Source organism: Lipophrys pholis, assembly GCF_963383615.2.
Source record: "Lipophrys pholis genome assembly, chromosome: 12".
NCBI classification, from domain to species: Eukaryota; Metazoa; Chordata; class Actinopteri; order Blenniiformes; family Blenniidae; genus Lipophrys; species Lipophrys pholis.
Window position 1 is genome coordinate 30,406,891 of NC_137641.1, and position 72,089 is coordinate 30,478,979.

At 44.1% G+C, this 72,089-nt stretch overlaps 1 protein-coding gene across 1 annotated transcript; it reads left to right on the plus strand.

Moving 5' to 3' along the window:
- Positions 1 to 5,816: 5,816 nt before the first annotated feature.
- Positions 5,817 to 32,046, plus strand: LOC308118303 (mediator of RNA polymerase II transcription subunit 13-like; the record flags this gene model as incomplete). The annotated part of the gene is made up of 28 exons (XM_080477653.1): positions 5,817 to 5,968; positions 6,111 to 6,256; positions 7,943 to 8,143; positions 9,145 to 9,309; positions 10,169 to 10,325; positions 10,413 to 10,517; positions 11,006 to 11,668; positions 12,755 to 12,968; positions 13,580 to 13,658; positions 13,737 to 13,858; positions 14,958 to 15,054; positions 15,166 to 15,383; positions 17,422 to 17,600; positions 18,463 to 19,391; positions 19,524 to 19,703; positions 20,141 to 20,370; positions 20,441 to 20,639; positions 20,722 to 21,013; positions 21,648 to 21,900; positions 21,979 to 22,167; positions 23,164 to 23,387; positions 23,680 to 23,822; positions 23,910 to 24,068; positions 24,144 to 24,308; positions 25,951 to 26,114; positions 28,347 to 28,511; positions 29,185 to 29,294; positions 30,592 to 32,046. The coding sequence occupies 28 exons, from the start codon at positions 5,817 to 5,819 to the stop codon at positions 30,722 to 30,724; spliced, it is 6,033 nt and encodes a 2,010-aa protein (XP_080333779.1). The 3' UTR covers positions 30,725 to 32,046.
- Positions 32,047 to 72,089: the final 40,043 nt, after the last annotated feature.

Here is a 72,089-nt window from a genome sequence, read left to right on the forward strand (position 1 = left end):
GAGGGTTTTATGTTTTATTTGAACTGGAAACCGCGAGTCAGACCTGGCAACCCTGACGAGAACCTACACGTGAAAACGTGTTTTGCCATAGTTAGCATGCCGGGCCATGAGGTGGCGCTGTTGGTAGTCTTAATAATGAAACACACACACACACACACACACACACACACACACACACACACACACACACACACACACACACATCCACACACCACACACACACACACACACACACACACACACACACACACACACACACACACACACACACACACACACACACACACACACACACCTCACACACACACCACACACACACACACACACACACACACACACACACACCACACACACACACGCACACACACACACACCACACACACACACACACACACGCACACACCACACACACACCGCACACACCACACACACACACACACACACCACACACCATACACACACACACACACACACACACACACACACCACACACCACACACACCGCACACACCACACACACACACACACACGCACACACGCACACACCACACACACACACACACACACCACACCACACACCATACACACACACACACACACACACACACACACACACACACACACACACACACACACACACACACACACACACACACACACACCACACACACGCACACACCACACACACACACCACACACCACACACACACACACACACTCACACACACACACACACACACACACACACACACACACACACACACACACACACACACACACACACACACACACACACACACACACACGCACACACCACACACACACACCACACACACACACTCACACACACACACACCATACACACACACACACACACCATACACACACACACAATCCAATCCAATCCAATGTATTTATAAAGCACTATTAAAAACAACTCAGTTGACCAAAGTGCTGTACAACAACACACACACACACACACACACACACACACACACACACACACACACACACACACACACACACACACACACACACACACACACACACACACACACACACACACACACACACACACACACACCTGCGTAAGCCTGAGTGTAAGAAGCTGGAAGGACTTCTTGGTTTGGAATGAATTCCACAGTTGAGACGGTTCCAGAGTGGCGGCGGAGGGACTTTCGGAGTGTGTTCCATACACGCCGCTTACAAGAGCTTAGCAGAGTGTAAACAACCTGCGTCCGCGCTCCCGTGTTGTGTGAAGACGTCGTGTTGTGTCGGAGGAGTTAGAGAGATAGGAGGAAGATAACTGGTAATTGTGACGGCAGACAGAGCGTTTAAGATGCAGATTAGGTAGATTAATCCCCCAGATTTCAGAGAGTCTTAAGAAAATGCTCTCATGCCTGCTTAGAACACAGCACTGTCGTTAATATCTGAACACTCTTATCACAACAATGGGCTTTAGATGCCATTAGCAGTGGAAAAAAGAGGCTTTTTGTGTGTCTGGCTCACGTTTCACTGTTATTATTAACCGTTCGCAGTCTTTAATCTCATCGCGCTTCATCTCGTCTCTTCGACATGAGAGACAAGAGACATAACCTCGGTCGCCTTGTAGGCATTTTGACTGCGCACACACACACACACACACACACACACACACACACACACACACACACACACACACACACACACACACACACACACACACACACACACACACACACACACACACACACAGATGCGCGCCTGTCAGGTCCGTGATGCATGTCGGACATTAACCAGCCCCCCTGCTGGCTGGTTGGTGGCGCCGCGACGGGGTGAAGACACGCATGTCGTCATGTGAACTCGTCAGGACTGTTTGGAACACCGCATACACCGCCTGTGTTCTCTAAACATGCATGGTGTGTGTTTTCTAAACATGTATGTACAGTATGTTGCATGTATTCTCCACTGCACACTGCTCGTGTGCTTCATGGTGTGTGTCTCCAGCATGCGTGCAGTGGCTGCAGTAAAAGAGCGTGCAGATCCACTTGCATTAGCACATTTGCACACGCGATGCATTAATTTGTGCCGTTATTTCTGGGACGTGAGCTTTGGGTTCATGCAGCAGCAGCAGCAGTAGAGCAGCAGTCGTAGAGCAGCAGCAGTAGTAGAGCAGAAGTAGTAGAGCAGCAGCAGCAGTAGAGCAGCAGCAGCAGCAGTCGTAGAGCAGCAGTATTAGTAGAGCAGCAGCAGTAGAGCAGCAGCAGCAGCAGTCGTAGAGCAGCAGCAGTAGTAGTAGGGCAGCAGTAGCAGCAGTAGTAGAGCAGTAGTAGTAGTAGAGCAGCAATAGCAGCAGTAGTAGAGCAGGAGTGGTAGTTGAGCAGCAATAGTAGAGCAGCAGCAGTGGTAGTAGAGCAGCAGCAGTAGAGCGGCAGTAGTAGAGCAGCAGTAGTAGTTGAGCAGCAATAGTAGGGCAGCAGCAGCAGTGGTAGTAGAGCAGCAGCAGCAGTAGTAGAGCAGCAGTAGTAGTTGAGCAGCAATAGTAGGGCAGCAGCAGCAGTGGTAGTAGAGCAGCAGCAGCAGTAGTAGAGCAGCAGTAGTAGTTGAGCAGCAATAGTAGAGCAACAGCAGCAGTAGTAGAGCAACAGCAGCAGCAGTAGTAGAGCAGCAGTAGTAGAGCAGCAGTAGTAGAGCAGCAGCAGTAGTAGAGCAGCAGCACCAAAACAAAGCAGACTAAATGCGGCGTGTGTCTTAGCGTTCGCCGCCTCGACGTCACCTGATTGATTCCAGCATGACATTATGTTCAGTCGCCGCCCATTAAAACTCTGATCTCATCGATATGTGTGCAGCAGTTGGAGTGAGCGGCTCTGAATTATTCACTCCCTCCTCTTTCTCTCACTCCTCATTTCTTCCCTCTGCTCATCTTTCCTCCCGTCTCCCTAATAACCTCTCTATCCATCTCTTTTTCTCTTTTTGTCTCAATCTCACTCGGGCTTGTCCTCATGTCCTTAATTTACTGTCTCCATCTCCTCCTCCTCCTCCTCCTCCTCCTCCTCCTCCTCCTCCTCCTCTTCCTCTTCCTCCTCTCGCCGTCTCTCCTTTCTTCCTTCTCACCCCCCCTCCTCCCCTCGCTCTCTGTTTCCTCTCTCTATCTCTCTCCTGTACTGTCGGCCCTGAGGCATGTCTCAGCCATCACTCCTCTTCATTTATTAATACCTGTACTCATACAGCTCCGCGCACACACACACACACACACACACACACACACACACACACACACACACACACACACACACACACACACACAAACACACGCACACACACACACACACACACACACACACACACACACACACACACACACACACAGCTGCCTCACATCTCTGTCCGACATTCTCACACACACACACACACACACACACACACACACACACACACACACACACACACACACACACACACACACACACACACACACACACACACACACACACACACACACACGATTGCACACATGCCCCAGAGGATGCAGGAGTGTGTCCACACACTCACACCCGCTTACTGTGCAGGAAAATGCCCTTTGTAAAAGGACAGAGAGCATCAATCTCCCACAGTTTGATGCTCTTCTTCTTTTTTATTTTTTTGCTTCTGCGTTTCCCCGACTTACATTTAATTGCACTTTATTGCACTTCCATTATTATTGTGCGTTAGTCAATGATTTGACTGATTGCCTCGTAATAGTTCAGCAATTAGAATTGTTTGCTCAAATGAGCAAAACCACCAAATGATCTCACTTCTTTTTTCTTTTTTTCTTTTTTTTAATATCTGAAACGTCGCTCTGACTTTATACGAACCACAATATGTGTTAATAATTGATTATAGACCAGATGCCATTAGTTGGGGAGGGATGGACCCACGCTCTTCTTTTACATTCGTTCCTTTCTGCTGAAGCAAGTTGATATAAACGATCATTTACACTTTATGAAGCTTAACACACTAATGAAAATATTCTACTACATGTACTTAAAAGAAATAAGGCGACTTTTTGTGTGATTAATTCATGTTGAATCATTTTGTCTTGTTATATCTTCAGTCTGTCTGTGGTGCTGGAATCCTGATGGATTGTGGGTATTGTAGTATTTGATGTTTTGAAACGAAACACGATAAAGACAACAGGATGGTTTTTATTGTGTGTGGATCCATTTCAAAATATTGGTTTCCATTACTTAAATGATCAAATTATTTAGAAAAAAATATCACAGTGTTTCGTATTTTGAATATTTTGTTTTTATTGTTGATTTCACAGATTCAATTAAGTAAAATTTACTTCTCCTCAGATTAATTTTTCTCCGTGTGGTGGGCTTGGTCTTTGGTCTTTTAATTTTTCCGTCTTATAATGTACAAATAGCATAAAATATTTTATACTGACTTTTAAAAAGCCAAACAAAATGCTGTATGAAGCATTACAGAGTTTTACTGCAGGTGGAAATGAACTGGATGTGTACTACACGGTGGTTACATTTCAGACTTCCTGCATTTTCAAAATGAATTCACCCGCCAACAGACGATATTTGCTTTCATTAAATTGCTTAGTTATGAAATATGAAGTTATTTATTCACTCCGTGCATCGTAGCGCAAACTGCAGAACATTGTTTCTGTTAAATCTCATTCGGAGACGAGAGGAAAGCGATGAAACGATTCCCAGCAGTGATTCTGTTTCCAAAAGGCCTTCGGGGACTCGTGTTTCTGAGTGCGCATGAATCAGAACCAGCACCGCTCAGTCCACTGCCAAGAGTTTCATTTGTCTTTTTCTTTTTTAAAGAGAAAGATTATAAGAATTGGTCTGTGTGTGTGTGTGTGTGTGTGTGTGTGTGTGTGTGTGTGTGTGTGTGTGTGTGTGTGTGTGTGTGTGTGTGTGTGTGTGTGTGTGTGTGTGTGTGTGTGTGTGTGTGTGTGTGTACTAGCTGGACTTGCAGCTGTTATCCAGAGCGTCTCCATGCTGCTATATTTAGCTCTTCATATGGTGAAATGAAGCGGTGAGGACAAGGTTGGAGGGCAGCGACATTGAAAACATTTTGACTCATGTGTTGCAGGAATGATGGACTAGTGCTGCGTGTGTGTGTGTGTGTGTGTGTGTGTGTGTGTGTGTGTGTGTGTGTGTGTGTGTGTGTGTGTGTGTGTGTGTGTGTGTGTGTGTGTGTGTGTGTGTGTGTCTGCTCCTGCATGCACTTTCCCCCTCCTGTGATTGTTCAAACCACCTGCTGTTATGAGGGAATTAATTTATTTATTTATTTATTTATTTTCCTGAGGAGCATCAGGAATGTTTATGAAACAGAAAAGAAAGCAAAGCGATGGCCTCTCCTCCACCCCGGGTGCATTCAGCGCCATCTGGAGGCGAAGCAGCCGAGTCCTCCCGCCCGGCTGCTCAGTGGAACTGGAACCGGTCATTTTTATTGAATTTGATGATCCATTACGGCTCAAACGGAGGTCCGTCTCCCTCGGGGCAAAATGAGATATTGCGTAGGCAGCGGGGGTAATCACAAGGAGATTACTGTACCTGCTGACTTCATTGTCAGTCTGATATATATAAACCAAGGTAGTGAGGAGGTTTATAGATTAAAAATATACATCAGTGAAGCTGCCTGGGTTCTTAATGACGTCCGGCCCGCCCACTGCTGTATAGATCGCAATAAGGTCCGAACAATTACTCCCCAGTGATTAAAAAAAAAAGAAGAAAAGAAAGAAGAAGCGATGCATGATGGACTAGGCCCAGGCTGCGTAATGGAGAGAGCGCTGCTTATGTAAACATGCAGTCGTCACACTCCATCATACGCAAATGAGGATTTATACCTGCAATAAGAAGCTGATGAAGATGATCAATGAGCGAGACTCTAACAAAGACGCATTTTGTTCCCTAAATCGCTGTTTGGGGAAAAGACGGCATCGTCTGTGTCCCGGCGGCCTGAAGGACGGGCGTCTCCACCGCCTGTTCGTCTCTCCAGGGTTTACCTGACGTCAGAATACACGGACTTAAATGCAACTTTAGAATAATCTTGATTTACGTTTACTTGTAAAACCGAAGGAGATGAATGTTCAGACCTCCACCATCTTGTTTTCTCTGTCGCCGCAGCGAACACCTGTCGTGCTCCTTCTCCTTCTTCCTCCACGGCGAGAGCAACGTGTGCACCAGCGTGGAGATCGCCCAGCATCAGCCGGCGTACCACGTCACAGAGGACCACATCCGCCTGGCGCAGACCTCCGTCACGCCCCTGCAAGGTGACCTGCTGACATGTTGACCTGCTGACCTGTTGACCTGCTGACCTGTTGACCTGCTGACCTGCTGACCTGTTGACCTGCTGACCTGCTGACCTGTTGACCTGCTGACCTGTTGACCTGCTGACATGCTGACCTGCTGACCTGCTGACCTGCTGACCTGCTGACATGCTGACCTGCTGACCTGTTGACATGCTGACATGTTGAACTGCTGACATGCTGACATGTTGACCTGCTGACATGTTGACATGTTGACCTGCTGACATGCTGACATGTTGACATGCTGACCTGCTGACATGTTGACCTGCTGACATGCTGACATGTTGACATGCTGACCTGCTGACATGTTGAACTGCTGACATGCTGACATGCTGACATGTTGACATGCTGACCTGCTGACATGTTGACATGCTGACATGTTGACCTGCTGACATGTTGACATGCTGACATGTTGAACTGCTGACATGCTGAACTGCTGACATGCTGACATGTTGACATGCTGACATGTTGACATGCTGACATGTTGACATGTTGACCTGCTGACCTGCTGACATGTTGACATGCTGACCTGCTGACATGCTGACATGCTGACATGTTGACATGCTGACATGTTGACATGTTGACCTGCTGACCTGCTGACATGTTGACATGTTGACCTGCTGACATGTTGACATGCTGACCTGCTGACATGGTGACATGCTGACATGCTGACATGTTGACATGCTGACATGTTGACATGTTGACCTGCTGACCTGCTGACATGCTGACCTGCTGACATGCTGACCTGCTGACCTGCTGACATGCGCCTCCTGTGGTCAGGAAGTGCAACTAAAACCTGTTTGATATTATTGTGTCGCTAAAGGTTTAGTTCTTTACTTTAATACCAGAAAAAAACCCGTTTTGGTAAAGTTGCACAGAATCACTCATATTTCAACATTTCAAGTTCATAAATAATCTTTAAATCCTGTTAAATATTACCTGAGTTCTATGAAAGAATCTGTTATCTACCAATTTAATAAAAAGGTACAACGTCCATGTCTAGAAATACAGTGACGATGTCCAGGAACAGTTTTTAACATTAAGATCAAGCCAAGATGATTTTCTGCATCAAAAAACCCAAATACTACAGTTTTTCTGTACTTATAAGAAATACTACATATTTGTATGAAGAGGAGAAACGCGACCCATTTAGAAAAGTTTTTAAACATTAAACCAGGAAGTACTCCATTCAAGAGTATTTCTATCACACCGAATACAACACATTCATATCAAAGCACTTTTAAATACAACACACAGAAACACATAATAATATTATAAAACAACTTTTGCTTGAATTAAATTATTAAATAAAACAAAGAAAGGCTTAAGATATTCAAGTCTGTGTAATAATATGAATTATATTCAAATTAAGTTTTGTTTTTATTCATAATTCTCTCGTGTGTCTTTTTAAAATGCTTTTGTTGTGAAAGTCGACTGCAACTATAGTAGCACCTACAACATATTAATAAAAATAGTATAATTAATGAATTTATGAAGAAAAAGTGTTGATTTTCTGGCGATTTAAGACAAATATACATTCAAAAGTATTAGTTGTTGAAAAAAGAGGAAAAACTGCTAAATGAAAGATTTTTTCTTTTATTCTGAGTTTCTATTGACGTTGGTGTGAATGTGTTCATGTTTCCCGTGCAGTGGTCCTGTGTCCCTACGGCCTGAGCGGGACGCTCACCGGCCAGAGCTTCAAGATGAGCGACCCGGCCACTCGCAAGCTGATGGAGGAGTGGAGCTACTTCTACCCCATGGTGCTCCAGCAGAACGACGGCGGCGGTGAGAAGGAGGAGGCCGGCCAGACGTCGGAGCGCAACGGGCACGTGGCCGTGGAGGTCGTCGTAGGTACGCTGGAGGATCCACAGTCATAGTTAATGCTGCAGGGCGGTGGAGGGTCAACGTTCTCCCTGAGCATGCATCAGTCAGAATGGGAAAATGAGCCATGATGAATTACATATATACATCTCTCTATCTATCTATCTATCTATCTATCTATCTATCTATCTATCTCTCTATCTATCTATCTATCTATCTATCTATCTATCTATCTATCTATCTATCTATCTATCTATCTATCTATCTATCTATCTATCTATCTATCTATCTATCTATCTATCTATCTATCTATCTATCTAACCTCAGTCTTGTGTTTCTCTGTGTCGACCTGTTCGACTCCACATTCATCTTCCATCGGCCTGAATTAGTTCAAGGCGCTGAGCCTTTATTGTGAAGGAGTTTCCAATCTGCTGAGAAGAAAGTAAAGCAGGGATGTGGAAGTGGAGGTAACGGCCCCGGGGAGTTTCTCTAACTGCTTCGTCTAATCAGTCTGATCCCACCGCGCTGCTTTGACCTGATTACACTTTCAACCCGACTGAGCGGTGGCGGCGGCGGCGGCGGCGGCGGCGGCAGCGGCGGCGGCGGCAGCGGCGGCGGCGGCGGCGGCGTTCGCCCAGGAAAGCCTGGGTTGGTATAGAAGGAGGGAGTTTTGATTTGAGCAGTGAGAAGGTGTGTGTGATCACATCAATAAATAATCGAGCTTCACCATAGACCCGCTGTTTCCGTCCGTTTAGGCGACAGATCTGGGACACGGCGGCGCCGGCAGCTCAGCTGGTTGTTTTCCAACCGTATGATTGGTGGTTTGATCGTCTCTCTGCTCCGTCCACACCTTGAAGAGTCCCTGACGCTAAAAACCGAGTTTCATTGCAGGAGAGCTGACGCCGTTGGTTTCATAACAGTGACTGGTCTCCCTCTCTCCTCCCCTCCCTCTCTCCTCCTCCCCTCCCTCCCTCCCTCCCTCCTCCCCTCCCTCCCTCCCTCCCTCCTCCCCTCCCTCCCTCCCTGGTCAGGTGGGGTGAGGATGACCTACCCCACTGCCTTCGTGCTCATCGCCCAGGGCGACCTGCCGCTGGATCAGCCTCCAGCTGCTCCTGCAGCTCAGGGCCTCAACAAGGAGCTCAACCACTGCAGCGTGCCGCTGACTCCGCCCACGTCCCCGGAACAGCCCTGCTCAGGTAACCACCACCACCACCACCAACCACCACCAGCACAACAACAACAACAACAACAACAACAACAACAACAACAACAACAGCACACGGACACACCTTCCTGTAGGACTGCATGACAGACTCACACACACGCTATACAGTGAAGATGAGGGGAGTGATCTCTTCATCATGGCGCCTGTGTGAGAGCGCTTCCATGACGGTTTGCTTTTAGAAGCAATGAGCTGATTTGACGCGCTGCACTAGAATGTTGGTGGAGGAAGTCATCCAACATTTTGGTACAAAGAGGAGAGAATTTAACCAAATCTATGAAAAAATAAAAAGTAAAGAAGGAGATGTCAAAATTTGAGGTACAACAATGAAACTATCCTAGAACTAGAGCTACACTCGGTAGAGCGCAGACCTGCCAGGTAGCTACATCAGTGTGTGTGAAATCTACTAAAGCTCTAAAATACCCTAAATAATCCCAGAAAAGTTGGTCAAATACATACAAATCAATCAATGAATAGATAAATCCACGCAGATGAACACCTAACCTTCTCAGCTAAATGTCTCACCAGAGCTAAAGTCTGTAGCATCAAACAGAGGCGACGGTAAACAACGGAAACGCTTTCAGGCATGAATCCATCAGCAGGAACTCTTCATGAATATGAAACGTCACACCTGATAATCCATATTCATGAAGGCAAACCCGCCAGATCTATAGTGTAGAGTTCATTTTCACAGAAGTTATCCTGGTAGATCAGTCAACGCTCAATATTTGGCCGTTTTTGGTGTCGTCATGTGAACGACAAGTTAAAACCCCAACCCCGGGATTAGAAATCCACTCGTTTGTTGATGCACTGAAGTTCCTCTGTGTTTCCAGCGGACAGCGGCTTCGTGACGTCGGTCTCCAGTGTCAACACTCCGGACAGCAGCATGGGGCTCGCCAGCATCAGCCCAAAGCATTGTGGGAAGACGCTGACGTGCCAGGTGGTGCACCAGGCCTGGAGGGAGTGCTACCTCAACCAGCCGCAGCACACGTGAGTTCACGTTGGGTTTTGCTGCATTATTGAAGCGCGGCGGTGCGGCGGAGCCGGTTCCACGGCGGATGTGTTTGTTCCCCGCAGACCGAATCAGCCGACCGACGTGACGCCGAAGAAGGAAGCGCCAAACGCAGCGACCACGTGGGACTTCAGCGATCTGGGAGCGAGAGCCGCCTGCAGCTGCTCCAGGTACCGCCGGGCTGTTCCACCTGGCGTTTCCATGATGGCGGCGGCTCATTGCTTACAGAGCAACACATTTAAAATCCTCACTGTGGTTTGATCACGTACTGTTTTAGTCCGATCGGCGACTTTCAGGACTGAAAGAGACATTTCTGTGATTTTCCACCAAAGAAAATTTACCTGGAGCCACAAAACATGTTGGACCTTGTAATAATGTCACGTCAGCAAAATGTCATAATGTAATAGATGTTCAACTCATTATGTAATAACTTTACATATTGCAGCAGTTCTTACAAAATGCAGGTTAGATGATTAAACGCACTTATTTCTTTAAAGCTACAGATAAAACAGCCTGATGTCAGAAGTTAAGTTCTGTGGCGGCAGAAGAACTTCGCTCATTAAACGTCTCTGCAGCCATAAAATCCAGAATCCAGCGGCTGTGACTGTCCTTATCCTCAGAATGGAGTCAAAGGAAGAATTGTTTGTCTGTGTTGCAGGTTAAAGCAGCAGAAGGTGAATCTGTCTGCCACGTCCGCTGCCAACCCCCCCGCCGGCGCCACCCCCGCCCAGCCCCCCGGCCCGTCGCTGTACCCCCCCACCTCCGCGCCCAAACACAAGACCAGCGACAAGAGCGACAAGGCCGACAAGCAGTCCAAGAGACCGGCCGTCGTTCCGTTCCACCACCGGCTGAGCGTCACGCAGGAGGCCTCGCTGGAGCCGGACCCGCCGGGGGGGGGCCCCCCGCTCGGGAGCCTGGTGGCCCTGGAGCCCCCCATGGAGCCGCTCGCCCCCCTGCAGCCCTGCAAATACTCCAAAGCCCTGTCCAACGGCAGAAAAGCCCCCGAGTCCCTCCTGCACTCGCCCGTGTCCCCGCTGCCCCCTACGCTCAGCCCGCACCCCCGCGTCCAGGACCCCGAGGCGCTGGACGGACCCCTGGACGTCCCCGTCTGCCCGGAGGGGGCTCCGGGTCTGGGGGTGATGGCGAGCGAAACTGCCATGTACGCCGCCCTGCTGAGGCAGCGGGAGAGCGGCGCCGGCTGGTGGAGAGGCTTCAGGACTCCTCGCACCGATAAAAGTGACTTCAGACCTCCTGAACTCCCCAACGATAAACTGGAGGAAGTGAAGGCGGAGACCGCCGCCGAGGGAGCGCCACTTAAGAGGTGGGGGGGGGGGGGGGGGGTAATCACAGTGTTCTGGAAGAGGCGGGAAGTAACAGAGACGATCAAATTCTGTAATGGTGGAAGAAATGGGCCAGAATCACACTGGAGACGCTTTAAAATGGGAAACAAAGAGAGATTGAGTCCAGCTGCTGAGTAGTTTAGTGAAAATCTTTGATTTATTTTGAAGGAAGTTCTTGACAAGGAGGGAAAGAAAACAGCGACTGATGGATTAAAGAACATTACATCATGTATAGTCTCTATAAATCTCATCAATAGTCGATTGTGAAAAGCTAATATTTAAATATGTCGAGGCCCAGAATGGAAACGTAATCACACATATTTAATTCAAATTATCAGGAAATTGGAATGAAGTACAACTTATTTAATACTTCCACTATCCTATTACTTACGTAGAATAATATAATTTTGGCACTTGTGTGTCTCGATTATTTTCCATTTCTACATTATTACTTTGGTCAATAGTTTCATTGTTGATAATTATCATGTTCATCTGTTTTCTCATCAAATCGAATTTTGTTTTCGTTCAACATGGCATTCTAATTCTAATCTGGGCCTCGACGGAAACGTTGTTAAAACGCAATGTTTCTAGTCTGCATTGCAACTCAACAACAGTGAAATACAGTTAAAATGCAAAAACATTTAAATGTAACAGAGACACGATCACGTCTTCAAGTGAAAATGGAAAAACTTCAGTGGTGTTTTGGGGTCCGTTTACACGGAGTCACTGAAAACACGACTTTCTGAAAACACACTGTGGAAACCCTCTAGTGGCCCGGCATGATAACTACATCATTTTCAGCGCTTCTGTCAAAACAGGAACGTTTTCTCCAAACGATGTGTTTTCACTTGAAACGAGGCCTTACGGTAGCTTTTATCAAAGGCCTCTAACTTTTATTACGTAAGAACAAGAGGAAGCAGCGTGCAGCACGAGTTAACTGTGGGAAAATCAAAAGACATTTATTTGATGTTTTCTGGGTCCGGTCTGCTGGTGAAGGAGCTCTAATCATCAAATATCCTTCTGAACTCAGGAAATATAACCGTCTCCGTGTGTCGGCGTCCTCACAGGTTGTACACGCAGACCCACAAAAGGTTCAAGCTGTCGGAGGAGAAGCTGAGGGACCAGGTCCAAACTCTGGGCCTGTTCCAGCAGCCCGGCGTGGAGGCGCTGCGCGACGGCGGCGACGATCCCTACGACTTCAAGGAGGGAGACATCGAGTACACCTTCTCCTCCTCCAAGAGGCTAAAGGGTCAAGGACGAGAGCCCAACAAGAAGGCAAAGGTCAGAGGGCGCAAAGTTCAATCTCATTTTTGATAGATAGATAGATAGATAGATAGATAGATAGATAGATAGATAGATAGATAGATAGATAGATAGATAGATAGATAGATAGATAGATAGATAGATAGATAGATAGATAGATAGATAGATAGATAGATAGATAGATAGATAGATAGATCGATCTATGTGTGTGTTATCCGTTATGTCTTCCTCTCTGGAAGAAATCAGCAGCTCCTTGTAAATATAGTCAAACAGAACCTCCACAGTTTGTTTCTGCTGCCCCCTAGTGGTTAAAAAATACAGGTTTCAACATTTACTGTGCAGTCCTGTGCCCTTCAATACACATTAAGCCCCAAACATTTACAGAAACGTTCATAAAATACATGAATATAACGTCACACAGTTCACCGTGATTGCAGACATTTGTTTTGAAAGAGCATCGTGTAGCGTGGAGTGGTGAATGAGTGAGGCGTTTTATCTCCATTGTCGAAAAGTGTGATATTTGGCACAAAATGCAGCGTGTGACTCATCGTGCTCACAAATTGAGCCTGTTGGCAACGAATCCCCTGGAAAAGTGTCCGGACCAAACTGAGTTCCGATTCATTCACCAGGGAGAAGAAATCACCAGCAACGGCGCGCTGCCCGACGGGAAGGATGCCATGTCCATTTTTAACTCGGCTCCAAAGTCAGGTGAGAAGGAGCCGCCGCGCTCTGAAGAGTTTAGCTTATTAAAAGTGGCTGTTGTTGACGCCGTTTGGGTCGTTTCAGACGAGTCGGGGCAGGAAGACGCAGCCGCCAAAGCCAATCCCTCGCTGACCAGAGAGAAGGACCTGGTGGTCAACATCTCCGACCTGGACAACATATTCGACGAGGATGAGGAGGAGTTGGCGGTGAGACGTCCGGATTTAGGATCTACTTAAAATCAGAACCCGCTCTGTGAATTGCGTCGTAGTTCACGCACCGTTCTCCTGATGTGGACGTGAAGACTTTCAAATTAAAGCTGAAAATCTGCCTTTAACCTTCGGCCACAAAGAGGAAACTCCACCGAGCGACATTTCCACAGATCAGAGAACTAAAGAGTCTCAGAGAGTTAAAACACATATTAATGCTTCATTTTAAGCCTAATGTGCTTGTGTACGCTGAGCGGCTGTAATAGTGTTGATTCCCAAAAGAAAATCCTTGTGTGGTTGCTGGTTTTTTTGTTTTCAGTATTCATATAGAGGAAATCATTTGTGGGACATTTCTTTTTTTATTTCTTTGACAAATAAACAAACAACCCACCCCTCTCCAACCTCTCTCTTCCAACAGAAGATAATATAGATATGGAGTACGTCGTTGTCTTGAGTACGGCGTAAAAAATCTAAATAATAACAAAGAAAGCGAAGAGAAATAAAAACATTTACGGAATTAAAATAATAATAACAATAAAAAAGTTTAACAATAGACAAATAATAATAATAGTAAACATGCCTTCAGCTTCGTTCTAGTATTTAGTGTTGTTTTGGACTTTTAGTGCCGTTTTCTGGGTTTTCCTCTTTTAGAAGCTCTTTTTAAATCGTCACTGCTTATGAATCATCAAATAGTTTCTAAATATGGTCGTAGACTTCCAGTTTGTCTTTTGATATATTTATATATACGTTATTCTTTCCATGGATTTACATTGTGCCATGTTTTTTTATCCAAACACTAACTGTAGGTGCAGAAGTTTTCTTCCAGTTTAAAGCTATTAATCACTTTATTTGCAGAATTGAAAAGTCAATAAGTTTCTATTGTTTGGATCTGAACATTAGATCTGTTGGGTATAAATGCAGAAATATCATTTTAGAGTCCAGCGGAATATTTACAAATACGTAGAAGTGATTGTGGCTGCATTTGACTAGTTTTAGTGTTGAATCTGATGATGATGATGATGATGATGATGATGATGATGTTTTATCCGTCTCCCGTTACAGTGAAGGATGTTTTATTGAAATGAATCATTTTCTGCAGACTGTTTATCCAAACCAGCATTCGACTAAGGTACCAGTCTCAGCAGAAGAGCGCCCCCTGGGGAAGGAAGGAAGAGTAGCAGTACCTTATCCATCAAGTGAGTGATGACGCGTCACTTCTTTTATTCATTAAACTTCTGTAGACAACAACACTCCTCCTCCTCCTCCTCCTCCTCTTCATCTCTTTCCCCGTTCCTGTCTCCTTTCAGCAGTAGCAGATCTCCAGCGGATGTTTCCCACCCCGCCGTCGCTCGAGCAGCACCCGGCCTTCTCCCCCATCATGACGTACCGCGACACGCCGAGTCAGGAGCCGCCGCCACCCAGCAGCGCCGCCGACCACCTGCCGCCATTCGCCTCCGCCCAGCTGATGGAGTACAGGATGGAGATGGAGGAGGGTGTGGCCAGTCCCCGGCAGGATGACATCAAGGTGAGGAGAGGGGGGCGGGGGGTTAAACCGATCAGACACAAGGTCATTCAAAGAGCCTCACAAAGGCAAATATATACAGAAAATTACATTCAAATTATAGAACTAAAACGAGTCATTAAGCTGCAAGCAGCTACTGGCTGTACGTCGTCTAATGAAACGGGAAATTTGGGGTCAGTCAGATCAGAGCATGTACTCCCCACTTCCTGTTTCCAGCAGGTGGCGCCATGGCAGATGGTCGCCGTCGTCATATGTCTGCCATGAGATCCAGACTGTGGTGCAATCTGTAGAGTTTGAGGGCAATCGGCCCACGTTCAGGCTCTTCACACTGCACTTCCTGTTTCAGGGCCGCGGCCACGCCCTCGGACCTTTGTGGAAGATTTTTAATAACTTTAGCTCACTAATCTCTTTTCTATCAAATGGCAACGTTTGAGATTATTTGGAATTTCCCCCTGGGAAGAGTTAGCTCGAGTACGTTCTTAAATTTGTGCTAAAATTCGCCAAAATCCATCTTATTTTCTAAAATAACCAACTTCCTGTTGTTGTTGTTTTGGGGTGTGTACCCCTGGACTTTGCTTTGCGTCTTGTTTTGTACTGAATTTTGTCGCTCTGGGTGAAACATGACGCGGGGAATTAATTTTCTGAATCTTGCTGGCGCCGCCGTTGAGCCATGAGAATATTTTGTAATGAATTGATGTTAAAAGGAATAAATAACATGCTGGAATGATCTTGTGCTCGTCAGGATGATATCTGTTAAAGGTAAAAGAGTCTGTGCCTGTTAGTGCTCACTAAAGCCATGTGGAGGAAGAGACAGAATGTCACCGAGGCTCCGGAGAAAGTCGGGCTCATTAATTTGATCCACTTAAAATCCTGGCACGCGGGGAAAGTCGATACGGGGACTTGTTGGCCGACGGGCAGCCGGTCCACGTCAGCCTGGAACTGGTCCTGGAACACCTGGAGCTGGCTAATTAGCGCTGCGCGTTGTGATTCTCTGCCGGCTGTCAAACGGGAGACGCTAATCGGATTGAAATGCGCCGTTCGGCCGTCGGGTGATCTGGTTAGTGTGACGCTAACTGGTCGTCTAAACTATTTTAACCACATCTGGGTGGAATGGTGGCGACACCATTTAGAGACGAGAGCTCGTGCTCAAAGGTTTGCAGGTTTGATTCCCACTGGGACACGACGCCAACATGGCCGATTGATCGTATGGCAGGAAAACTATTTACCCAAGAAAGGCTCTGACTCCGTCTCCATGGAAACGCTGCTACGGCGCATAGTGACTAGTTGTTCTGCACATGCTCAGTAGCTGTACAGTAAGAAGTAAGTTTCCTCCGGAGTGTCGTTAGCAGTGAAACCTTTCATGTTCATGGAGCTCGATGCAGTCGTTCAAGAACGCGTAAAAGCTGCAACGTTAAAAAGTATGAAAGTTTGATTTTAACATAAATAATGTGAGATATTTGATTTGAACAAACATGAAAATGATAGTTTTGTATTTGTGTTTTTGTAAATGCACAAAAATATCTGTAAAATATTTAGAAAGTTGGATATTAACAAAATAACAGCCTGATGTAAAGTGATTGTAAGTTAATAAAGGGGCAGATAATATTAGACTGATCTTCTCTTCTGCTCATTCAGACTGTCGGTTTGGAAGTTTTGTTGTGGGGAGGGTTTTATAATTATTACTTTTAAATGAAAATTAAAAAAAACAAAACAAGCTATAAATAACGACAAATTCAAATACGTATATATCTTTAAGTTTCAGAGAAATTTAAAAAACCCTGATCCGGACGATATGCAGGCGTTTCCCTCACACCAGCTCCGGTCTTTATCCCTCGCCGCACCGTTTCTGCAGCCTTCAGCGTTTCATCTCATGCTGATGCCGTTTCTCTCGCTGTAACGTCGATGTAAACTTTAAAGTCTAACGTTTTGTCTCATCTGCAAACTTAACTGTCATCCTTCACTCTTATTTTGTAGAAATAGACAGGAAGTTGAAGGGTTTCTCTGCTTTACTGTGTTGACGTAACGTCTGGTCTGTCTCCAGCCTCAGATGGGCTCCTCCATGTTCGCTCCGCTGTCCTGCCTCCCCAGCCAGACTCTGCCTCCGCTCAAGCTCCCCGACCAGTGCTACTACCGTCCCTCCTGGGCTCTCCTCCCCAAGATGGAGCATTTTCCTGCAGTCATGCATCCCCAGAACGCAGCTTTCAACAAGGACGGATACACGTAAGTGTTCAGCAGTGAGACACTGCTGGCTGAACGGTCAGTCCAGACCTGCAGTGGGAGGGCTTCACAAAGAGCGGAAACAGATGAGGAACAAGAAAAACTAAAATCTTCATTTCATCATGTGTGATAAGTTAGTTTCAGAAAAGTTTGAATCATACGACACATGCTGAGCCTATCGAGGCTGACGTATTAAGAGTAATAACCTACTATGCGTTGAGTTTTACTCAATGAAATGTGATGATGAACCTGAATCCTCACATTTTGTGAATCATCACGAGGGCTGCAAGAATGACAGGAAAAGGCCTGCGGGCCGCCAGTCTCTCATTTCTGACCTGCAGAACATCCTTGTTCTTACATATTGAAGAAGGTCGTAGCAGCTGAGACATCTGATTGGATGGGGAGCGGCATCCTGCAGCCAAACCTTCAGCCGTACCAAGTTTATGAAACTTTCTTCACTATGAAGGTCACAAACAATTTCATCGCAACTTTTCAATGAGCACTTCATGAAAGTTTCAGTAAAGTCATGGTGGTCATGAGGTTCGAATGTAGTAAGAATGACTTCCCTCTTTTCAATAAGCTCAGAACTTTCTGAAATCGACTGCAAAGAACGAAAATGAGGTACGACGCAGCAGGTAACCGGACTGCAGCCTGCAGTACGGCTGGGCAACGTATCAATGGTTCATCCTGCAGCGCAACGTAAATATCACAAGGAAACTACAATAAATGAGGTTTTCATCGCTGCTCAGCAAGTGGAGAATCTGAATTATAAAAGAAAAATGCAGTGAAAACTTAAAAAATGTGGGCTGTGACTACACTTCCAGCTTTGTGGCGTCATTTTCCTTCTCCTCATTGTGTCTTCCAGAAACGTGCCCAGCGTCAACACCCTGATGGACCAGGACTACGGCCAGTTGGGCGCCGCCACGCCCTCGGTGGGCACCACCATGGGCATCCTGCCTTCTCCCGCCACCCCGCGCTTCTCCGTGCCCACCCCCCGGACGCCGCGCACACCGCGGGGCATCAACGCCGCCAGCTCGGGCCAGGGCTCGGTGAAGCAGGACGGCACGGAGCTCAGCTCGCCGGCGTCCACGCCGTCCACCAGCCTGCCTCTGAGCTCGGTGGAGCCGCTGGCCCGACCGGGACCCTCGCTGCCCGAGGCCCACAGCCTCTACACCATCCTCCTGCTCTCCGACTCCGTCCTCAGCGTCTTCAAGGATCGCAACTTCGACAGCTGCTGCATCTGTGCCTGCAACATGAATGTCAAGGGGGCGGACGTCGGCGTCTACATCCCAGACTCCACCTGCGAGGATCAGTACCGCTGCATGTGCGGCTTCAGCGCCATCGTGAACCGGCGGCTGGCGCACGGCACGGGCCTCTTCCTGGAGGACGAGCTGGACATATACGGTCGGACTTCCGAAGTGGGCCGGGCGGCCGAGCGCCGGCTGGCTCTGTGCCGGCGCGACCCGACTCTGGGCGACTCCAGAGCCAAGCGGGCGCCGGACGCATCGCCCGCCTCCCCGTCGGTCATGGTCCTCCTGCAGCAGCAGTGCTCCCAGCCCATCTCCTCGCTGGCGTCGCTGCAGCTGCCCCTCAGCTGCTCCTCGCACGGACGCAAGGGGGCGCTGCTGCAGAGCTGGATGTCGGAGAAGCAGTGGGCGGACGGGAGCGACGCCTGCGTGGAGTGTTACAACGCTCTGGAGCAGGGGCTGCAGTACGTAGACAACCCCACCGGGGGGAAGGTCGACCCGGCGGTGGTCAGGAGCACCGCGCTTCACTCCTGGCCTCACACCAACGGTAAGAATCTACCGGCGCTCGCACAACTACCTTCTTTGGTGTTTTTTAATGTTGTTAACATGGTTTGTCTCTTCGTGTGTGTGTGTGTGTGTGTGTGTGTGTGTGTGTGTGTGTGTGTGTAACTCTCCAAAGTGGTGGACATGAGCCTGTTGTCGTCGCAGGACATGGTTCGTATGCTGCTGTCCTTGCAGCCTTTCCTGCAGGACGCCATCCAGAAAAAGAGAACCGGGCGGACGTGGGAGAACATCCAGCATGTTCAGGGTCCGCTGACGTGGCAGCAGTTCCACAAGATGGCTGGCCGAGGCTCGTACGGTGAGATTGTTTGGATCCTTGTTGACTATGAGCGGGTAAAATCCCGAAGAGAGAGATTGTGAACTCTTCGTTCACACTGCAGGGAAAAGAGATCCAATTCAGAGTTTCTTTTACTCACAGTGACTCACATCTGACCTGTTTTGTTTCCGTGTCAAAGCGCCATTCCAAAGTTTTCACACCAGACCCAGGCCTCCTTCATATGTGGGACCAGTTCAGATATTTTTCTCCATGTGTTTGGCGTGACTCCATGTCGCCTTCTGCGCTCTGGAGCCCGAAAACATTCGGTCCGATCACGTTCACATAGATAGAGGTTGTATTTAGAATGTAATATAAATGATCACGCAAAACAACAAAATGGGAATTGAGCATCAAGAGCTGTAGTGTGAACGGAGCCTTTCAAAACTCCCTAAACTGGTCATAATCTGTGTTTTCCTCAGGTTCCGAGGAGTCGCCGGAGCCCCTGTCCATTCCCACGGTGTTACTGGGCTACGACCGGGAGCGGGACTTCTTGGCGTTGTCCCCCTTGGCGTTGCCGTTCTGGGAAAAGTTGCTGCTGGAACCTTACGGGGGCCAGCGAGACGTGGCCTACGTGGTGGTCTGTCCCAACAGCCCGTCGCTGCTCGCCGCGGCCCGAGACTTCTTCCAGGAGCTCAGCGCCGTGTACGAGGTGAGGAAGAAGCAGGTGTATTTAACCGGGACGTGAACTTGCAGACATCTAACAGGAACATCTGTCGTAGACGTGTCGCCTGGGGAAGCATCGTCCTCTGGCCAAGGTGTCCAGAGACGGCCTGGTGCATGTGGGCGGAGCCGTGGAGGGCGACAAGGAGGAGGAAGTGGAGGTGGACCAGTGGCTGACGGGACCCTGGGCCGGACAGCAGCAAGCCGACAACCTCAGCAAGCTCAAACTTTATGCTTATGCGTGCAGGCAGCAGCTCGGTGAGAACGCCCGCCGGACGGTTTGTAGAAGCGCCGAGCAAACTGCTGCTGATCGTTGATGTCGTGTCTCGTTTGTTTCCAGGGCCGCAGCTTTCCTCGCTGTCGTTGGACAGCAGCCTGCTGGTGCCTCCCAAAGCGCCGCCTCCCGTCACCAGCTCGTCCTCGGCTCAGCCCGCCTCCGCCGGCCAGCCTCAGGCCTGGGCCCCCGACGGCGAGCAGGCCGCGGCGGCCGCCGGCTCGGCCAACGCCGCCACCCCGACCGGAGCCGCCTCCTCGGGCCAGGCGGGGGAGGCGGCTCAGGGAGGAGCCGGAGAGGTGAAAGGAGCTCCGAGCGCCACGCCACCAGCCGCCACACCAGCAGAAAACCCTGAAGTGTAAGGCCACGCTAACACACACACCAAAACCATTAACTCCCGAGTGTGACTTCCTGCTTTCAAAACAAAAGCATCACGGAGTGGAAAAAAATATCGATGCTAACCAGGTAGCTCAGGTCGCTACATCACTGTGAAACACTGAGCAGGGAGCGTCTCCATGGCAACAGACGCTGATCTCCTTTGACCTCCTCTATTCAGAAGGTTTAGTCGTTAACGTCCCAGAATCTGATGGATTGAACCTTGATGATGACAAATCATCAAGGAAGATTTCATGGAATTTGGGTGAGAAGTTTTTATGAAAACTTTTTTTATGAAATACAAACCAATAAATAAAAACACGCAGCCAAAGCGTTTACCTTCTCGCCCCTTTTGTTGGCGGTCGATTTATCTGCAAAAATTACAAAAAACTGCAAAAAAGCCGATGGGAAGTTGGTGAAAAACCCAAAGTGGAGGAGATACTCGACAGGCAAACACAACATTTATTCTGAAATTTCTCCGTGTTTTCCCATGCTCCTTTCTCACATTTGTTTTCTTTAAATTCTTCTTTCTGATATTTGTTTTTTGCTCTTATACATCGTCTTTAACGTTTAACTGAGTTTAATTTTTTATTCTGTCTTTGGTTGCCGCTCTGCAGCTCCGCTGAACACGCCCGGATCGGCATCCCCACGGGAGCCGACAGCGTCGACAGCCACGCCAACCCCCCAGCCATCGTCATTTACATGGTTGACGCCTTTCTGAGTTTAAGCGGCGCGAGAAACGAAGGCGGGGAGGAGGAAGAGGCTGATGAGGTGGAGGCGGGCAGCGTTTGGCTGCTGGGGCTTCTGCGCTGCTACACCGAGATGCTGCAGACGTTGCCTGAAACGCTGAGACCCGCGCTGGTGCTTCAGGTAATGAAATCCCCCGGATTGTCGGCGGCAGGTTGTCAAACAGGAGCCGCTCTGGATCGCCGTCGCTTTGTGTTCCAGGTTGTGCCGTGCGAGTATCTGCTGCAGCCTCCCAGTGGAGAGAAGCCCTTGTACCTGCAGCACCTCCGCTCTCTGGCCTTCTCCTGCTACTCTCAGTGCCGACGGCTGCTGCCGCAGCAAACGCACATCAAGTCCCTGACCGGCTTCGGCCCCGTGTCCACCGTCAGCTCCGTCCTCAGGAGTCCCGAGGTGAGCAGGAAGCGTCTTCAGAGACGGCGTCTCAGCAGGGTCAAGGCCCCCTGCAGACTCCCATAAGAGCCAGCTGCTGAAAAAAAAAAGTATTTCATACTCCGAGAAGAAGCTATCAAACTAGCAGACCACGCCCCCTCACAACAGGCCACGCCCCCTCACAGCAGGCACACCTCTGTGAAGCGGCGTTTTAGCCTTTCAATTGCACAGCCTACCCTCTTACTTCTAACGTTTTCAGAAAAACGTTTCTCCGAACTGTTTTAGTAATTAAAGAGAGAGTTTGTGTCTGAGCCGCCATGTTGGTCTGGCTTTACCTGCAGGAGCTGAGTGATGCATTCAGGTGCCTCACGTAACTCCGCCCTCCCACATGTTAACGAGCTGCCGCGTTCATGATAAACATGATTAAAATATGACAGATAGTCGTCAGCGAGCCGGAACATGCATGTGCACCGACGGGCTTCGGATGGTTGGAACAGCAGAACCAAAGTTCTTCAGTCAGACGGAGCTGGACGGTATTAAAAAATGGAAATAGTAGAGTGATTACGCTTTTTAAATTACCATGTAACCACAGCTAATGTTTCCTTTCCATAACATTAAAAAGAAAGCACGGCCACTTTTACACCCCGACACAGACTTGCTCCACTACAAAGTAATTCTCGTTCACATTTTGAATTCAACATATTTTAGACCTGAAAAAGTTTGAATTGACAAAGAAAGACATTGAAAAAACACAATCTGACTTCTGATGGTAAAGAAACCGCAGCGACATGTCAAAATAAATGATTTATGTATTTTCTCTTTATATTTTCTTGCATCTATAAGTGGTGCTTCTTCAAACCCACTTTGTGCAGCACTCAGCGTTTATCTGTTTTACTGATCCTTCCCCACAGTATGGGAATTCTGCTCCGAGGAGCTGCCACCAGTAAATAAACCAAAAAATAGTGTTTCTGAAATAAAACTCTCCATAAAATGACAGCATCTGACTTCCTCCTCCAGCATCCGAGCCCCGTGCAGCTCTACCCCCCGCCCTTCATCCTGGGCCCGACCCGGGCCAAGCAGCCGGAGCCGGGAGAGGTCTGGGCCGAGCTGCCCCCCAAATACAACGTGCTCTACGTGGGATACTGCCTGTCACATGACCAGCGGTGGATCCTGGTGTCCTGCACCGACCAGCAGGGGGAGCTCCTGGAGACGTGCATCATCAACATAGACGTTCCCAACAGGTGAGCAATAGGATGGACTTGTTACTGTGGAATTGTTGCATGTGATGCTTTTTTATTTGTGAAGTGAGAAAATTGAGCCTGTGAGTCAAGACTGAGGGAAAGCAAGACCCTGACGTTATGGAAGAAGGGCAAAAGTTAACATTCTTAAAAAGGCAGTTACAGATACATTTCCAGGGCCAAACAAATTACACATAAAAATAATTTCTGATGCTCATAACTCCATATTCAAGTTCGGTGTGAATGAGGCTCTGATGTTAAAATCCTTTTTTTTAATTTGTTTCTCTCGTGTCAGAGCTCGACGCCCCAAGGTCTCCGCTCGCAAGATGGGCCTGCAGAAGCTGTGGGAGTGGTGCATCGGCCTCATCCAGATGACATCACTACCGTGGAGGATCGTCATTGGTCGATTAGGCAGGCTCGGTCACGGCGAGCTAAAAGGTACGGCTCTTTCACCACAATTTTCTTTTTCTTTTTTTTAATACTTCTAATTGTCTGGGTTTTGTTTCCTGTTCCTCTCTGGACCAGACTGGAGCTCCCTCCTCGGAGAGCACTCCCTCCATTCCATCGGACGCCAGCTGAGGGAGGCGTGCCGGATGTGTGGGATCTCCGCCGCCGACTCTCCCAGCATCCTCAGCGCCTGCCTGGTGGCCATGGAGCCGCAGGGCTCCTTCGTCGTCATGCCCGGTGAGTCACGGCGATATTATACATCCGAGCCCGGAAGCTCAGGTTGAACGTGGGTTTGTCACTCGGGTGTTTCAGACGCGGTGACGATGGGCTCGGTGTTCGGCCGCAGTACCGCTCTGAACCTGCAGACGTCCCAGCTGAACACGCCTCAGGACGCTTCCTGTACGCACATCCTGGTCTTCCCCACGTCCGCCACCACCCAGCTGGCGCCCAGCTCCTACCCCACCGAGGACAACAACGGTAGGAACAGAAGCTCTGCTGCATGGGAGGAACTCGCTTGGGGGGAATTCCTGCAGAGAGTTTGTACGTTACTCTTTAGACTGCGGGAGGAAAAACAAAGAGAGAAGTCTTAGTGTGAGGCAGGAGCGCTTCCCACTGCTCCACCGTGCATCCTCACGGAAATATAATCACTTTTATTTCTCGTGGAAATGCAATTCATGAAGAAAAAGAAGCTTTGTAAGTAACCAAAAGGTTCACGTGCAAATCAAGTTTTTTTTTTTTCCCGGAAAATAATATAAAATAAAAATAAAAAACCACACATAAACTGATAAAATGGCAAATCCAATCTAGTATTAAGTGATCATAGATCAAGAAAAGGAATAGAGATAAAAGTGTTACAGTAAAAATAAATAAATAGAAATAAGTTTTAAAAAAAAAATGTAAACAAAACCATGTTTATCACTAAAACCTTCATGGCTCAAAGTTCACATCTAAAAACTACTAACAGCTTCTTTATCTGTCACTCAGATCAAGATGAGATATTTCACTGACAAATTGTCAAACTCTTTATTTCATTTTTCAGTGAAGTAATAAAAATGTAATATTTTTTTTACAATGACCAGCAGAAATCTTTAAATGAAAAGATTCAGAAAGAAAAAAATCTATTTTTTATCTACTAATTTAAAAAATATTAAAAATATGCTAGATATTCATTTTACTTTTTTACTGCCACCTTTAATAAACTGTTGATTTCCTGAAATCTGTTGTAGTTTAATATTGTTCCTCCACCTTTTTCTAGAAGAGTAATTACACATGTGAACGCACACACATTTCTACACTCAAACTCTGCTCACTTTTTAAAACCTAAACTGCAAATCGAATATATAAGAGCTCTCCTCAAAAAGGTAAAAATCACATCAGCAGACACAAGGCTTGACAAGGAAATACATTATTACAAGAATATTAATCTTAAGTGATTAAGATTAGGAAACACATTAAAGCAACGTGTAAGAAAAGTATAATAGTAAAAACTAGACCAAGACAAAGGTAATATATTGTTTGATGGACATCCTGAGCAGATGTTTTTTTAATGTCCTGATTTTAAAGAAGTGTGTGTCAACAGGAAGTGGGTACCACAGGTGAAGAGTGGAGGAACTAAAAGCTGCTTCACCTTGTTTCTTCGAACTCTGGGAGGATTTAGTAAACTGGCTGTTCTGGATGGTTCAGGTCCGACGAGTAAATCTGACAACTCATCAAAAGTTCATCATGTTTTCAAATCTTTATATTATTAACATGCAGTATGTGTAACATTCGTTCTAATATTTGCCTTTATGTGCAAAAATACCTTTAAAAATAGAATGAAAATCAATCGGGCTGCAGCCACCTGACAGTACCTCAGAGCCACACCCAGGGGGCGCACTCCTCGTTTAGGCTTTAATCTAACAGTGTGTTGTTGTGAAGAAGAATGTAAATCTGGGCTACGTGGAAGTCGAAGTGTCCTGCGCTTCCCTCTGATGACTGTTGTTGAATGAGACAAAGATTAAAGCCCAAACAGCAGCGCCGGATGGGAACGACGATGATCTGAGTGAGAAACGAACCTCCACCACCGTGCTGACCTCTGACCCCCCCCCCCTCCCCCCTCCCCCCTCCCCCCTCCCCCCAGACGACATGTTTGATCTCCCGTTCCCTGATGAGCTGGAGAATGACATTGGCCATGACATGATGCTGATCACAGGGAACCTGCACCCCTCCCCCACCTCCTCCCCCGTGCCGTCGCCCGGCTCGCCCTCCGGGATGGGGATGGGGTCACACTTCCAGCACACCAGGGTGAGTTTTTCTACACTCGTAACATAACAAAGGTTTTTACACAGCCACTTTTTGAAACGATGTATTAAGACACACACACACACACACACACACACACACACACACACACACACACACACACACACACACACACACACACACACACACACACACGTGATGTTGTCTATCTACTTGTACATGTACTGAACAACTCCTTACCACGGTCGCGGGAGCAGTACTTTCATAAAGTTGTGTTTTTCTGCCGGGTTCCATGGAGGTGACATGTTGGTGTTTTCTAAAAGTGACTTTTTTAGTGACTCGGAGCGCCGTTGTGTAAACGGACCCCAAAACACAGCGACATGTAAACTGGGCTTGAAACTGGTTTAAAAATCTGCAGCAGGATTACTCGCATGCAAAAAAAAAACTAAAAACTGAGAGAATGTTGTACATTCAATTTTAAAACAGTTTAAATTGCTTTTGGAAAACTTTACTGATTTTATATATTTTTGGGGAAAATGTTCCAAACTGCAGTTTCAGATCCGATAGCGCTGCTTTAATAAATGTTCCTTTAAACGGCGAAGCTTCTTTCGGTTTTCTAATAATGTGGACTAAATGTAGAATTCCTAGCGTATTGTTCTCTGTGTGCACGCGTGTGTGAGGCTTTATTACCAAAGCAAACAGCACCCACTAGTGGCCTGGCATGCTAACTACATTGTTTTCAGTGTTTCTGTGCCAGCGGACGTCGTTTTCAGAACGTTTCCGTGTAAACGCCAAACTTTTCTGAAACAAAACCGTAAAAACTGTTTTTACTCAAAATGTTGTCGTGTAAACGGGACCTGCTTTTCATTAATCCAGTGAGTAAAACATCACCATAGTTCAATTGCGTATGAATAAAAGTACGTTTCGTCTCACTGGTTGAAAGTTATTTAATTCTCATTTCATTAAAATATAATTAATTAAGGCAGTCATACATGTACTATGAATGCGTAGAGTATCTTCTACACAACCGTGTGTGGTTTGTTTCATATTTTTAAATTCCACCACCAACCTGAAGCATGTGGAGCGAGAACATCGATGGGCCTAACACAGAACCTTGAGGAACACCAAACAGTAAATTATATTCTTTGGAAGAATATTGAGCATCTTTATAATCGGAGTAAAAACCATTTTAAATGTTTTCAAGAAAACAAAAGTGATTTTATTCATTTATTTCCAAACATGTAAAAAATAAATAAACGTACAATAAAGGTGGAAAGCATTCCTTGTTTTTTTTTTGTCTTAACATGTTACAGATTATCCGCCGCATTTTAAAAAAAAACAAACAATAATAATACCTGTAATCATAATAATCGGAAACAAATGAATGTCGGCGAGGTTCAGCCAGACATCTGCCTCGTATCGCCCTGTAGTCATTTCTGCAGACATTCTTCTCGCTGTGACTTTTTATTACCAGTTCATCCGAGTCCAACGACGACGCATACCTCTTCAGGTTGGGATTTGATTTTTTTGCGCTCGGCAGCAGCAGGGCTCTTCTCCTGCCGTCTTTACCGACACTCTGCGCCTCGTATTATCGCACGCCAAGTGTAATCGACGCCCAGGAATTTGTCTGGGAGGCACGTAAGGCAACAGATGCGTTGACAAGCTCCGTTCGGGGCACATTTCACGCGGTACATACAGTACTGACAAAGTGTGGGAACGACCTGGATAAAGTATAGCTGTTCAGCAGGAAGTTAATTTGCGGTGAAGCCATGTGGCGCGTACATCAGTTCCATATTAGCCTGCAGGGAGAGGAAAAAAAAAAACTGCAAACACATGTGTTGCTCTTTCTGTGAATTAGAAGAACAAGAAACAAGAAAACTCCAATGAAAACGGCTCTGGAGGACATCTTTTGGATTTGTCTTTGCGGAGTTTGACCTGTGTGTGTTTAAAACTTCTCCCACCGTTTAATCTTTTAAAAGCTCCAGTGATTGTAGGTTCAGGAATAACCCCCAAAAGCCGCCGTACCAAATCAAAAAGAAATGGTGATCCGGGGAGGAAACTGCTGACTCAGTCCGTATGCAGACGATGTCTCACTATATCACACCCGTAACTTCCCTCATCTGCCGTTTGTTTCTCTTCTTCATTCCTCTTATGTTCTGAAGTAAAAACCTCAGAACAGTTGGAGTTAGATCTGCTCTGTGGAGAAATGCCGGCTGCAGTCTGACGACCCAGGATCTGCCGGGTTGAGAGGTTGTAAAGATGTTGTGTTTGCAGAGCCAGGGGGAGCGCCTGCTGTCCAGGGACAACCCCCCGGAGGAGCTGAAGCAGCAGCCGCTGGCTCTGGGCTACTACGTGTCCACCGCCCAGGCCAGCGGCCTCCCACACTGGTTCTGGGCGTCCTGCCCGCAGGCGGAGAGCCAGTGTCCGCTCTTCCTCAAGGTATTTCTCAGTGGAAGTGACTCGATGGGCCCAGATGAGTTCAATCTGCCAGGATGAAGTCTAGACTTCTTCTTCTTCTTCTTCACCAGGAAAGCTGCTCGCAGAAACGCATTTCTGCTTCGCTCAAACGACTTTTAGACTTCAGATGGTGAAACGCAGAGAATCACAATCTGTTTCCTCCTCTTTTCAAAAGATGGACCTGAAAGTTATCATCTCAAACTTTACTAAAATACAACCTTTGTAAACGTTACTCGCAAAAGTATCCCCCCAAAAAACTTGAGAAATAGGTATAGATTTTTTTTAACAAAACCAGAAGTTATATATATATATATATATATATAGATTTAACTCCATATATTTATATATATATGACCATCTAGAAACAATAATCTATTCTTTAAACATTTATGATTTATGAGACAATTTTAACATTTTAGCTCTTGATCAAGTTTTTTTGCATATTTTTCCATTTCTAAACTTTTTTTCTTCAAGAAATTCAAATTATTTTAGAATTTATAAAACCGTTTCAGCAGTTTTCCCTCATTTCTTGTGGTTTTTTTCAATTTAGTTTTTTTTCTCATTGTGCCTTTTTTTTTTTTTTTTTTATCCAGGAGTGAAGACTCCTTTTCAAACTTTAAATGGAGGTTTGAAGTTGTGTGTGTTTTGCCCTCAGGCGTCTCTCCACCACCACATCTCCATCACACAGTCGGAAGAGACGGTGTCTGACAAGACGAAGAGGACTCCTCACCCCTTAGACTCAAAGACCACCTCCGACGTGCTCAGGTAAATAGATGGGGGTCGTGCAGGTGAACGAAACGAAAGGACAGTGAAGCTGATCATTGTTGTTATTGTGCTGAATGGATGGTTGAACCGTAACATAAAAACAATTACCTTATATTTAAACTTTTTATTTGTTGTGGCACAGGGCAGGCGGGATGGAAATGACATTTTATTTTGCAAAATTAGTATAAAAAGTGACTCCAATTTCAAAATAAAGCCAATTTTAATGAAAGCTTGTGGTGCAAAATACAATGAAATGTAAAAAAAACAACAACTTCCTTTATAGCTGCTGTATTCTGGGTGTTTCTTTTTTAAATCAGAGGATAAATGTTAGTTTGCTGCCTTCATGGCAGCGTCGCTGATCCTCGGCTCGGCTCTCAGGGTTCTGCTGAGTCACTACTCTTGGTGGTTTGCTCGGGGGGGGGGGCCTCTTGTGAGCTGCATGTTTGACGCCCCTGATGTGGAGAGTCTGTTTAGTTTTTTGATATTTCTGTGTACATCGGCATCTTTGAATTGTCGTTTTTTTCTTTTAAAACTTCTTGATTTGTATCGTCATTGTTTGTGCTTTTACCATCTATCTTCTGATACTTTTATATATTTTCACTTTCAGATACTCATGATAATAAGAATAGTTTTTATATAGTGCCTTTCAGGACACTCAAAGACGCTTTACATCCTTCGTTCCCTCCAGACTGGATGCTGGTAAACTACGTCTGTATGACTGACGGAGGACTTGAAGAGTGAAACACCAAAATGTGCAAATGGAATAAATACAGAATTGAATCGACTCTAAAGATAAAATGCAATCAAAACAAATCTATATATATTTCACAATACAAGGTGATAGAACTGAGTGTCAGTGGCGGTATAGAGTCTCGCTCGCCGCTCAGTGTTGCTGCCTGACAGGCTAGTTAGCATCGATACGAGCTAACGGCGCTAACTCAACGCCACGAACAAATGTGGTGTTGGTGAAGGGCTGCGCTCTACCGAGGGTAGTTCTAGTTTTGTTCTTTATTTATTGTTTGTGTGCTGCTGAAACGTTGAATTTCCCTGTGGGATTAATGAAGTGTGTGTCCGTCTCTGTCTCTGTCTCTGTCTCTGTCTCTGTCTCTGTCCCTGTCCCTGTCCCTGTCCCTGTCTCTGTCTCTGTCCCTGTCTCTGTCTCTGTCTCTGTCTCTGTCCCTGTCTCTGTCTCTGTCCCTGTCCCTGTCTCTGTCTCTGTCTCTGTCTCTGTCTCTGTCTCTGTCCCTGTCTCTGTCCCTGTCTCTGTCTCTGTCTCTGTCTCTGTCCTCGCCGGCAGGTTCGTGTTGGAGCAGTACAACGCCCTGTCATGGCTGACCTGCACGCCGGCAACGCAGGACCGGCAGTCCTGCCTGCCGGTCCACTTGGCCGTACTGACTCAGATGTACAATGCCGTCCTGAACATGCTCTAGCCCTCCCGGGAAATACAAACAAACAAACAAAACAAAACTCCCTGCAGGAGAAGTGAGGCTTCAATACTTTCGTGCCTATGCCTCTTTCCCTCCACCAGAGGGCAGCAGAGCTCCTCTGAAACGTGGATAAAGTCTTTTGGGGCGCAAAAGAAGAGGAGAAACTATCCCAGGGCTGGAATGTAGTGAGAACGGAGCAGTGATCTGGGTGACGGGGGCAGTTTGGACCTTGGAGGAGAAGCAGGATTGTTTTGGACTCGTGACGCTGTGCAGGATGTTTCCACATGTTTTTGTACAGAACTGCACCGTGGAGCTTCATCAAACGCACTTTTTGTTCTTTGGTTTTGTTGTTTTCTTCTCACTTTCCACAAGTCAGAGAATATTACAGTTGTTTATATTGTCAGGCATACATTTCCAAAGAATGGAAACTTATTTTTAATATTTAAAAAGAAGAAAGTGAGAAACTTCAAACAAACAAGGCCTTTTTTTTTTCTTTTTTTTCTTTTTTTCTCGTTCGGATCCGAAATAAGAAAATTTGTCCTTTTCAATGCAATTGTAAAGACGCCATATTTATACAAATTATATCATGTCATAGAATTTGATATATAGATCTATATATATACATATATATAAATAAATGTATATACATAAATATATATTACCTCTTCCAAGCGGGCACTTAATGATAAGATGTGGACACACAGTATATCAGAAGATGCATTGTAGTTTCTTCTTTTTTTTGTTTCTACAGATACTGAACATTTTACTGTTTTATTTAATTAAATTAAATTGATGCAGGAGATACAGTATGCTGTATATTTATGGTGTTCCTTTTCTGCTTAAAAGAAAGAAAGAAGACTTGAAATACGCAATAAAAAACACCATTGTATTGCAAGTGATTGAATATTTAAAAGCGTTTCATTGGCCCTCCTAAATGATGTCAAACTGGGAGAAGTGCGTCTCGCTCTGCTCTTTGTTAAATGCCTCGCATGTTTGTATATATACACTTTTCAACCGTGGTTTTTATTTCTTTTCTTTTTTTTTTAAAGCTGTACATTTCATGGCGATTGGTTTACTTTGGAGTACTTCATATCAAAGGTTTTTTTTTTTTTTTTTTCTCTTCGAGCTATTTTGATATACAGTATACAGCAAAAGTCGTTTAATTACAGCCAAGGGGTTCAATTGCCAAGTACGTATAAACAAATGTACAGACGGGCAAAGATTTGTTATGTCATCACTTTGAATATCGGACAGATCCGCTGCAGAACGGAGATCTGTTACTTTTACACTCTTTTTTAGTAAATTATTAAAACTCTGGAAACTGATGTTTGGTTCTGTCCTCTTTTAAAACAGGAGACTCTAATCACATGTTTCATCTTCATATCATGATGTATTATATTAACGGTATGGAGGAGAGGAGAACGTCAGGTGGGGGCGGGAGCAACTTCCCACTGTGTCTTCAAATCAAAATATGTTTTCAGAAGTGAAACGACAGAGAACAAAGTGTAAACAAGCTTTTATCATAGGTGGATGGAACGAATGATAGAACGATCCATTGATAAAACCATATAGAGAACCAACAATAGAACGATCTATAGAACAATAGATGGAACGTAGGATAGAACGAACAATAGAACCATTACAGAATGGACGATAGAACCAATGATAGGTAGAACGATAGAGCCAATGATAGGTAGAACGAGATATAGAACCAATGATAGGTAGAACGATAGAACATGAGATACAGAACCAACGATAGGTAGAATGATAGAACCAATGATAGGTCGAACGAGATATAGAACCAATGATAGAACGATAGAACCAATGATAGGTAGAATGAGATATAGAACCAATGATAGGTAGAACGATAGAACATGAGATACAGAACCAACGATAGGTAGAATGATAGAACCAATGATAGGTCGAACGAGATATAGAACCAATGATAGGTCGAACGATAGAACCAATGATAGAACGACAGAAACAGTGATAGGTAGAACGATAGAACACGAGATACAGAACCAACAATAGGTAGAATAATAGAATGATAGAACCAACGATAGGTAGAATAATAGAATGATAGAACCAACGATAGGTAGAACAATAGAACCAACGATAGGTAGAATAATAGAATGATAGAACCAACGATAGGTAGAACAATAGAACCAACGATAGGTAGAATAATAGAATGATAGAACCAACGATAGGTAGAACAATAGAACCAACGATAGGTAGAATAATAGAATGATAGAACCAATGATAGGTAGAACAATAGAACCAACGATAGGTAGACCAAACAACAGATAATGATAGATAGAATGATTGGAAGGTAAAACCATCAGAGTTTTGAGAATCCTTGATCTACAAGATTCAGGTAAAACAGGAGCAGATCATCAGTGCAGGTTTCTCACCTCCTCCTCTTCCTCTTCTTCCTCCTCCTCTTCCTCACCAGGAGAGCACTGCTGGCAAACAGTCCAGTTCATCTCCTCCTCGGTCCGATGAGACTCCTGGTACCTCTGCTTCAGGTGTGTGTGTGTGTGTGTGTGTGCGTGCGTGTGTGTGGTTTTATTATTACAAAAACAACCAACAGCGCCCACAAGTGGCCCAACATGCAAATTACATCGTTTCTATGTAAACCAAAATCGTTTTCCGTGTAAACATGAAACTTTTGCAGTTTCACTTGAAACGTGGCCTCAGTTTCTATCAGCTCATACGTACGTTTTCTATACGGCTTCATCAGAACCAGGAGCCGGGATCACCTCACCAAACCGCCACGCCTGTACAGGTCAATCCAGAATAAAAGGCCGAAACATTTAAGCGTAATTGACGCTAAACTTTTGATTGTCCTGCTGTCAGGAGGTGTGAATCACTGTTTCGGGAAGATTCCGCCACACAAAGGGGTTGCCACATCTTCCCTCAACAATCAGCATCATGACCGCTGATTGTGAGAAACAAAGAAAAGGATGTGAGCCGTCATGTTTCCCGCAGCTTTTCTCTTTTCCCATGTATAATGACGAGATAAATAAGCTTCACTGGAAGTGCTTCCTGTTGAACAGGATCGACTCGTTTCAGATTGTTTTTGCGGCTACGTGCTGCAAACATGGCAACAATTGAGCTGCAGGCCGGTGTTGCTGAGCAGGTGGGAAGGTCACCTCCAGCAGTTTAAGGTGACGCTGCACCGGGCTGGAGAGGTTAAACCTTCTTCCTGTGCTGAGATGTTCTGACGCTAAAGCCCGTTTACACAACAACCCCGATTTATTCTTCTTCTTTTATCTTTCGTTTTCCTTAATTTTCTTTTTGTAAATAATTATTCTTAATGTCATATCGTGTGCTACTTTCATTTGCATATTTGCATTCTAGATTTTTATTTCTCGTCTTCCGTCCCATAAAACCCGTGAACAGGTACTAAAAACATTCCTCTGCACATTATACGATGTATAAATGTCCTTTGTGACCAATAAAGGACTTGACTTGATATTTTCCAGCTCAAACGGAAAAACCTTGGCCGTGTTTCCAGGTCCGTTTACGTGACCACGGTGCTCCAAGACACAGAAAACACAACTTTTTGAAAACAGCTCAGACTCCATGGAGAAAATGCAACTTTTCTGAAACGCTGCTTCTGCACATGCTCAGTAGAGGGCCAATAGGAAGAAGGTTTGCTTCCAGAGTGGCAGGACTCGCAGTCCGTATTCTACTGGAACTTACAGATGAAAATATGCTGGCACATACCGTTTGGGACCACTAGATGTCACTGGATGACCACAGAATGCTGCTACTGGACCACTGACAACAAATTCCATTGTTAAAGTATTTGACTGAATCAAGAACAAAAAGCGACGCAAGATAATTTAAAGTAAAAAAGCGCATCAGAAAAGCTAAACAAGGCAGCCAGAGGAACAAAGTTGGGGAAAAAAAAGTGTCACATGTATTTTTTGATGGATGTGCCTGGTGTTTGGTATCGTCAGCAGATTCAAGGCGCTTCACCCTGCCTCCGCCCCACACGGCCGCTGGGCGGGGAGTTCAGGCCACGCCTTCATTCACTTTGTTTGCTTTCCACACTGCACTTCACAGAGTCGACCAAACCGCCAGAGCAAGACAACACGCTGACACACAGCTGCTGGATCGAGGCGTTCCTTCTCCAAACAAACACGGATTAATAATTACGAGCACAGGCAGAATTCCCTCCCGCTCGGCCAGTTTGTTCACAGAAAAACACACAATGCAGCAACAACAAACGTCTGTCTTTGCTTTTGTATTCAGACCTAATTGCTTTTACACATGAAGCTATAAACAGCCACGGACTGAAGTCTGCTCCGCAGCCAGCGGACCGAACGCTTCGTTTGACGGTTCTCTTGATCCAAACAAACACTGACTGGGAACTTTCAGGAAAAGAGAAATTATACAGACAATTTCTCAGCACCTTTGTTTTTTCTTTGGGCCGTCGTGTTTCAGTCACGTTCTGTGATCGCAGCTTGTCGTTACTCCACGTCCGCTCACAAGATATCTTCTGCAACTTTTTCCTTGTTTCCCTCGTCTTTTTAAAGCCCCGCCCACACAACCACGCCGTTTCCTGTAACCGCATCGGTTCTGGCCGATCAGATGATTGACTTTTTTTTTTTTTTTTTTTTCTGAAAACGAGTTCCAGAGTGGAGAAATTGGAAACCGCCGCCTCGGCGTTGATGTGTGGACGAGCAGGACGTACATTTACTGAAAACAATGATGAAGAAGTTCCTTTATGTTCGTGTGAACGAGGTCTGAGGTCTCGTTGGTTCAGTCCCTCGATTCGCTCCATGCGAGTGAACCAAGTTCTACATTTTCAATCGGACCAGAGAAAACTCTGGTTGGTTTGGTCCGTATCAGCGCACGGACACTTGTACTTTCACTAACACTCACACAGGTCTGGTCCACACGACGCTAAGCCAACAGCAGCAAAAGTTACATGACCACATTTTCAAGTGAAAACCCCAAAACCTTTGTTGTGTTGTCTCAGAGACACAGAAAACACAACTTGTTGAAACCGCTCTCAAGGTGGAACTTCTTGAAAATGCTCTGATTCGGTCTCCGTGGAAACGGAGGGAGAAGGCAACTTTTTGAAAACGCTGCGACCGTGCATGTGCACTACGGCCATGGTAAATAATTCTTCTGCAAATGACTCTCAGTCCATATTCTCCTGGGACTTTTATTTTGACAGTCACCATAATAACAATCCAACTTGGCCTGTCCACTAGAATGTCTGTGTTCTCCCAGTGTTAATGTTTATAGTTTATTGTTCTCTGCATGTGTGTAGTTTCATTACGTAAAGAAACAACAGCGCCCACTAGTGGCCCCACAGGCCAACTACATGATTTTCTGCCATTTCTATGGAAACAGACATCCTTTTCAAAACGTTGCCGGGTAAACGCACGACCTTTCTAAACGAAAACGCAAAAGAACTATCCTTGAAACGTAGTGGTGAAATGGGGCCTCCCATGCGGGGGTGGGGGGTGGAGGGTAGGGGTGGGGGTGGGTGGTGGGTGGGTAAACACATTAGTCAAACAAATGCTGAGGACATAAATAGTTTCATTGTGTATGGAGAATGAATCTAAAAGATGTCCTATTGCAGAGCGGTAAGAGCCGGGCTGCTTTTGTGAGACGTAGCGGGCGAGTTAGAGCGAGAGAGAGAGGTGGAGGGGGGGTGGGAGGGTGGGGGGGGGGGGGGGGGGGGTGTTTGTAGGAGGCTGCGTTTGACCATCAGGGTCACATAAAATCATTGAGGTTTGAAAAGGGCCTATAGTGGTCAACAAAAAGTCATCTTCTGAGCGACTGGGCAGCTCGAGGACGCCGCGACTGAAGAGCTGAAGAGTAAAAGCCACTGAAGAGTCACTTGTCATGGTGCGGCTGTCTAATGGCCGTCACAACTGGAGGAAGTGGACACTTAATTGACTGCAATGTGTTTTCCACAGATGGCCTATTAGACCATGGCCATTCACCTGTTATCTGGCTTGCCAAGTGCTTTTTTTTTTGCAGCCAAATGGCCTGCGGACTGGACAAAGGAGGCCCGGGTCCGTTTTGACATAGCATTAGTGCAAACACAATTAGAAGTCAATTACATTTTATGTCGCTATTCTGCCAACGCTGGGCTGCACAAGACTACAAGGTTGTTAAAGGGCAAAAAAATATATAAAAAACTCTGAGAGAGAAATACGAAAACTGTATATTTTCAGTAAGTACCAGCATGCTGTTAAATTGTGTTTTATAATTAGAATATGCAGGATAAAAGCATTAAATGTATTTATATGATGGATGTTGATGGATAAAGATGAAAAAAATAATATGGATTCTTCATAACTAGAAAGTTGTACGTTACAGGGGCTTGGATCATTCAGCCGTTCATAATTATGATGTATTTTATTAGGAAAATACAGGAAACTCGCGATGTGACCAACAGTTTAGATTTAACTGCATGACATTTACTCCCCATGTGTTACAGCTGACATCTGTGCTTAATTTACAATTTAAAGACATTTATCTCATATGAAACGACATCCTTCCTCAGGTGATGAAGATTTATCAACCTATTATTTATTAACCCTGAATATAAATGACATCAAACCATAAAACCATCGGTGTAACAGGTACGACAGTTGCTGGCCTGTAAACTGTATTAACCTACATCCCAAATGTTCCAATTTTCAAGGAAACGCCTCGATCGCACACCTTTTCAATAAAGTCTTTTATTGGCTACGAATGTGATAAACAAACTTTTAATGCGAAAATCATTCTCTTTTTTTATTCTTGCATGTTGAGCTGTTTGTTTTTGTGATAAAAACCACACATACAGCAGAGAACAATAAACTATTAAACACAATGAAGCATTAACAACAGGAGGACACGGACGTTCTAGTGGACAGACCACCAAGTTGGATTGCTATTATGGTGACTGTCAAAATAAAAGTACCAGGAGGCTCTTCTGGATGAAACATTGTTCTGATTGGCTCGACTGAGCATGTGCAGAAGAACTACATAAGGTTCCACCTTCGGAGCTGTTTTCAAAAAGTTCAGTTTCCATTGGCTCGGAGAAGTCGGAGATTGAAAGTTTTGAGTTTTCACTTAAAAACATTGTCGTAAAAAAACTGGGCCTTTGTCTCTTGGCAGGACCTCTGACTCAGTTACTTATATAACTTCAATTCAATTAATTCTTTAAAACAACGCAGTCATTTCAAGGAACTTTTACAGAGAAAAATCCCCAATACCTTTACAGGATATCTTCATTAACGCTAATGTTGGTTTAAAACATGTCTTGAGCTCATGACTGAACACCTTTCTTCAAGGGAGGGGTTCCCGAATGGTGGGAGGATTAAAAAGATTTCTCAGTTTAGACGCATTATTAAGTTCAACAGTCATGTTGTGAATTTGTCACATCGAAATTATAAAATTGTAGAATTCGACCTTTAAAATGTATTTTATTTTCTGTAAAGGGTTAACGGGGTCATTTTGTCCCTGCAGTGAGCTTTGATGTCACACACACACACACACACACACACACACACACACACACACACACACACACACACACACACACACACACACACACACACACACACACACACACACACACACACACACACATACTGTCTTGCCTGGTGTCTGTCATGGCCGCCTGCAGTAGGTGGTCTTTGGGGGGGGGGGGGGGGGGGGGGGTTCCAACGTGGGGGGTCTGAAGACTGTCTGTCCTCTGACACACCAGCCGGGTCAAAGCGGGTTCAGGTCAGGGTCAAAACCATCCCGTGTGAGAGCGGTCGCCATGACGACTGATACGATCTGCACTGAACTAACATCAGGTAAAAGTTGAACTCAACTAGAAGTGACTCAGCGACTCGCTTTATGGTGATTATCACAAGAAATCCACAAGAAAAAACAAACACATGAATGAAGTGGCTGCTACTCCAAAAAAAATTAAAATAAAAGCTGAGTCACTGTGGAATACACCGGAACAATGCCACATCACATTCTGGAGGATTTGACTGATCGGAGAAGAAACTTCGATCCCGTTTCAGGTAAACACAGAAGATTTTGTTTTGTTGCTTTCAGGATCCGTTTCCATGACAACGATGCTGAAAAAGCCAGTTTTTGAAAACGTTCCGTCTCCATGGAAACGGTGCTACTGTTGTAACTAGTTGTTCTGCACGTGCTCAGTAGACGAACATAAAGAACAATGTTTCCTCCGTATTCTCCTGGAACTCGGTAGTTTTAGTTTGACAGTCACCGTAACAACAATCCAACTTGGTGTTCTGTCCGTTTAGTCCCTTTGTTAATGTTCACAGTGTAGTGTGTGTGTGTGTGTGTGTGTGTGTGTGTGTGTGTGTGTGTGTGTGTGTGTGTGTGTGTGTGTGTGTGTGTGTGTGTGTGTGTGGTTTCATTAAAAAAAACAACAAACAGCACCTACTAGTGGCCAACATGCGAACTAACTGTAAACAGACATTGTTTACAAAGGCAAACATGATTCATTCTGATTGCAAATTACAGTAGAATGAATATTGTTTCTTCCTTCTTAAAGATTCTTATCAAAAACTTTTTTAAGGAAAAAGCTAGGAAAAGGTTTCCCCCTGCCCCCGGCATGTATTTTACCCCCCACACTTCTTATCACGTACTAAACCAGCCGTAGCTATCTCCCATGATCACAACATCCCCTTGATGTGGCACCGACTCCACCATCATTTATAATTCTGTGAGCCAGAGCTCCTGTTTTTCATTAAATGTGCAAATATCGATATGTCGCTGTAGCGCAGCCGCCATTGTTAAGTCATCAGTGTTCATTTCACTTAGTGCCCCTCACTCCCCAGCGCTCCTCCAAACCCTGGGCCGTCTTCCAGATGGCTCCAAGGAAATGCGGCTCCACCATCAACAGCTTTTGTTTAAAGGGTCCCTGCTGAAGCGACAGAACATCTGCCAGCTCAGCACGCCACGCCGGTTGGAAAACATCGGATTCTGTCTGGGAGCGTTTCCCTTCCTCTCTCCTTTTTTCTCCATTTGCATAAAGAGTTTTTGTGACGAGGAGGCGCGGGAGTTTGCGATTTCCCTTCCTGTAAATCTCTCATTGCCGGGTATTGCATCCTTCAAGCCAGAGGAGAACTCCACTTAACACTTCAGCCAGTGTAAATAGAGGAAGATAAAAGCTGTGTGGGCTTCAGCGCCGTCCCTGAGGCGCTCCACTCTAATGCGCACATCAAAAAAAAACAAACGCGCCAGAGAGAAAACAATACGTCGTTTATGTCGGATATAAAAGTTTGAAGGACGTTAATCCTCTTGACAACGGCGATGCCACAAGCAGTCCAGGAAGGTGAAGTGGGGAATGTCACACTAGAGGAAGAGAGAAATGAAAAAAAAACAACAACAAAACGTTGATTTCAGCAGAAATATTGAGAATCTGACTGGTTGTTTTTCACTGTGGCTCCATGAGCTTCATGACTGCAGCGTTAATGAACTGGAAACAGGCCTGGGATCAGCCTGCAGCACACACAACCAGCCTCAGTCTTTCACTACTTCTCTGACACATATTAGCTTGATATGCTGTATTTATCATTTCCAAGGTGTGGGAGGACGAGCTCCAACCCCCAACAGACACCAGGCTTCATCTCGCGCCAAGTGGAAACTGCTGGACTTCTATTTCTCACTTGATATTATTAACAGCTGTTGTGAGTCATTAGCAGTAAAAAGCATACGTTAGATCTGTCATAACTGTTACACTTTGTTTTGCAATGAAGCTTGTTATGCAAGTTTAATTATTGTGGTTAATGTTTTTCACGTTAGAAGATTTTATTGTTAACAGCTTTAAGCAGTAAAAAGCATACGTGAGATGCTCATGTATAGCCTGGAAGTGTCATAAATATTAAGCTTTTCGCAATATTCTTTTGTTGTATAAGTTTAATTAGTCTGGCTAATTGTTGGATTTTGTCATGTTTTTCAGTTTAAAGGATTTTTGTTAACAGCTTTAAGCAGTAAAAAGAAGCATATGTTAGATGAAAATATCTGGTGTGTCTCTATATACAGCCTGGAAAAAAAAGTAAGTAAGTAAACTTTATTTATATGTGTCATAACTGTTACATTTTTGCAATAAATACTGTTATATATGTTTAATTTGTTTGTTTAGTTGTAGGATTTTGCACCATTTCCACACTATAGGATATTGTTAACAGCTGTTGGGATTTTAAGCAGTAAAAAGCCAATTTTCCATGAAATATGTGTTTAGTCTTCATATATAGCCTGGGGGTGTCATAACTGTTCATAGCTTGGTATATAAGTTTAATTAGTCTGGTTAATTGTTGGATTTTGTCTTGTTTTTCACGTTATTATTGTTAACAGCTGTTGTAAAAAGCATACATCAGATGTGCCATAACTATTACATTTTTTGCAATAAATTCTGTTATACAAGTTTAATTTGTCTGTTTAATTGTAGGATTTTGCAATGTATTTCATATTATAAGATAATGTTAATGGCCAATGTTAACATGAAATATCTGTTTAGTCTTCATACATAGCCTGGGAGCGTCATAACGGTCACACGTTCTATATAAGTCGGTCTGATGAAATCCAGTTGTATGTGAGCTAAACTAAAATGTGTCTGTTAGTATTTAAAGAGTATTAAACTTTAATTATTCAACGTTCCAGATCAAGCATAAGTTGCAATGAGAGGCTCAGTTAAAATTAGAAAAAGAAAAAGTTTCACCTCTGATTTGTGGTGATCAGAAGTGGATTTTATGGAACAAGACATTTAAAAGATGTAATTCAATCATGTGCTGGAAAGAGCCTCCACTCTCCAATCACCGCCCTTTAATTCCCCCTTTAACACAAAGAAAATGATACCAGAGGTTCGTCAGTCCGCTAACAAGCGGCTATCGGACGTCGCTTTTTCATATCTGGGCCACAAAAGTTGGCGCGAACACATTTTCCACACGAGTCTCGTTAGAGATCCGACAGTCTTGACGTTTGACCGCGAGCTCCAAACAGATGTTTGTCATTGGTCATCACATCACACTCATATCAAAGCACTGCTGGGACTCATTAGGACTTTTCCCATTTTTTATTTGTAGAAGAAAACAAGTCATTGATAAATATATATATATTTATATATATATATATTTTTTTAAATGTTGAGAACAAAAGGACCGGGAGTGTTTTGCCGATTCCTAAAACCAAGAAGCCATCGGACTCTTCAGCCTCCACTTGGCATCGAGATGAGGCCTATCAACGCCTCTGGGATGTAAAACACGGCCTCTCCAGGCTCATTCTTCCATTATTTCATTAATTATTTGGCCTGATTACGGCGAGGAGGAGCCAGGCGGCCGCCGCCATTGGCCCGGACGTGTTTGAAGCTGCAACAGCGGCACACCTGTGTGTGAATTTCAATACTACATGAAAAACTGCCATTCACATGAGTAATTACACACTCCTGCTTGTCGCCCGGCAACCGCCCTGTTTTCTTTCAGCAACAGCGTATTGTTCCACTGAATTGTGTCCCTGCAATGCAGTACATAATCATTATGAGCAAAACGCCAAAGCCCCCCCCCCCCTCCCCCGCCCCGGCTGTGCTTGGTATAATATTCACAATAAACAAGTCACCAGTTTGTTTTATAGTTGTTAATGACACCAGAGATCAACGGCTCAATGTTCCAATAGAGTTTAAAGCTTTTCTTTGAATGGCACTTTGACCTTGAAATATTCTTGCATATATATAAATCACATTTTGAACTTTAAGAGGACTTTTAAATCAGATTATTCTTGAATTTTGACGTGATTCTGCAGACGTTATTCCCTCGACACTCGTGCAATACCCTCTCTGCCCACAAGGGAGAGTTGTTAGTCAAGCGATGGAGTATGCATATGCATGAGGGGGAACGCAGGCTCCACTGCTCTGCTGTGTTTTAACAAACAATGACTACAAACTACGGGTAATATTCACATTTCTGGGAATGAGGATGTTTTAGAATAAAATGTAACCAGATGCTTTAAATGTCCGATTTAGGTCAGCGTGACAATTTCTGGTTAATCCAAGTACTTGAGTCGGATCTTTTCTTTGGATATTTTATTGAAGCATTTCTTCCATGAGTTGTGGTTATTTTGATGTGTGTGGAAAAGTTGGCTTGAACTGATGCATGATTTTAAAAAGCTGTAAAAATATTCTGCTTTTTGTGTTGGAAAGTGTTTCCTACTTTTAGTGAGTTCACTATTGTTGTCCATGGTAATAAACAAGGTGAACAATGAAGTGAGATCAAACACTTTTAAACAGACACTTTTATTGTAAATTATTGGAAAAAAAAAAAACCCTCTCATGGTATCAAAGACGTTTATTATCATTATACGGTGTACAACTCCATTGTTCAGCCGCTGCTCTCAGTGCAGATGAACAAGATGGAACAACTAAAATAATACAACATAAGAAACCATAGTGCAATATAACACAGAATAGTGATATATACTAAAGAATAGTGATATATACTAATAGAATAGTGATATATACTAAAGAATAGTGATATATACTAATAGAATAGGGATATATACTAAAGAATAGTGATATATACTAATAGAATAGTGATATATACTAATAGAATACTGATATATACTATTAGAATAGTGATATATACTAATAGAATAGTGATATATACTAATAGAATACTGATATATACTATTAGAATAGTGATATATACTAAAGAATAGTGATATATACTAAAGAATAGTGCATTATAGTGAAGGAATAGCTGAATTATGTTCATTTTGTCGTTCTTATTGTTTCTTTTTTAAATGTGAAGCAGGAATTCACACACACACGGATGTGTGTCTCTTTGTGCTGCTGCGGCCTCTCATTCACTGCTGGATGCTATGGATCACACACACACACACACACACACACACACACACACACACACACACACACACACACACACACACACACACACACACACACACACACACACACACACACACACACACACACACACACACACACACACACGTCATCACGCGTCAAATGACGCTATGAGGAAAAACATTCCCGTTTCACTTGTCCTTAGAAAAGAATCTATAATATAGTGAAAGAATGGTGCAATATGACATTATATAATGTGCTTTCTATAACACTAGACGTGTACAGAATACGACAAATTAATTATTTGACCTTTAAATGTCCTTCTGGAAATGTAGGAAAGTGAAAAATGTGTGATTTTATGTTCTTTCCTGCAGAGTTTAAACTTTGACTTTCCACATATTTCATTACAGGGTTGACGGCGGCAGAGTTCAGACGTTCAGACAAAAAAAACCTTCCATCTTTTTAGGGTTTATTAAAGAAAACTGCTCTCACTGTTAATACTTGCAGTGATGTCGCTCTCGAAGCGGAGCTAATAAAAGCAGTAAGAAAACATGTTTGTTCTTCCTCTCTTGATCTTTGTCTCACAAACAGGACAGTGGGATAAAGTCAAGCGCCAAATAAATAAAAAGGTCTTGCCAGAGGCACTTACTCTGCAATCTTGTGGAAACGGTGTCTTCGCTGCTCGTCCACTCGAGTCCCATTGGAGAACAGGCCTGGGAATCAAAGCTGGAGCCCTGGAGTCATTAGAGGAGATATGGAGTGAGGAACACATAATAATGATCCATTAGCTTTGCCTCTCCTTGCATATTCTCAAGATCGGCCTCTTATGGGAAGATAAATCAGCTCGCCAGCATGAGTGAAAGCGAGAATGTAAGCACAAGTCCCCCACCCCCATCTGCTGCCCCTCTCTGGCTTCCTATTGTTATTCACATGAAGGATTCACAATTACACCAGAATCAAACACGAGCGCCGAGGGGACCTCTGATGAAACATTGCAAGACCCGACATTGAGTCCGACGGTCTTCGTGATCACAGCAGATGACACTCTAACCTCCCTCCATCCATCCATCCCTCCATCCCTCCATCCCTCCTCACCATGAGGCCTGTACCTGCCGATTATCATTACAATAACACTGACAACACTCATCTGTATGAAACAAAAGCTTATTGGCTGCCGGAGGAGCCGGCGGGCAGAGGCCATCCTCCACTTTCTGTCTTCTCCTCCTGCCTCCGCTCTCCTCTGGTTCTAATTTAGTCGTCCTAATCATAAAAGCATCGGCGAGCTGCCGTCGTGGAGTAAACCAAGAGGTGAAACGTGCCCCTAAAAATTCCATTTCCACTCAAGGGGACCAACACAACAAGGAACATGCAGCAGACAGATCAAATGGCGGGACGTTCATTACTGGAGACAGACAACAAGCAGCTCCTCTCATGTGCTTTTTCTTTCTTTCTTTCTTTCTTTCTTTCTTTCCTGTTCTCTCTTTGTTTTTCTGGTCCTGCTGGTCCATGCAGGCATGCGAGGTGAGCTACACTCCAGCCTGTGTGCATCCCACTTGAGGCCAACATAGACCAGATCACTGCCTGAAGCTTCACACACAAACACCTCCGCGTGTCAGATCTGTTGTGGAGTTTAGGAACAAGGGGGAAGGTTGGAGTTTCCTTTTTCTTTTTTTTCTCGAAGGCGTCGATATGAATGGATGCCGTCTTTTCCCCTCTCTCTCTCTCTCCCTCTCTCTATGTGCTGCTGCACCGGCGAATAATTCCAGTCATCAGTCTCTATTTCTACGCAGCAGATGTTTCCCCGTGTCAGCAAGATAAAGCAAGATGGAGAACCCTCCTCTTTAAAGTGTTGCACATGAGTCCCCTCTCCCCTCCTCTGCATGGTCCTGTCCACACCAGCCGTCCCCCCAGCCCATCCAGACCCCGTCCGGTCCACCTCACTGCTCCACGCATGGCGGAGTGACACACGCCAGGTAGTTCTTTATGGTGTTGTTGTGCGTGGAACACAGAGCAGGAGATCCTGGAAGAGCCGGAAAAAAAAAGACACTAATGGAAGGTGATTAATAGGCAGCCGGGCTAAATGATCACCGTGATACTGGGATCACTACTGCAATGTGATTAAAAAGGCCATGAGGCGTAATCAGATTACATTTCCTCCTTAAGACCAAGAGTTACAAGTACAAAGCTTCTTTTAAAAAACGTTTTTTTTTTTGTTTTAAATGGAAATGTTAGATAAAGACAATAACAAAGTTTATTAACATTGAGAAGTAGATTTTATGGAAAAAAGGCAGAATAAAATTAGACTGATGGTAATAAGGGGAAAACTTTGGTTTGAAAAATTAAACGTAATTTTAAAAAATGGATAATAATAATAATAATAATAATAATAATAATAATAATAATAATAATAATAATAATAATAATAAAACAAGAGAAAGAAAGAAAGAAAGAAAGAAAGAAAGAAAGAAAGAAAGAAATTAGGGTGAGGTAAGTGGAAAACATTTTTTTTTTCTTATTTTCTGACAATAAATATATTTTAATCAGTTTTGCGTTTTTTTAAATTTGAATTAATAAAAACTAATAAATTATAGAATGAAGGGAAATCAATTAAGACTTATATTTAAATACTTTACTACTTATTTTAAAATAAATTGCGCCCCTGATACTATTAATAAAAACGTTTTTTTAAATGATCACCTTGTTTTATAAGCAGATAAAAATCATTTAAACATTTAAAAGAACAGAAACCGTGTTGGATATCGTTAGAAAACACACAGACCTCCAGAGGAATTCTTCTTCTAATTCTTTTTTTAAGCTGTTTGCAGGATTTTTCTGCTGTCAAAGATCCCAAACAGGATAAAATAAAATAAAAAATAAATAAAAGCAATGTGCGGGACTCTGAAGCGCTAATTAGAGCGGACGTGTTCCCAAACCCCCCGGAGGAGCGACCTGCTCCAACTGTTCCAAAGAAAGAAAAACATCTCAAAGCTCCATGTTGGATTATTTCCTCCTCTTGTCGGCAAATGGGAGGAAGAAAATCGCAGGGGTCATTAGTGTGAAGGGGGACAGGGGGAAAAGAAAAAGAAGGAAGGACAGGACAGAGAAAGTGTCACCGTTTTCTTTTTGACTTTCTTTGAACCATCAGAGGGGGATGTTATTCTATCATTTTTACTCCATCGAGCCAATTAGGCCATTAGAGTTTTCCTCGGCTTTTCATTCAGAGCTTCAAAGTGGAGGTTTGACAAAATACATCCAGACTTTCTGAAAAAAAACAAAAAAAAACGACTTGTTTTTAGCCATTTTTTCTTATTGGAAACAAATATCGGAAAAATATAATTTATATCAAGTGGAATCAGACTGATTTGGGGATTTATGTATGGGCTGTGAGTGGAGGGGGGATAATACAAAGGAACGGAAGGCGCGCGCGCACGCACGCGCACACACACACACACACACACACACACACACACACACACACACACACACACACACACACACACACACACACACACGGTGGGTTTACAGTTAGAGACCCACATTAAAACGCGAATCATTGGAAATATCTTCTTTACCACTGCATGGCGCTACGGACCCGCTGGACGGCCGTCAGTCTGACAGCGTCCTGTGTCAACAACAACAACATTATTATTATTATTATTATTATTATTATTATTATTATTATTATTATTAATAATAATAATAATAATAATAATAATAATAATAATAATAGACACAAAACACGTTCTTAAAAATATGTATGTCAAGAACTGATTTTAAATTGTGTCCTATTATTTTATTCTCCAGATCAAAGCGCACATCCGGTTAAGTTTTGACCTTGACTGCGTCTGGCGAGGGTTCGAATCCCGGTTCGAGCATGACGCAGTGTGCAGTGTGCGGTGTGCAGTGTGGTGACCTCTGTGAAAAAAGGAAAATACTGTCACAATAAAGATAATTTATGCTTTAAAATCTTAGTAAATTGCGTTTCTATTTGTAGTTTTTTTTTTTTTTTTAATCAAGCACGTTCATTTGCAAGTGAAAACGCAAAGCAAATGTGATTCGACTTTAAAATCCACGGAGGATTGAGTGTAAAGGGACGAATCAGCAAATAGGCCTCGTTTTACATGCACTAGCAAATAACTCGTTTAATGAGGGTTTAAGTTTGTTTTCTTTTTTTTTAAGTCGTGGAAGCAAATAAAAAAACAAACAAACGAAGAAACCAGCGCGTGAAGTTCCAATGAGCTTTAACTCCATCCGCCTCGGGCCTGCTGGGTCTCCGCCGCCGCTCCACCGAGACGCACACCGCGTGCTTCCAGCTTCTACCTGCTGCATGACTGTCCCTGCACACACACACACACACACACACACACACACACACACACACACACACACACACTGCAGCCGCAGACACCAGAACCAGAACCAAAACGCACAACATCAAAGTCCAGCACTGCGCAGCCGCTCAGAAAGCGCAAATTGCTTCCCTTCTAGCAAACACACCCGGAACTTTACTTTTTATTTTTTTACAGTAGCTTCTCTTTGTGCTGCTGCGGCCTCTCATTCACTGCTGGATGCTATGGATCACACACACACACACACACACACACACACACACACACACACACACACACACACAGTGTGTGTTTACATTATCACAGCGTTGAGATGTTTGGCTCAATCCCAGAAGATTCCCAGTGACCGTGCAGGAAAAAAACTAAAAAATCCACAAACTAACAAGAAAAATCCAAAGAAGAAAGAATCGTAATGCAATTAAATACATTTGTCCTTTTTCTTTTTAACATGCTCTGTAACTCATTTTGAAACCAGGCAGAAGTTACTGCATGCAGTTCCCAGGCTTGTGTGTATTAATTTGAAGAAATAACACCATTCCCCTTACAAAGGTGTGTTATGACCTTTGGATCAGCAGTTTGTTGTTTTAAGGAGCAGATTTAAAAAAAAAAAAAAAAAAAAGTAGTATTTGCACCTTCGCAGTTAAGAATGTCGTCGTAGCAAATTAAATGTCCTGCAAACAATTCAGAGTGCAGAAGCAATTATGTAAAAGTCAAAAACTAAAGTCTTTGCAGATTCTCAGTTCAAGAGGAGGAAGAAATAGTCCCTGATAGAAACGCACTGATCGCTTATGACACATCTCAGGCACCTTCGCACTTTAACGCTCCCTGAACGCCGACACGGCGAGATGACGCGGATAAAAACTGTTTACTTTCCTATTAAAATAGCCTCCGATCAATTCCAGCAGAAGATGCGGGACGATTGGAGCGGCTGTACCAGTTATTTTTATCCGGCCATCAGACTGTGACTGTGGTAAATTTGAACATTATGACTGGTGTAACAAACCCTCCTGTCTAAACATGCTTGTCCTGTGATGGATGACTCAGGTCCTGAAGTGTTAACGCTCCATTCGGGGGACGACTCTCACGTTTCATTTAGTCTTTGTGAGATAAATGGGGGGGGGGGGGGGGTCGGTGCAGAACGCATGCAGACGATAAGACAGGCCGAGGATTGTGTGTTTAAAAAACGCAGTGACAGCCGAGGCGTGTCAGGCTGAGCTTCGACGGCCTTTCTCTTATTTCTGTGTCTGTTAACCGAAGCAGGAGAGGAAATACCTGCTGCACATTGATTTGTCAGGCCTCCAACTCTCACAGCCAAAGAAAGCCAAACTTCACAATGTTGTTTATTTCTTCACATATTTACAACTACTGAGATCTACAGGTAATAAAAACCAGAGCCAGGCGATGGAACCTTTTTGAATTCATCTGCATTTTACTCCAGTATTCAGTGATTCAGGTTATTGGCTTGATTCCTATTATTACTGGCTCTTAATCGTAACGTTCATGCAGACTTTTAGTGGAAACTTAACCATCAAACTATGTATTCTTTCATTCTCCTCGAACTAATTCCTCCCTTAGTTGAGCGTTAAAACGTATATTTAACTTCTACCTGAGCGATTGTCTCCACCCAGACGGGATCTTTCTCCCTACGAGGACGAATATTCTCCATAATGGAAATTTCTTTTTGCAGACTTACTATAAATCAGGCTGCGATTTAGTTCAGGGGTCACAAACTGCCCATCCTGGGTAAAATAGTTCCACGCTAACCTTTAAAATTTAAACATCCAAGGTTTTCTTTGTTGCGGCGCAGAGTAAACATGATGTTTACAGTCTCAACACAAGCCTCCAGTTTTAATGGAACCTTCTGCTGCAAAATACAGTCAACATGTCCAAAATGTCCACTTTACAATCACTATTTAACCTTATCTGGGGGTTTTTGGACCGTGAGAGGAGGAACAGGAGGAACATGCAAACCCTGAAGTCAAGCCGGGGAGATTCTCTGTGTCATGAGGGAGAGCCGACCACCGCCGCTAAAACACGTTCGTATCCACAGAATAATAAATACAGTCTGGAAGGAAGTCGTCTTTCTCATAGTCCTCCTTAGAATTAATTAATGATTATCAGCCTAAAATGCTGGAACCAGAACCGTGGAGGGCAGGGCCGGTAAAACAGTACTACAAAAACCTTTAAATTTGAACTTTGAAGTTTTCCTTTGATGTGGCGCAGAGTATACGTGATGGAAATATCTGTATTTTCATAAAAAAAACGAAACAATTATTACACGAAGCTACTAAAAACCTCAACATGAAGCCCATTTTAATGAAACCTTCTGGTGTAAATTACAGTGAAAAATCCAGAAAACCTCTCGCTGTTGCATTCTGGGTGTTTTTTCAAAAACTCGTCCCGACAGCGCGGTTTTCAGGTTGATGGTCGTTTATTATGTTTTATCGTTCATATCTCAGTTTTGTTGCTACTCTTAAGAAATAAATTTTCTTATTATATATATATATATATATATATACCACTGCTGTAAACCAAATATAGTCTCCTGCCATTAACATTGAACTAATTCTAATTTTAGTTCAGCTTTATTCTAGATCATGTCGTCGTCTCATAACTGAGCAATGTTCTCTTGATTTGTGAGTCATCAGTTACTGCCGCTCTCAAAGTTTCTAAACACCCAAGAACCTGCTCGTGTTTTCATTCCTTATAGGAACAATACTTTGATTTTAATTAAACATTTTTAATTCTTTCTTTCTTCTTTGCAGACTGACTCTGACTTCAGCCATGAACTGAACTTTAAATCTTTATGAGGAAGTGACCACGTCTTGTAACTTGAGTATTTCTTCCAGAATCTTTTTGATTTATACTTCTGAAAATACAACAAACACTGACGTTAAGTTTAGTTTGATTCCTGATGCAACCGGTCATGACAACTTATTCAACTTTCACACTGTAAACATAAACTTTTATTATTATTATTTTCTTTTTTTCTTGTTTTACCTCACTAAAAAGGCACTTTTACATCAATTGTTCACTTTACCTGAGAGGACAGTGGAACTCCCCAAATGAGAAGTTCATCTCATTCAAAGAATTTTAGAGGCTTTAAACTACAATCGTGGGTTTATTTTTTATTTTTTTACATTCTCAAGCATTACAATAACAATTTAACAATTTTATAATTTGGTGATTTAATTTTTGTGATTCATAGTGACTGTAAGCACACGTGCACCATATATATATAAATATATAAATTTATATATATCTATATACACACACACACACACACACACACACACACACACACACACACACACACACACACACACACACACACACACACACACACACACACACACACACACACACACACACACACACACACACACACACACACACACACACACACACACACCAGTTTTTCTTCATGTGACCATCATGTGGGTGTGTAAACTGTAATTAATCCGCCCCAAACACACACATTCATTTCACTCTGAACTCAGCTGAACCTAAACTCAAGCTTAAACCTCAGTTTGATGTTGAAATCCGTCTTCAGATAATTGATCCTCATCGATTCTCTTTATCGAGGCTTTATTCTTCCCTCTAATCAGGACGTCAGTTTCGGTTGTGTTTGTGTCTCATCTGGGAAAAACAAGGCCGAGGCCTGTTTGCACGGTAAACAAGCAAATGCACATTATATTATGAAATGGATGAAGAATTGCCAGGATTAATCAATCTGTCATCGTCTCTGCATCTTCCCTTATCTGACCTGCAGACCCCCCCCCCCCCCCCCCTCTGTTCTGCTCGTATTGTCACCCAACGCTCCCGTTCTCCCAAAGCATCTCCAGATCTGATTAGTCTTGTTTCATTAACTTGAGAGATTTTGGCTGAAGGCGTATTGGCGTTTGACGTGTGATTTATCCTCCGTCCTCCCCCCCCCCCCCCCCCTCTCTCTCTCTCTCTCTCTCTCTCACCTGCACATTGCAGCTGTCAGGAATAGCGTGAGTCGTGTCGAGCTCATTAAATACTTTGGCGGTTTCTCATCTCGCCGCGTTCTTTAGCCCAAATGAAATATCCTGGCGCATGACAACCCTGTTGTGTTTTTAAAAACGTTTTAGTCTATTGATGTTGCATCAGCACGGGTGGGGGGGGGGGGGGGTTGAAGGCTGCAACTGACATCTCTATTTAGCAGATTTATAGATTAAGATGAATAATATGCTTCATCTTCACCTCTGAAAGGAGATCAGAAGATCCAACCGACCACAAGCAACAAAGGCTCCGGGTTCCAGCTGATCGTTCTCTTGTGAACAACGTCTGAAGCGCGTAACACTTAACTTATAGCACGTAGCATGTAGCACAAAACACATAAAACATATAATGCTAAGCACATAGCACATAGCATGTAGCCCATAGCATCTAGCACGTAACATGTAGCGCAAAACACATAGCAGGTAACGTGTAGCACGTAGCACATAGCATGTAGCCCATAGCATCTAGCACGTAACATGTAGCGCAAAACACATAGCAGGTAGCGTGTAGCACATAGCACTTAGTATGTAGCACAAGATAAATAACAAGTAGCATGTAAATCATAGCATCCAGCACGTAAAATGTAGCACATAACATGTAGCGGAAGACACATAGCACGTATCACGCAACGCGCGGCACGTAAAACGTAGTATGTGACACATATTAAGTAGTACATAGCACATAAGGCGCAGCATGTAACACATGTAGCAGAAAACACAAAGCGCATAATATGTAACACATAACAAATCATGAAATGCTAAGCACGGAACACGTAGCATGTAGCTACATAGCATGTAGCACATAATACATGCATGTCAAACTCCGGTCCTCCATGGCCGCCCTGCAGGTGAAAGACGTCTCCCTGCTTCAGCACACCTGAATCTAATGTTGACGTCACCGATAATGAGTCTCCCACTGCAGTCAGGTGTGCCGGACCGGGAGAGACCGAAGACGTGCAGGACGGCAGCTGTCCCCGACCGGAGTTTGAGTAAGTGTAGCACATAGTACAGAACACATGGCACCAAACACGTAACTCATATAGTCTGTTACACGTAGGACGTCAGAGGCTGTGTTTAATTAAAATGCTTCTCTTTACATAACGTCACTGTCTGCAGTACGTCCACAGCAAAATGCAGGAAAACCCAAAGAACAACGTACTTGATTGGACATGCAAGTACACAGTATGTATGGATCCGCTGAATCCGGCCCACTATGATCTGCCGCAGTGCCCGGGTAACTAGACTCAGGAACAAACAGTGGTGACCCGTCAGCAGTGGGATTTGAACCTGCGACTCGTTTCTCAAACCTCTTTACAGTATTCCAACGGTTTAGTGTGATTCTGCCCTCGTCTTCACCGTCGGACTCAAAGACAAACGAGTCTTCTTCGCTCTGACCTCATTAGAAACATCTTTTGTTTCCTGGTCCTCCGCCCCGACCTGCCATCATCTGAGATTATTCCTCTTCCTCCACGCCGACGCCACAACCACCGGGAGCCACGCCGCTTCCATTAACCGCCAAGACGAGCAGACGACTTCCTGAAAAATAAGAAGCAAATCTGAAGCGACAGCCAAATGGATCACGTTAAAGTGGAGGAATAAAAAGAAAGTACTGAGGTAAAATAAAAAGAGCAGGACGCTCTGGATGCTCACTTTACATTATAATGGCAGACTTGACTTTTTAGAATCATACCCATCAACGTAGCCGCTCTCCTTCCTCTTCCCACTTCTCTAAACTGTTCCTGGTTGAAAGCTGCAGACAGAAACATTCATGCTTCAAACCAACTAAAAACCAAATTTAAAAAAAAAAAGAAACTCAAATCACATCATCATCTCAGTTTGATCAATACGACCCAGATGTAGTTTTCTGCTGCTCCGTCTGGGTTTATTAAGGAAATATTAAGAGCAATGGACGCATGAAACCATTTTTTTTAAAGTACAAGTGATAATATTTAGCTACTCGCCGACACCAAGTTCCAATACTAGTACTTACTGAATACCACAGGGCTGAATTCATACTTCAAAATCATTTGAACGCAGTCTAAATAACCCATATTTTATTAAACGTAATAATGTAGTTTCTTTGGCTGAATCATCGACTCAATCATCTTCATAAACATGGAAAAGTGAAGAGTCACTGTGGGACAGTGGGAGGAAACCGGAATATCGAGGGAAATCTCACTGTCATGCAAGGAAATCATGCAAACTAAACCTGGACTCAGACCAGGGACCTTCCCCATAACGTGGGGCTGCTGTGGTTGCAGGTTTGATTCCTCAGCTCCCCTTGTTCACGTGGAGGCCACGTCTACACATCACTAAAACAGATACTTCCCCTCTCTACTTTTCTTAAAACTAATGTTGTTCTCAGCAGATTTAAAAAAAACTAAAAAGCTGTTTAAGAGCTACTATGAGACAAACCTCAGGGGAAAGAGAAGCACAAAGCCTTCGCTCTTCCACATAATAGAACATTTCTAATTGGAAATGCTCACAAGCGTTTGTACAGATAATGAAAAACAAGCACCGCTTCACCAGCATCCATCGTCACAGCAGCCACACTGGAAACACACTGACGTTAAGCTCCGCCTCCTCCTGTCCACAGCAGCCACACTGGAAACACACTGACGTTAAGCTCCGCCTCCTCCTGTCCACAGCAGCCACACTGGAAACACATTGACGTTAAGCTCCGCCTCCTCCTGTCCACAGCAGCCACACTGGAAACACACTGACGTTAAGCTCCGCCTCCTCCTGTCCACAGCAGCCACACTGGAAACACACTGACATTAAGCTCCGCCTCCTCCTGTCCACAGCAGCCACACTGGAAACACACTGACGTTAAGCTCCGCCTCCTCCTGTCCACGTGCAGCCACACTGGAAACACACTGACGTTAAGCTCCGCCTCCTCCTGTCCACAGCAGCCACACTGGAAACACACTGACGTTAAGCTCCGCCTCCTCCTGTCCACGTGCAGCCACACTGGAAACACACTGACGTTAAGCTCCGCCTCCTCCTGTCCACATGCAGACGTAAAGACAGTAGAGTTATGAGTGCAGGTGTGAATGTGTTTAACAGTGTAAAGAGCTTTGAGGACCTGATCAAGAGATGGAAAAACGTTTTGTGAGAGAAATACATTCAGCATATCTTGTATTAGTACATAAACACACCGTATGTCGACTCAGCAGTCACAACAAGTCATCACCACCTGCACTGTGAACTTGGCCATTTTATTTTGCTGGTTTCCTCACTCAGGGTCATAAATATACAGTTATGCCTGAAATTAAAAAAAAAAAGAATCCAGTTGATTGAAGCTTTTGTCTTTGTGTCGCAGCGATTCATCCTCATTACTTCACACGTTCACGTTCACTCCCTCCGATCTGCTTCCCTCCTCCGACAAAGAGCAACAAGCTCCCATGTGACGGCTTTTCTGTTTTCTCTCTGCTGCCCTCATCTTTTATAGAAACACACTCTGGCCCTCACCGCCCTCCATCAGCAGCCCCACTGATCAAAGACACGGACAATACCACTAAATTTACTGCACAAGCACCTGTCACTACTGCGCTGGGAGTGTATGCACCATGTTTGTGTTTGAGTAAGTGTATGGGGGTGTGTTTGCCACTAGTTTGCCTGTGTGTGTGTGTGTGTGTGTGTGTGTGTGTGTGTGTGTGTGTGTGTGTGTGTGTGTGTGTGTGTGTGTGTGTGTGTGTGTGTGTACGTTTGTATTCCAGCCCATCCCCACACACACACACACACACACACACACGCACAGTTATTGACCACCTGATCTAAATTGCATCTCTTCACCCAGAAGCAAGGAATCAGTATACAGACCGAAGTAACTGTAAAGTGTTTTACTTAAAAAAAAAAGGAATAAAAAAAGTGGCACATTTCACGGCAGAAGGTTCTGTGAACTTGTTCCCCCGCCTCGCAACGCAATTGCTGCCGCTGCTCATTTCTCGGGTTGCCAGGGCAGCCGACCGAAACCAATTCATAGCTTCCCAATACTTCTCCTGCTCCAGAATGGGCATTGTGCAATCACAAAGCAAGCATGCAATTGAATGTCCTTTCTCATCATGACCACATTTAAAGATGAATTGGCTGTACTCCTCATGTCCGTGTGTTTTATTTTGGCGGAGCCACTCCAGTGGATGGAGGCCACCTTTTGCTCTTTCACTGTGTTGCTCTTTTGCGATTTGGTCCAAACCTCCGAGCACAGTACAGGTCTGAGAGAGAGAAAAGAATGAAGTAGACGACAGGTACGTTGTCCAAAATACATTTGTATAACTAATTACAGTGATTTATTATTCTTTAAGTATTAATGTTCCCTCTGCTATTAAACCACACCAGTCACCTTGGTGCCGTCACACCAGTCTGTTGTTTTATTTCTGACGCTGTCGGCCCGTTGACATACGAAAAGAAAAATGCTGCACATCCTGTCTTTGGCTCGGTGATTACAGGAAGGAGGTCCAACCGAGCGTGACCTTCAGAAGAGCACGCAGGTGCAGAAAATGGGAGGATTGCATGCAGTCTGGTGACTCACCGGTTCTCCACGCTGCTTTACCACTTTATTATCAGCCGTTCAGCTCAAACGTTCTCATCGTGGAGCTGGATCTCCGATCCGGGCGCTGATCTCAGACGATTCTGCAGAATCCAAAATGTGAGGATGGCGCCCTTCAGTTAAAATCACCAATAAGGTTGTGGAATTGAAGTTATTCAGCTCTGTGCAGCGTTTTGGCCTTTCCGCTTCCTGTTTACGCGTCAGCTTTTTGAAGACGATGTCCATTTCCATGCAAGCGATGTAGTCAGCATGCCGGGCCATGTGAGGGCGCTGTTGGTTGTTTTTGTCATGAAACCACAAACATGCAGCAGAGAACAACGAGCTCTAAACACGAACAACAGGAGAACACGGACATTCTAGTGGACAGACCACCAAGTTGGATTGTTATTATGGTGACTGTCAAAATAAAAGTACCATGTCCCAGAAGAATATGGAATATGGACATGACACCACGGGGGAAATTTTTGACTGTTGACTACGGGTGCTCATACAGGTGCTCATACAGGCGCTCATACAGGCGCTCATGCAGGCGCTAATGCGCAGTAGCAGCGTTTTCTAAAAGTGGAGTTTTCCACTGTTTCCAGGGAGATAGAAAGTATTACATAAGTTGTTCTTTCAGTGGCTTCGACCACCGTTGTCATGGAAACAGAGACCCACAAAGCATTTTCATTTGAAAACGTTGTGGTATAAATGGGGCCTTAATGGGGAGGAACTCCGTCATCGCCGTGTTCAACGACACAAGATCAGACGATCGGAAAACAAAATAAATCTAATCTTGGATTGAGATTCATAAACCTTCGATTTTAGCATGCAAACACAGAAACGCTCACTATTATTACAATCAACGACTGATCACTGAATGTAAACTTGAAGGAGCTTTAATTCTCAGGCTTGTCGACATATTTTAAGATCTGGATGGAATATAAAAAGTAAGTAACAAACCCAAAACATAAAATAAAACTACATTGCAATAAGAGCTACACATATGTACACACTAAATGAAGTAAAATATTCTGACTCGATGTGACCTTATGTTCAGGATGTCCAGTAAGACTGTCGATTCATCAAATCTGTTATTAATCTTTTGTTGTTCAAAGGAGAAATATTTAAAATTACTGATGCTTTGCAGAGGATAATATGGTACTTTGTTACATGGTACTTAAATAAATAAATAAATAAATAAATAAATAAATAAATAAATAAATAAATAAATAACCAAACAAACAAGTAATTGGTTAAATAACTAAATAAATAAATAAATAAATAAATAAATAAATAAATAAATACAGTCCTATAACAAAGAAAAACATTTAAGCTTGATGTTTCAATGATCTTGAGTAACTTCTGAGAAGCTGTTTATAATAATAATGATGACGATGATGATGACGATGATGATGATGCACTCAGTCGTATGTTTGGCTCCTTTGGAGACTTTTGCTGATCCATTTTCATAGTTTGACAGTCGTCTCATCGTTTCTGAAACCTCGTTCAGGCTGGTTGACTTTTGCTTTCAGCAGCAGAATGAAAAGACTTTGTCATGGTGAAAGTGAACAATCGCCGTTTCCGTCCAAAGAAAACAAACACCGGCGGTTCCCCATATTCTGTTGACCATCGACCACGACTTCCTCGTCAGGATTACTGCTGCATTTCCAGGGCTTGGAAACTCAAGTCAAAGAAATGCGGCTTGGATTTGAGAGGAAAGACGGCAGTCGAAATCAAGAAAAGCAATACTGCGTGGTTAATGTACTAAGATATACACGTAGTACATTGAACTGAATAAATACATTTAGAGGCTCTGGATTTTAAAAGTGTTTTGATAATTCACATCAAACTCCAGGACAGGATTTGGACTCAAGTAGAAATATGGAAAAAAAATCTATCTATCTAATGTTTTCAAGAAGTTTTCTTAGCGTCAGCGTGGTGCAGACACCCAAAAGGCAACACGTTTTTTCCATTTAAATATTTTTTATTTCATTCATTTATTTAAAACTTAAATGTGTGGTGTAAACAGGGCCTAAGATCCTCCCCGGACAGACTTGAATTCCTGACAACATTAAACTGACAGAAAAAAACTACAATTTCACTATTTAAGGCTTCAAAAGTCTTTTAAATTGGTAATTTTCTGACAAAAATGCTCTGCACACTTTGACTCTTTGAGTTCTACATAATGACGTACTACCAACACCACTATCTGCACATGAGAATAAAAACTCAGTTTCTATTAAGAGTGTGACGAAGCACTCAATGGTAGGAGTTAAACTAACTAAAGGGCCAGTGCAGCTGCATTAGTGGTAAAATCGCCTATTTCAAAACCTTTGAACCAGTAGTCTGCCATCAAATTAATAAAGTTAAGAGGAAAAAATAACATTAAAAGTCATGAAGGGAAAAAAAAAGGTAACTAATCAGCAGCTTGTTTTTCAGCCGTGCCACTCAGGCTGCGGGCGAACAGGCCGTCTGCAGCCGGATGAAGGTGACTGCGAGTTTAAAGGGCAGGATTCAGAGGAGCGGCCGAATTCCCCCCCGTCCCGTCCCGTTGCCTCACCCCCCCCCCGTCTCACACGCTCCCCCAGCCGTCCATCTTTACGAGGTGTAATCTTTATGTGAGCGCCGGGCAACAACAGGTTTAAGAGGGCCAGCCTGACCTTCCTGCACCCCGGCTACAATAGCCTCCCTGGGCCACAATTAGGGGACGAGGGCTTCACTGAGTCACCCCAGCGTCATGCTTTCATGGAGGCCGATTCTGCCCCCCCCCCCACACCTGCCCACCCACCTCCAAACTGTCACGTCCCTCGACTGACTTGGCAAAAGAAACATTTGTAGAGAAAAACCCAACAACACAGAAGCAAAGGTAGAGCGATGAGATGAGAAGAGCCGGAATGTGAACTGTTATTTGCTTCTTCTACCCACATCCCCCCCCCCGCCCTCCCTCGCTCCCCCCCCCCCACCGCCGATGAGCTGTGACAGTTGCCGCGATGCCCTGCGACACAGTGAATATGCAGCCGGGGCTCGCTGGGGTCTGGCCACGCAGGCATGTCATCATCGTTCACCGTCAAACCCCCAAACTACCAATTAACTTCTCATCCCACCCCCACCTGCCCCAAGGCACAGTGACCCCCCCCCCCCACCGCTCAGGACTCCCCTCAACATGCCCCATGACTCGGTGACATACAGATGCTCAGAGATATACCCCCCCCCCCCCCCCCCCCCGTCTGTTTGTCAGACCCCTGAACTTTGCAAAAAAGGATAAAGTCAATTTGCTCGTTTCAGGCGGAGCGTCATCGTCTGAGGAGGAACGGAGGGAAACATGGAGAGAAAGAAAGTCCTGATCTGACTGACCAACTTTTCATTTCAAAAAGAGAAAGGAACAGAAATCTTAAAAAATAAAAAGAATTGACTAACAAATTAAAACGGTGCATTTCGGTGAAAGAGGGTGGAGTCCTGGACAAATGTAGAACACGCTAAAAACACACGAGATGTAAAAAATAAAAAAGCAATTAAAACTAGATTATTATTGAAATACAAAGAAATGAGGTAGAAGAATCAAATGTAGGGAGAGAAATGTAACTCTGATATCAGCGTGAAGCTCCTCGTGACAGTCTTCTTCTTCAATAAGTTGATTTGATTGCTGAGATAAAGGGCCAGAGAAGTTAAATGTCTCAGGAGTTTAATAAGGTTTTGTTTTTCTTATTCTATAGAATTGTTTTGTTTTTGTTATTTCTTTTTCAATTTTTACAATGAATAAAATAAAATCTATTGTTGTCCGCTCACACCTGCACGCATCCACCCGTTCTCTCATTGATCTGATCTAATAACACGCACGCACGCACGCACGCACGCACGCACGCACGCACGCACGCACGCACGCACGCACGCACGTCTCCAGTGGCTCCGTCGTCGTGGAAACATACTGGACAACCTTGACACACTTGTTTTGGACGATGAAGCTTGATGAAGGCGACGACGGGGAAAAAATAAAAACGGTATTTAAAGAAAAGCACCTTATCGTGAACGCTAACCGCCGGGGGGGCATTCATACGGGCGTGCAGCCACCACAATTTAGTTTCAGTCAAACTCAATCAAATCCTTTTCTGCTTCCACCAAATGCTTGATTTATCACACACACACTCACAGGTGCCACGACAAGGTGATTAGTGTTTTTCCTTTTTCACACGTCAGTGGTCATAATGTTGTGGCTGATCACAGAGGAGACGGACTGACCCTCGACGATGGAGGAAAAAAATGGACCAAATTCTGAATTTATCTTCTTGTAGTCGGTCACAGGCTGATTCACTCTTTGGAAACTCTTGAAAACAGACAGACGGACACGGAAACCAAAACAACCTCCGTTTGTTTCCTTTCATAAAAGTGATCCAGTTGCAAAAACTGGCCAAACTTTCCAAATGAACTCGTCACTTGATCGGTTTGACATGAAGATCTATTTTCAAACAAAATTAAAGACTTTACATGGATTTCTAAAGTTCCGTTTACACGTTTTGAAAATGATGTAGTTTTCATGTTGGGCCACTAGTGGGTGCTGTTTGTTCTTTGTAATCAAACCACACACGCACGCACGCACGCCCACTGGAGTCTTATTTTTATTTTAGACACATTTATTACCGAGTTTATCGTGAAGAACATTGAGATTATAAGTTGAGTCGGATCATTTGACAACGGAGCTCGGCTCAACTGAAAACACAACTTTCTGAAAAAGGGGCTCCCAAGGTGGAACTTTCCGAAAATGCTCGTATTCCTTCTCCATGGAAATGAGAGAAAAGGCAACTTTTTAAAAATGCTCCGACTTTTGCTCCGTAGAAATTGGGGGAAAATGCAACTTTTTGAAGACGCTCCGTCTCCATACAAACGGGGGAAAATCCAACATTTCTGAAAAGCTGCACCTCGGTAAATAGTTCTTCTGCACATGCTCAGTAGTGACATTGTGACGTCCAGTCCAGACTGGTTGGTAGTTTTATTAGAAAATGCAAAAACATTCCGTAAATGGTTCCTGCGAGAAACCTCGTGCACTAAACGTGTTTTATAAAGTACTCTTCAAATCTCCTCTCGCTGACGAAGCTGTGGTTCTCTACACAGATTCTGTGAAATCATCAGGCTGGGAGGAGAATTTTTGACCTACAGTATCATGAGCAAACTGCTGATTCTCCGAGTCCCCGTCTACCCCCCCCCCCCCCCCCCCCCCCGTCCCCCGTCCCCCCGTCCCCCGGGGAAGTGTTTGCATTAGCGTGGACACGTCACATGACGGAGGATGACAAACTCCCACAGCCATAGAACTCTGGCGGCAGCTTGAACGTCCCTCCATCCCCCATCGCCCCTGAAAGGTCATCCAGCAATCACTTTCACCCTCTGCACGGCTCCACTTCCAGGATCTCAGGGTTTGGGTACATTTCTCCTCACTGAGCCACGCTAACAATAACACTTCTCATAGTCCGATATTAGCGTGGCACAAATTATAGAGTTGTGTCATGTAGATCTTCTTCTTATAATCTGAGAATTATCACTTGATTTCTGTCACCATTCAGAAGCAGGTGGAGAGTTGTGCATAACAACCACAAACATGATCAACAACGTCACATGGGGGTCATTTGTCTAACAACATTGTAATCAGTGTATTTCCCCAAATCCAGCCTTGGTCCTGAAAGTCAGCCAGTCTAAAAGTCCATCTTGGGGCTCTACTGAGAACAGGATGTCAGTGTCTGTACCTTTAAATGCTAATGAGCTGTGTTGAGTTTGCGAGGCAAACAGAAGGCCCCTGCTCAAAGTTTTAGAGGTCACAGCTCGTCTACCTGTGGGAGGGTCAAAGTGAGTATCCACTACCAGAGGGAGGAGCTATTTCCCGTCGTGATGTCATGAAGGGGAAATCTCTGATTGGCCTGTCTGAGCACACCGTCACTAAAAGGTGGAGCAACAAGTGAGGAAGATGACAGACTTTCTTTGCTTCTGGGCCGTGTACACAGGCTATGGGGACAACATCACTGTTAAAAAACATTGTAAAATGAAATTTGCATAATATGGGCTCTTTAAAGGATGAGTACAAGTATTAGTACTAAGCTCTAGCTACTTGCCAATGCTGAGTGTCAATACCAGTACTTATTAAATGCCATAAAGCACTTTCTCCTCCTCTTCACATTTTGGCAGAACATCACTTACAATCTGTCATATTTTTGTCATTCCCGTTAAAGAATCTCTAAATAGAACAACTTATATTTGTGCCTGCCACAAACCTGAGCGCACCATGTGACATTTTGAGCACAGACAAAACCCCCCAGAAAAACCTCTAAACTGCGCTCAAAATATATGTTTATGTTTTCAACTATGAACCCTTATTGTCCAGCGACTGAGCATGTGCAGAACAACTATTTACAGTTAGACATGATCAGTAGCGCCACTTCTGCCGTCGACACGGGACGGAGCCCAAGTATTTCCAAAAAGTTGCATTTTCCCCCGTTTCCATGGAGACAGACTCAGAATGTTTTCGAAAAGTTCCACCTCCCATGGGAGCCGTTCTCCAAAAGTTGCTTTTTCCGTTAACGAAACCCCCAAAATGCAATGAAAATGTTTTGCGTTTTCACGTGTGGTGTAAACTTCAGACCCCCAACATGTTTACCTCTTGCTCCCCCTTGTGGCCGTCACCTGAAAAGTTCTCTGAATACACGACCTTTCCTTCTCCTCCCATCTTGTCCACATGTGACCCAAACTGTGAACTTTCACTTCAGGATCTCCTATATTTTGTTAATCACCCGTCAGCTCCCCTGCAATCAGCCGGAGGGTCGGAGGTCATCTCCTTCATGCTTGTCACACTCGGCGGCGTCCGAGTCGGAGCCCTGAACTGCCCCGGTCCTTCAGGTTCAGGTGGAGCGAGTGAGAAAAAACAACACGCTGCGTCTAAAAAGGGAAACGGGAAGTCAAATACAATAGAGGAGACCTTTGATCCATGATGAGGGGGAAGACTTCCCCTCTGGGTGCAAACTATTAACGTGAAAGTGACTCTGCCCATTGCACATTTGTTACAGCAAATAATGGGTCTAAAATTAGCAGACAATGGCAGGCAGACGGGCGACACTCGCACCCGGCCATGCGCAGGAAGGGAGCGGGAGGTGATTGTATGAAAATGAGTGATTTGTTGAGGTCGAGGCTGGACTGGAGCGCCGGCTGGTCGGCGTGTGAGAGAGAAGACACGAGTTGAGCCAAACATACGTTGACGGGCGAGAAAAGAGAAATACAACAAAAGGTGGTTTTGTCCATTGGTACTTCTGGGTGCCGACGGTCACGTGTTTGATTGGCACCATGGTTTTAGGCAGCGAGACGTCCAGGACTCATTTGGAACGTCAATTTTCGGAAAAGACGTTTTGCTCAAAGCCTCTAAAATATGTGTATTTTAGTTTTTCATAAGAGGGAAATGTATATTTTATCATTTAAACTTATTGCAACGAGGGTCTGAAGAGAAAGCGCAGTTTAAATTCTCTGTATGTTTCTGTACATATTGATGAACTGACAAAATAAAGCTGACTTAACTGGAAATCAGGATTACTTTCTGGCTACGGGAGCCTGTCGAGGACACACTTGTTGGATTCTTTGTCGTCTTGAAAAAAAAAGGGAAAGGACACGTCCTCTGAAGTATCTGACTTTAAACAACTCTGGTCGAGTTTGGAAGGTGATAATCATGAGGACAAGTGTCTTTCCAGGAGCAGAAAACCGTGTGAAAGATATCAAAATGGTGGAGTTTGAGAAAAGCCTGAGCAGAAGCTTGACACCGTGGTCCTGTAGCACCTCCTCGATATCCACGGTGGATTCTGCTCACCACAGCACACAAACACACACACACAGGAGCAAATAACAACAATCCAGCAGCAGCAGACATCAGATCGTGTTGAAAGACCGTGCTCCTCAAACGAAAACAGCAATTACCTAAACCGTGATGGAAAGTGGATTTGATTTGCGTGGATTTTTACGAGGCCAAAACGCGGAGAGACGAGGGCGAAGGAGAGCGAAGGAGATCTGTTGTGCATTAGCCTTTTTGGACGGCGGTGAGCTTTTCCCAGACTCTGAGGGATTCCAGAGATGCTGATGAGAAAGTGTGTTAAGTTTGCATGTGTGCGTAGGTGTGCACATTATTATGACAACAGCCTGGTGGATGTTGTTGAAACGAGAGGTTGTCTTTGTGTGCACAAACTGATAAATACATGTGCCGCCGCCGCCGCCGCTGCTGCTGCTTCACCATGTGATCCTGCTTTTAGTTTGAAGAGACGAGCCAGCGGCGGGGATTATGAGATCTGATCTCCGGGGAGCGCCGCTTTCTGAAAACATCTGTATGTGGAGGCCAGTAAATACACATTTACATACACAAGAGCTGAATCAGCAGCATGAAGACCGTGGGCATTGTTTACTCGTAATGATGGACGGAAACTAAACTTTCCACAAAGATTAAATAACTTGTGCTTAGCGGATGATGACTTTGTTGTAACAATGCATCTTGGCAATAAATCACATACAGATACAAAGCCTGTTTATTCCTCTTTCAAATCATCGTGTTTGTAAGGAATGTGCATTTGTGGGATGAAAACTGCCAGAACAGAAAGATCAGTTTTTACACAGATGCCAACTGCTGATTTCAATATGCAAAATATTACATTGCACCGACACCGATGCCAGTATCGGCTATCGGGTATTACGTGATGTCACCCTTCAACGTCAGCAGCAGGTTAATAAGAGCACAAGTGACGTCTGTGGATTGGAGATTCTTTATTATTAATGAGAATGACAAACTGTAGATTATGTTTTGCTAAAATATCAAGAGGAGGAGAAAGTTAATTTGTAAAACACCAACAGCTTAATCACCAGAGAAGTTTGGGCTGACGGAGTCAACCCAATGTTTCTGGGCGAGAGTTAGTTAGTTAGACTTAACTGCTCAGTGAATCAGGAGGATTTCACTCCAAGCCATGCTACATGCTACGTGCTACGTGCTACATGCTATGCTAATATTATTCAGCTGAGATTACAAAAAGAGAGTAACTAGCATAGCAAGTCTCTTTGGATTCGACAGGAGTATACCCTCTACACCACACATAGATAACTCCAACCAGTTCCAGCCGAAACCCTGAGCAGGGAGCGTCTCCATGGCAACAGATGCTGATCTCCTTTGACCTCCATGAGGTGCCTCTCTCATCCACTTTGTGTGGGACAGTTTTTTTTGCAGTTTTTTGGGATTTATTCAGAAACGGTTCATCATTAACGTCCCAAAATCAAATGGATTGGTCCTTGATGAAGAGAAATCATCCCTGAAGATTTCAGGCAATTTGGGAGAGTGTTGGTAAAATACATTCAAACCAATAAATGAATACACACAGATGTAAACATAACCTTCTCGGCCAACATTCTTTGGCGAAGGTAACAATAGAACAAACGCGAGATAGAATGACTGATAGATCGAACGGATGATTGAACAAAGGACAGAATGGCGAAAAAAAACAAATGACGGAACAAACGACGGACGGGCAGACAGACCTCGGTTCCCTTCCACTCCAGTCCAGTCCTAAAACGGTGGGCGAAGGGGAAAAGGAGCGGCGGTGGAAAACAGTGTCCCCAGCTGGTTTGGTCTATCTAATAAACATGTAAACACTCTGCGTTCTCTACCTCATTAGGTGATTGCAGAGGCCGCTTGCTCTCCATAAATCAGGGTCCAGGTTATCAAGGCGTCTGATCTTAACTGTAGCGGGCGCCCAGCTGTCTGCAGCCGCACTGACTAGGAACAGCAGGCTCAGAGGAATCCAATTCCCCACCTCTCCCACCTTTCTCGCTTTGCAAATAAAAGAGGAGATATGCTCGTAAGTGCATGAATACACATGCTAACTGGCCGTCGACCTCAAAGCCGGTTTTGTTCAGTGGAAGAAAGGAAAGCTGTGTCTTTTTTCTTTCCCACTAACATCAGGTGAACTTTTTCTTTCTTCTTTTCTTCGGTGTGTTTTGTGTATTTCTAGCAGATCAGAGCTGTTATTGGGGGCGCCGAGGAACAATTTCTCCTCATCGCAGTCATGAGAACAAACCATAATGTCCGCAGAGCACGCTCGACTGGGAGATGAAAAAGTTAAAAGAATGAAAAACGGCTGTGTGAGTTTGACTTTAACCACCTCTCATACCACCATAAAGGTTACTACATGCCAGGTTCAAGCGCAGTGTCACTCTCTTATTTCCTAATGTGAAACACACTCTGCGCACTGAGTGCTTTGCCAGTGCGGCTACCTTTTCCACCAGTCGAGGGATCTTCAAAAACGGCCCGGAGGTCGAGTTTCCTCCACGCTTTTAATGTGGCGGGCTGATTACTCCCCGCCGTATACCTACGAGGTGTTAATTTAATACAGTATTGGCAACAAAGGCACGAATAATTAAATCACGAGTCGAACACGGCGATCTTACCGGAGTCGCCAGTGAAACTGAACTAATTGGGTTTAAATTATGGATAATGGTCTGAAAATAATTCCAACATGGTTCGCAAATTACTCGCAGCGAAAAGCTGTTAAGTCTTTATTGCTGCGATGCAAATAGAAAAGTGTCACATCGTGGACGTTTAAAGGCTCAGAATCAAACCTCAAAGACGAGAATCTGGATTGAATAGGAGGTAATCATTCAGAAAAAAAAATGTAAGAATTAAAGCTGCAAGCAGCCTTGAACGGGTCCTCGCTACTTGAGGGACTCTGACCCAGAATGTCCGTCGGTGTTTGTGTCCTGCTCTCTCTACGTGTTGTACTGCGGCACTGCTAACATCGATTCAACGCTCAGCCAAACTCTTCGGAGAGCGAGCAGCTCCTTTAATGAAGGTCCAACAGAGTAAAAGTTAAAAGAAGAGAAGACGCAAAACTCTGGTACACAGGAAAACATCACAATAATACACAAAGTACCATTAAGAACTTGCTGGATATGCAGAAGAACATCGCTAAAGCTAACACATAGTAAGAACTGGCAAATATAGCACGTATGCTAATGCCAGCGCCTATGTTCATTAGCGCTTATGCTAATGTATTGGCAAAGGATTTATTTGAAATATGATTTACATTTATCAAATATGATTTTTTTTTAAAAAGCTTCATCGCAAAACCTTAAAGGCAACAGTTACAGACTATACACGACTCAAAGATGGATGGATGATAGACAGACAGACAGACAGACAGACAGACAGACAGACAGACAGACAGACAGACAGACAGGCAGGCAGACAGGCAGACAGACAGACAGGCAGGCAGACAGACAGACAGACAGACAGACAGGCAGACAGGCAGACAGGCAGACAGACAGACAGACAGACAGACAGGCAGACAGACAGACAGACAGGCAGGCAGACAGACAGACAGGCAGACAGGCAGAACTGCAAACTGGGGCTGGATGATTACCGTCAAAATGGTAATGATGATTATTTTGATTAATATTGAAATCATGATTATTTATTGTGTCAGGGAAAACCTTTTCATTGAACTATATTAAATAACCAAAAGCTGAACAATTCTTTCAGTTCTACATTAAACTTAAAAAAAATAATAAAAATCCTAAATAATAACATAAAATGGACCCAAGACGAAGGGCTGAGAAAAAACTATAGTTATTGCAGAATGAAATCATGAAGTGCAAACAAATGAAAGAAATGATAACTTGACAGAAAAGAACAGGAACCTACAGATATGTTCGCTGCAAACGAGGAGTTAAATGTAAACGAGGAGTTAAATGTAAATGAGGAGTTAAATGCAAACGAGGAGTTAAATGTAAACGAGGAGTTAAATGCAAACGAGGAGTTAAATGTAAACGAGGCCTGAAACAAGTTTTCTTGCTTCTTATCTCATTACCGTCGCCATTTATTTATTGGTTGTATGTATGTATTTTACCAACTTTTTGCAAAAACTATTAACCCGAACAGCATGAAATTCACAGGGACGATTTGCCCCGATCCGATTTGAGAGCGATTGGGTCAGAGGTCAAGGTATAAGTTACGAAAAGGTCAAAAAAGGATTTTCGTTATAATCCGATTGATGTCAAACCAACAGTGAAATGTTCCGTTTTCCATTCCTTATCCTCTGACATACCACATGAGGGAGTGACGTCATCACCCTGGTTAGTGGTTGGGGGTCAAAGGTCGGGGGGGGGGGGTCATATGGAAATTGGAAAATGTGTTTACATCTGTGTCAAAGAGTGAAAACATGAAGAAATTCAAACAACAGACAGACGATGGAAGGAGTGGTGGATCAATAACCTTGTTCTCCATTGGTTTCCATGGTGACAGATGTGGCGTTGGTGAAGGTCTGCGCTCTACCGAGTGTAGCTCTAGTCATTGTGTTTTGTCGCCTTCGTGAAGTCTTCATCTTGAAAGTTGGAGCTCGGAGTTCCAATCCCGGTCATTCGATAGTAAATGATTGAAGTCGCTTTGACTTGCTGCGTCACATCTGTTAAAAAACAAGCAGGAAATAATCTAAACAATCCGTGGTTGTTTGTTTCAGTTTCTGGACGGCCGGGTAGAATCTGTTTGTTCCGGGTCAGTCGGTCTGTCAGGCGTCTGTTTGGAGCCTGAAATCTATTTAAGAGCTGTAGATCCTTTCTGTCGCGCTCGGAGCTGAAGGCTGCTCTCGGTGGACTTGGAATTCAGGGCTCGGGTTTCTGGGCAGAAGCTGTGGACTGAAGCTTTCCCTCTGTCATGCAGGAACAGGGACAGGATCAGGAACAGGTGGATGGGAACGTTAACGGTTGGCGGGGACAGAGCCGCTTCATTAGACGGCCTTCACAGCCACCAAGGACGGGAGACAAGCAGCATTTATCCTCCTTGATTTGAAATTCGACTCTGAATGGGAGCAGTTCTTTGATTACCTTCACCAACCATAGTTCACTGAGGACGTTATGTTTTTGACCACGTATATGTATTTATTTATTGGTTTGTATGTATTTCACCAACGTTTCACAAAAGCTATTAACCCGAATTGCATGAAATCTTCAGGGTTGATTTGTCATCATCCAAGGACGACTCCATTAGATGTTGGGAGGTTAACAATTAACCCTTTCTCAATAAATCCCCAAAAACTATTAAAAAAAAAAAGTCCCATTCAAAGTGGATGAGAGAGGCTCCTGATGGAGGAGATCAAAGGAGATCAGCGTCTGTTGCCATGGAGACGCTCCCTGCTCAGTGTTCCACAGTGATGTAGCTAGCTGACAGGCTAGTTAGCATCGGTATGAGCTAACAGCTAACATGCTAGTGAAGCTAACTCGGTTTGTGAAGGACTGCGCTCTACCGGGTGTAGCTCTAGTTTTTCTAGTTTCTTTTCCTTTCAGGTTTACATTTGTACAATATTGTATCTGATAAACAACCGTTTGAAATTTTTTTTTGTTGTATAATATTGTAAATATTGTTTAAATATTGATTTTGTTACCTTCACAGACTTTAATAAAGATTATATGAATACACTTTGAAAAAATAAATCAATAAAGGAATACAAGCATTTTTTTTCTTAAATATGGAACCTTGAGATTCATGATTAACTGAAGCTGAAGTAAATAGACATTTATTGACGGGATATTTAAGCTGATGCACCAGTCAACGTTTGAAGTTTTAATAACGCAGTAAAACTTTGTGTTTGAATAACATCTATATTATTTCCACTGTTTGTTCCTTATTCTCACCCTTGACTCCCTGATCCAAAACATCCATTCCACTTTTATCACATATCGCACCCGGAGGACATCCCACCAACAAAAGACACTTGTGTCTCCTCTCTCATGACACGCTTTTAATCTAACAAACAAGTTCAGCAGCGTGCAGAAATGGATATATAACTCCTTTCTGTTCCAACGTTCAGTGATCAAACCTCTGAGCAGTCAGAGCCACTCGGGTGTTGGTCTGTTTGTTTGTGTTGTTTTTGTTTATGAATGAGGGCAACAAGTGTGACACTGGATCTCTGTGAGCCGATAGTCCATGAGGAACCGGGAGGTGGGAAAACGTCCCACTTTGAACTGGGAAAACATACGACTGAAGGCATTCACAGTGAGGAATTTTCCGACACCTCTCAAACACAGGTCCGACATCAAAATACTTCCAAAGGCAGTCGAACTGCAGTCTTCTCGCTGGGAAAAATTGCAGCTAAACACATTTAAATTGGAAATTTCCCAACGGGAAAACAATGTATCTTAAGTGAAAGTATACTGGAACTTTCCCAATGGGGAGGTGGGAATTTTCCGACACGAACTCAAAATGAACCAAACTCAGTAAAACTGGAAGCCGTCTACTTGGGGTAGAAAAAAAACAACCTTCAAAACGCATTTAAACTGGGAATTTCCCACTCCTACTGGGAAGAAAACACCTTTAAGGCATTCGAACTGGGAAGTTCCTACTAGGAAAGCAGGTATTCTCTTTTCAAACACAGGTCTGACCGTCACTGGGACTTCTGGCATTAAAATCCATCTGACTGCAGCCAAACTGGGAACTTCCCACTGGGAAAGTGGGGCTTTTCCCAGAGCGCTCAAAAACCAGTCTGACGTCACTCAACACGGCCGAGTTTGGTTGAAAGTTGCGAAATAGTTCTTCAAGTCATCTTTGCTCATTCAGTAGTTAACCTATTGCTTGGGAAACTTTAGAATAAAAAAAAAAAGTCAGATGAATTCAGCAGTACTGCAACAGTCGGCCATATTGTTTTTATTTGGTTTATTTTGGGCAGCTGAGCCTTATTCCATAAAGCTGATCGTCTTCTAAATCCACCGCCCCAGACGCTCTAAATGTGTGCGAGAAATGGGAAATGTAAAATTCCCAACTACTGACTGATCCAGTTCACAGTTTTTCCAAAACGTATACAAGTTAAAAATCACTTCAGTTTCATTCTGCCTGCAAAAATTCAGATTTTCACTTTAGGAACGACGGGGTTCATTTATTCATTTAATTTTTTCATTTGTGTTTTTAGTACTTTTGTTTTTAGAACAAAAGTGATTTAAGTTCACTTTCCCCGGCAGCCGTTCCTGAGCGATAATAAAATCCTTCATACTGCAGAAAAGGCAGCGCCTGTTTGTCTTCGCTCCGCCGTGAACAAGATTCCTGCATTAAGAGCGACTCTGCTGCCAAAAAGGCAATAAAAGACGGGGAAATTTGATACATTAAAAACACGCACATAAATTCTTATTTATAGGTGAATCCAAAGCCAGAAATACATTCGTCCGACAGGTTTTTATCAAAAGAGATGTTCCGGACAGGACTGCCCAGATAAAGCCGATAATCACACGCACTTTAGAAGGGCAGTAAATCATGAAACGCTCAGCCTGAACTCTCTGTTCTCGCCTCGCGCTGTGGATTCACACGTCTCACACACACACACACACACACACACACACACACACACACACACACACACACACACACACACACACACACACACACACACACACACACACACACACACACACACACACACACACACACACACACACACACACACAGATTTCAGTGTTCAGATTTGCAGAGATGTACTCCCAGGACTTTTGGTACTTTGTTCTTTCCAAGGATGTAACTTCCTGCAGGTTCAAGTCACCGGGAACTCATTGTTTACATGTAAGTGAAAATAAAGAGCACAAGACAAAG